Source organism: Triticum urartu, chromosome 6A (assembly GCF_056163025.1).
Source record: "Triticum urartu cultivar PI428250 chromosome 6A, HENAU_Tu73, whole genome shotgun sequence".
Classification (NCBI taxonomy): Eukaryota; Viridiplantae; Streptophyta; class Magnoliopsida; order Poales; family Poaceae; genus Triticum; species Triticum urartu.
This window is the reverse complement of record NC_141878.1, coordinates 34148494-34220582: the sequence shown is the minus strand read 5'-3', so window position 1 is coordinate 34220582 and position 72089 is coordinate 34148494. Positions and strand designations below refer to the sequence as shown.

General features: G+C 47.6%; 1 protein-coding gene and 2 pseudogenes across 1 annotated transcript; 1 reads left to right on the top strand and 2 right to left on the bottom strand.

Annotated features, from left to right (window-relative positions):
- Positions 1–44153: 44153 nt before the first annotated feature.
- On the bottom strand, positions 44154–46771 carry LOC147963576 (uncharacterized). Its single transcript, XM_087529622.1, has 3 exons — positions 46415–46771; positions 46047–46310; positions 44154–44264 (listed from the first exon to the last, which is right to left on the bottom strand). Exons 1-3 carry the CDS (start codon positions 46769–46771, stop codon positions 44154–44156), a joined length of 732 nt encoding a protein of 243 aa, XP_087385748.1.
- Positions 46772–50285: 3514 nt separating this feature from the next.
- Positions 50286–54741, bottom strand: LOC125517184 (BTB/POZ and MATH domain-containing protein 1-like; annotated as a pseudogene).
- LOC125517695 (U6 spliceosomal RNA) lies at positions 53844–53935 on the top strand (annotated as a pseudogene).
- Positions 54742–72089: the final 17348 nt, after the last annotated feature.

Below are 72089 nucleotides of genomic sequence, written 5' to 3'. Positions count from 1 at the left end.
CGCGCCCGCCCGTCCTCGCCTTGACGCCATGCGCCGCCCTTCCCGTCGCCGCCTTCAACCGCGGCCGCGCCCCGCCCGCGACCGGCCGCCTCGCCGGCGAGCTCCGGCGTGAGCTCCGGGCGGCGAGCCCTCTCCTCCGGCGACGCCCACGCCCGCTCTGCTGCGTCCCTCCTCGAATTCGGCGAGCTACAGAAACTCCGGCGTGAACAGTGCTCCTCCGGCGAACCTCGTAAGGCGTGTGGATCTGGATCTGAGAAATATCTCGGGTTGACTTTTCTCTCCGAACCCTAATTTTTATGCCTACTGTGACTGCTCATATCTCCGCATTCGTAGCTCCGTTTTGGACATATGATATATCAAAATCTTCGTCTTGACGAGTACATCATTTCATTCCATTGCATCATTTGCATTTGAGTTCATCTTGATGCCCTAAATGCTGGTAGAAGGAGGCATCGGGAGTTAAATTGCAGATCCGTTAGCTCATCATTGACTTTTGTCATTTTTGCCATGATTATTGTGTGCATGATATGCCTGTGCCCCTTTGGGATGAATTGTTAAGCATTTTGTCTTCTTTCCAGAGGTGCCACCCATGCATTTTTAGGATGTGTGTGTTGTTTTGTGCAAGCTTGCAAAGAGGGGTACCTGAGATTGCTGATTTCAGGGACTTGGTGAAAATCACTAAGTCTGGGATGTTTTAGTTCATGATGCTATATGTCCAGCTTGTTTCCTAGTGATTCGTGCCTCTTTTGAGGATGATCAGTAAGAGTGATTTGTTATGCTTGTTGTGCTTAATCCATCCATGTCTTTACTTGTTATGTTGGAGCACCCTAGGTTGACTCAATCGAGCTCAACCTTTGCATAGTTGTTAATTTGGGCAGATCATGAACTCTTTTGCGATTTTGCCGGAGCTATTGCTAGTGATCCATGCATGATATGCCATTGTTCTTGCCATGTCTAGCTAGCATTTGTGCCTTCTTTATGGATATATGCTTGCCTTGCCATGACTTGCACCGTAGTGAGAGCATCGAGCTCTTTTACATGCCTCCGTGAGTTATAGTTTCAGCATGTCTCAGTTTTCACTAAGTCTGAAAACTGATTGTGTTTCATCGATGTTCGTGTGCTTGTTAGAGTATTTTGTGAACCCTTTTGGCCCCAGGTCATTTTGGGTGTTTTGTTAAGCTTGTTGAGTAGCTCCATGCCATGCTCTTACTTGCCATGTTCAGGTTATGTTTCATGTTGTTTTGCTGCTCCGAAGAGGGCATCGTGGTCTGAAATTCCAGACTAGCGTTAATTTCGCTCAGTCTGATATCTGTTTTGCTTATTCAGTTTTGCCATGCTTGTCTCAGTCCTAGTGATTTGTTAAGCATCTTGTGTACATCCCTGCCATGTATTTTGTTTTCATGTTTGGTGGCTGTAGCATGTTCATTTCGTTGCATTTAGGAGCCTACTTGCTGTAAATCGCAGATCGGTTCGTTTCGTAAAACGCTTGCCATTTCCAAACCGTAGCTCCGATTCCTATGATCTTTATATTGTTTTCAGGTGATTTCATCCCCTCTATCCAGTGGCACACTTGGTTTTCCAAGTTGAGGCCCGGTTCATGCATTTCCTGTCATGTCTTGCATTTTGCATCCCGCATCGCATCCTGCATCTCGCATATCATACCATGTTCGTGTGTTGGTTGTTTACTATGTTGTGTGCTTCTTTTCCGGTGATTGCTTCTTCGGGTTGGATCCGGTAACATCGAGTTTGTGAGGATTCGTTCGACTATGTCCGTTTGTCTTCTTCATGGACTCGTTCTTCTTCCTTGCGAGATTTCAGGCAAGATGATCATACCCTCGAAATCACTACTATCTTTGCTATGCTAGTTTGCTCGCTCTTTTGCTATGCCAATGCTACGATACCTACCACTTGCTTGTCAGCCTCCCAAATTGCCATGTTCAGCCTCTAACCCACCAATGTCCTAGCAACCCGTTGATTGGCTATGTTACCGCTTTGCTCAGCCCCTCTTATAGCGTTGTTAGTTGCAGGTGAAGATTGAAGTTTGTTCCTTGTTGGAACATGGAGATGTTGTTCCTTGTTGGAAGAATTATTTACTTGTTGGGATATCACAATATATCTTATTAAATTCATGCATCTATATACTTGGTAAAGGGTGAAAGGCTCGGCCTTATGCCTGGTGTTTTGTTCCACTCTTGCCGCCGTAGTTTCCGTCATATCGGTGTTATGTTCCCGGATTTTGCGTCCCTTACGCGGTTGGGCTATAATGGGAACCCCTTGACAGTTCGCCCTAAGTAAAGCTTCTCCAGCAATGCCCAACATTGGTTTTACCATTCGCCACCTAGCCTTTTCTTTCCCTTGGGTTCTGCAGCCTTAAGGGTCATCATTATTTTAACCCCTCGGGCCAGTGCTCCTCTGAGTGTTGGTCCAGCCCAGAGCACCGTGCAGGGCCATCCCTTGGCAACTTGGGTTACGTCGGCTCCTGTACGCTTAGCTTATCCGGTGTGCCCTGAGAAAGAGATATGTGCAGCTCCTATCGGGATTTGTCGGCACATTCGGGCGGTGTTGCTGGTTTAGTTTTACCCTGTCGAAATGTCTTGTTGTACTGGGATACCGAGTCTGATCGGAATGTCTCGGGTGGAGGTCTATTCCTTCGTTGACCGTGAGAGCTTGTCATGGGCTAAGTTGGGACACCCCTGCAGGGATTTGAACTTTCGAAAGCCGTGCCCGCGGTTATGGGTAGATGGGAATTTGTTAACGTTCGGTTGTAGAAAACCTGAACTTGACCTTAATTAAAATGAATCAACTGCGTGTGTAACCGTGATGGTCTCTTTCCGGCGGAGTCCAGGAAGTGAACACGGTTGTTGGAGTTATGCTTGACGTAGGAAGTACCAGGATCACTTCTTGATCATACTTTTATCGGTCGTGCTTTGCCTTCTCTTCTCGCTCTCATTTGCGTATGTTAGCCACCATATATGCTAGTCGCTTACTGCAGCCCCACCTCATACCTTTACCTGACCCATAAGCTTAAATAGTCTTGATCGCGAGGGTGCGAGATTGCTGAGTCCCCGTGGCTCACAGATACTTTCAAAACCAGCTTGCAGGTGCCGTTGAGTCCGTGCAGATGACGCAACCAAGCTCAGGAGGAGCTCGATGAAGATCTTGTCCTTTGCGCTGTTTCTTTCTAGCTGATCAGTAGTGGAGCCCAGTTGGGGTCGATCGGGGACCTTTGTCGCATTTGGGGTTCTTCTTTTATTTTGGTTCCGTAGTCGGACCCTGAGTGTATTTGATTGATGTAATGTTTATTCATGTAATGGTGTGAAGTGGCGATTGTAAGCCAACTATGTATCTTTCCTTATTATATTACATGGGTTGTGTGAAGATTACCTCACTTGCGACATATGCCTTCAATGCGATTATGCCTCTAAGTCGTGCCTCGACACGTGGGAGATATAGTCGCATCGAGGGTGTTACAATGGGTTAGTCCCACAAGGAACAAACAAGGATATCCATAGACATAGAGTGATGCACACACAAGATGATGTCCATGAAAACTTTTAGGTTACCTTGTCCCTTGTCTTACCAACAAGAGGGTTTGTGACTCCTTGAACTAGTGCAATATGTGGAAGTTGATTGCACTTGTTCTTGCCAAAATGATAAGAGTGAAGTATGTTGGCGGAGTCACCCTCAAGAACTCTCTAGTTCTTCTTCTTTTGGATCCACACCATCTTGATGGGAATCCTTGGAGTTGTAGTCGTACTTGATGAAGTGGAACTTGAAGTGGTCTTGGGAATCCACTTGACTAAGGTCTTAGGAGCTTCTTCAAATGCATCAATTTCCTCTTGAAGCTTGTCCTTGCCTTTTTGCTTGTAGTCTTGTGGTGGAAGATCATCTTGAGCTTGTGTCCCCTTTAAGGAAGTATCATACTTCTCTTGTTGAGGAACAAACTTTGTCTTGGGGTATTGATCTTCTTCCCATTCAACTCCATTGGGATTGAACTTTCGTTCAAAACAAACACCTTGATTCTTCCGGTGCATTCCTTGCTTGCGCACAATTTCCTCGAATTGCTTACTCCCGGCAAGGCTTTTGTACACTCCTTTCTCTATAATTCCCTTCAATAAGCTATTTTCTTGCTCAAGTGTAACTTGGCTAAGAGAATCATTAGTGGAATCAAGAGAATTACAAGAAGCAACAATATTGGATTTAGCATGATCATTGTTACTACTAGAGGAAGAATCTTTCTTGTTCTTGTTACTAGACTTGACTTGAGGCATGTAAGTGGATAAGAGTAAACGCTTGGCAATGTAAGAAGAACTTTTCTTGCGGAGATCATCATTGATTGCTTTTAAAAACTCATGCTCTTGCTCAAGATTGAGCTTTTCAAAACGTAACTTCTCATGAGCTCTTAAAAGTTCTCGATGATCTTCGAAGATAGTTTCATGAGCTAACTTAAGAGTGTTTAGTTCTTTAGTTAGAGCCTCAATCTTCTCCTTATCATTGTCATTCGTTTTATCTTGATTAGCATGATTAATTGACGTTTCATCATAGTATTCATCACTAGAGTTGTCAACAAGCGAATCATCATCACCTAACAAGTCATCTTCATCACTATTAAAATCAACATACTCGGGGTGTGTTACCTTAGGACCTTTGGCCATGAAGCATCTTCCAATTCCTTCATTTGGTGAGTCAAATATGTCGTAGGAGTTGGTTGACACAAGTGCTAGACCGGCAACACCTTCATCTTGAGTATCTTCGGAGTCGGAGTGATAACTTCTCTCGGAGTGGCTGTCGGAGTCGGAGCCGGATACCCATTCACCAACATGAGCTTGATGTCTTCGTTTTGTGTAGCTCCTTGATGATTTTTCCTTCCTTTCCGAATCCTTGCTTCTCTGTGAGTATCTTCGTTCATAACGATCATCTCAACTCCTTCTCTCTCTTGGTGGTGATTCTTTGCTTCTTCTTTTTGGAGAATCTTCTCTTCTCTTGTAGGGAGCCGTACACTCATTGGAATAGTGTCCGGGTCTTCCACAATTGTAGCAGTTTCGCTCTCGACTAGAAGATCTTTTGTCATTGTAGGACCTTGACTTGAAGCTTCTATCTTTGCTTCTACTCTTGTAGAACTTGTTGAAGTTCTTCACCATTAAGCTCAATTCTTCATTGAAGTTTTGTTTCTCACTTGATGATGTCGGGGCTTCACATGAGGCTTTGTAGGCACCACTTGATTTGTTGTGAAGTTCCTCTTTATCCTTAAGTGACATCTCATGAGCAACAATTCTTCCAATCACTTCCGTTGGCTTGAGATCTTTGTAATTGGGCATCATTTGGATCAATGTGCACACGGTATCATATTTTCCATCCAAGGCTCTTAGAATCTTCTTGATGATGAATCTATCGGTCATCTCTTCACTTCCAAAGCCGGCAATCTCATTTATGATGAGAGCAAGCCTAGAGTACATTTCAGCGATACCTTCACCATCCTTCATTTTGAACTTGTCAAGTTGACTTTGAAGCACATCCAACTTGGATTCCTTGACGGAGTCGGTGCCTTCGTGCATACCAATCAAAGTGTCCCAAATTTCCTTTGCATTCTCAAGACGGCTGATTTTGTTGAATTCTTTGGGGCACAATCCGTTGAAGAGAATATCACAAGCTTGAGCATTGTATTGCAACATCTTCAACTCATCCGCGGTAGCTTCACGGTTTGGTTCTCTCCCATCAAAGAAGTCACCTTGCAAACCAACACACACAATAGCCCAAACGGCGAGGTTATGTCCAAGAATATGCATTTTCATTTTATGCTTCCAACTAGCAAAATTAGTACCATCAAAGTAAGGACCTCTACGGTGATAATTTCCCTCGCTAGACGCCATACTCTCCTAGGTTATGAAACCAAGGCTATGACCACCAAAAGCTATGAAGATCAAAGCAAATGGAGACCAAAGCTCTGATACCACTTGTAGGATCGAAAGTATGTCTAGAGGGGGGTGATTAGACTACTTGACCAAATAAAAACTTAACATTTTCCTAATTTTAGTTCTTGGCAGATTTTAGCTATTTTAGGACAAGTCAAGCAATCATCACACAATTCAAGCAAGCATGCAAAGAGTATATTGGCAGCAGAAAGTAAAGGATGCAACTTGCAAGAATGTAAAGGGAAGGGTTTGGAGAATTCAAACGCAATTGGAGACACGGATGTTTTCCCATGGTTCGGATAGGTGGTGCTATCCTACATCCACGTTCATGGAGACTTCAACCCACGAAGGGTAATGGTTGCGCGAGTCCACGGAGGGCTCCACCCACGAAGGGTAACGGTTGCGCGAGTCCACGGAGGGCTCCACCCACGAAGGGTCCACGAAGAAGCAACCACCCACGAAGGGTCCACGAAGAAGCAACCTTGTCTATCCCATCATGGCCATCGCCCACGAAGGACTTGCCTCACTAGCGGTAGATCTTCACGAAGTAGGCGATCTCCTTGCCCTTACAAACTCCTTGGTTCAACTCCACAATCTTGTCGGAGGCTCCCAAGTGACACCTAGCCAATCTAGGAGACACCACTCTCCAAGAAGTAACAAATGGTGTGTTGATGATGAACTCCTTGCTCTTGTGCTTCAAATGATAGTCTCCCCAACACTCAACTCTCTCTCATAGGATTTGGATCTAGTGGAAAGACGGTTTGAGTGGAAAGCAACTTGGGGAAGGCTAGAGATCAAGATTCATATGGTAGGAATGGAATATCTTGGTCTCAACACATGAGTAGGTGGTTCTCCCACAGAACATATGAGTTGGAATTGTGTATGTGTTCTGATGGCTCTCTCCATGAATGAAGAGGAGGTCGAGGGGTATATATAGCCTCCACACAAAATCCAACCGTTACACACAGTTTTCCAATCTCGGTGGGACCGAATCAACAAACTCGGTCGGACCGAAAAGGTAAACCTAGTGACCGTTAGAGATTTTCGGTGGGACTGACATGCAACTCGGTAGGACCGATTCTGTTAGGGTTTGGGCATAACATAATCTCGGTGAGACCGATTACACAAACTCGGTGAGACCGATTTTGGTAATTAGCTAACCAGAGAGTTGGTCAGGCAAACTCGGTGGGACTGATTTGCTCTTTCGGTGAGACCGAAAAGTTACAAAAAGGAAACACAGAGTTTACATTGCAATCTCGGTGGGACCGATTCGATCTTTCGGTGAGACCGAACAGTTACGAAAGGGAAACAGAGAGTTTGCAATCCCATCTCGGTGAGACCGAGATCCCTATCGGTAGGACCGAATTGCTAGGGTTTGGCAGTGGCTTATGACATATGAAACTCGGTGGCGCCGGATAGATAGAATCGGTATGACCGAGTTTGGCTTAGGGTTTAGGTCATTTGTGGATATGGGAAAGTAGTTGAGGATTTTGGAGCATATCACTAAGCACATGAAGCAAGAGGCTCATTAAGCAACACCTCATCCCTCCTTGATAGTATTGGCTTTTCCTGAAGACTCAATGTGATCTTGGATCACTAAAATATAAAATGAAGAGTCTTGAGCTTTTGAGCTTGAGCCAAACCTTTGTCCTTAGCATTTTGAGGGTTCCACTTTCACATCCATGCCATGCCAATCATTGAGCTTTTCTGAAATAATCATCTTGGAATAGTATTAACTCAATGAGCTATATGTTGTTATGAATTACCAAAACCACCTAGGGATAGTTGCACTTTCACCATCCAGTGATGTGTTGCCTCATGGACCTTATTTTAAAGTTTCATCAGTGAATAGGTGTACGGCCAACAGCAGACCTCTCCCAAACATTCTTGATTATGTCTACAAATCCTTCCCGGTGCATCCATCCCAATTCAAATTTGAAAGGACGATGTGCGGCTTGGTTCGTAGAGTTGGAATCTAGAATGATGGGTGCATGATCCGATAACGTCTCGATACGCTCTAGGGCTCGTATGGTGACATAGGAAATTTTAGTTCCCATTCGGTATCCATGAGTACCCTATCAAGCTTCTCATATGTCAGCACAGATCGTTTATTAGCCCATGTGAACTGATGCCCCGATATACTGATCCAAATTGTCTATCACATCGTTGAATAGGAAGGGCCAATGAGTGTCGAAACGGTCATTATTCTTCTCTTCCTGGTACCTAAGGATATTGAAGTCCCCTCCAATAAGCATTGGGTACGGGTTATCCTTAGCCAGGTTTACCAATTCCTGAAGGAAAGCCGGTTTATGCTCATCTTGGGCAGCCCCATAGACTGCGACTAGAGTCCATGTAAAATTGTCAGCTTTGTTTCTTAGGTGATATTTTATATGAAATTCACCGATCAAAAAGACCACCAAGTCCATGACTGTGGTCAGAATATCAAGAATAATTACTCGAGATCTTCCACGTGCTGGTAGACTATGCCATGCGTAGTCAAAACCACCTGATAGGTGATCGAGGACATGCGGGCGAAAATCACACTTATTAGCCTCGGAAAATTGCCACAAAATCCAATCCATGTTCTCGTACACAATCACCGACGTGTTTATGTTTAGCCAAGTCTGAGAGGCCTCTGCTATTCCATAACATGCCTTTCATGGGGAAACTTGGATTGGTGTGGAACTCTTTGCCTTCTTGGGTTGTTTTTGTTTCTATTCAGGGGAGTGTGATTTAGATTTCCGTGAGGACGCTGTGAAGTCACAAAACATGGATTCAGGTCTTGCGTCATCCAATACAACCTCGGTAACCTGACCAACCAAGTGGCATATAAGTGGACAATCATATTTCGCATCTGCTTCATCCTCCTCCTCGATTTCAAGGTTAGGTATGGAGGCATTACACTTCGGAGAAACCATTAATCTGTCAATATCCATATGTTTATGCACCCCAACCGATATATTAATTTCATTATCATTCTTTTCCATAGAGCATCCAACATACTTTAAGGCTGAATAAATACGTGAATCTGAAAAGGAAAGAAAAGATTTTACGGATAAGTTACCTGGAGCGGTGCCCAAATTATGAGCAGCCTGACGTTGCATTGCCTTGTCCATAGCATCTTCGTCGGTCTGAGAAAAACCGTCAACGGAGATGGGGTGACGGTTACTACGCCGAAGGGGGAGCTTCCATCAGACATAAGAGCCACCGGTGTCACCGGGCGATCCATCGACAATGATGAAGCAACATCGAACATGGTAGGTGTTGAAGACGAAGTCGGTGCAAAGAGATGAACACATGGTGCCATCGGTATAGCATCGTGAGATAGCTTCGAAGACTGTAGACCAACCTGTGTGGGTGGGTTGACCACAGCAACGGCCGGCTGCTGAACCGGCACGTCCATTCGCTGGCGGAGATCTTTAGCCTCATGCATATCAGCTGGACATGTAGCTGAGCCGATGGTCTGCGCTAGGCCAGCAGCTGGTTGGCCAAACTCCCCGTTAATCTGATGCATTAATTAAGAACAGTAAAACTGAGCCTAAACCGAGCTCTCTCAGCGATTAGCGCTTTGGGCCGTCTGTTTTCTCAATCAAACTGTTTTCGGTCGTCCGATCTGACCAGTGCACCTCGTTTCACGCACGTCTCAGCGCACTTGGGCTACTCGTGGGCCTACTGTTCTGTGGGCTGCTATTCCCGAAACTATTTTGGAGCCCGCTCGTTCGCCTACACAGCCTAGCGTATGATCCTGAGCGAACGGTTGTGATACGCACTGTGCATCTGCCTCGCCTCTAGACATGGGCCAACCTTACTCCACCCCTCCTAGCCTGCGTCTTCTTGCCCATCCGTTTCCCACGCAGATGACAATGGCGACGGCGGCGGCGGCGCCATCGGGGCGGTGAAGATGGCGGCGAGCTGAATAAGGGCGAGTCCGACTTCTTACTATCCGTCTGGCGCTGGCTGCGGCCTTGGCGACAATCCAGGGGCTTTTGTGCGTTGCGGATCCGGGAGACCGGAGGCCGTGGCGGTGGATCTCGCATTCGAAACCTTCGCCGGATGTGGTGATGGCGACCGGAGCGGAGTCGGAGTTGGGGCTACATGCCCTGTTTTCGGGTTATGGTTTGTGGTGGTTCATCTACCTTCGCGTCTTTGGTGTGCTGGAGCCATGATGAAGGTATGGAGCTGACTTTTCCGTGGGGATTGTCCCCGGCAGATATGCTGTCCGATGGGCGGGACCTATTATGCCGCCTCAAAAGCCATAGATGGCGATGCGGGAAAATGGCTTCTATCGGCTCGAGAGACGAGGAGCGGCCGGCCGGCAGGTCGTTAAAGCGAGCCTGGAGTTTAATGTCGTAAGGATCGCTGTGCTTAGGTTGCAGGGCTTGTGGTCTGTTTCCGTCTTTGTTTGTGTACCGAGTGCTTTTATGTGCTGTTGTCATGTACTGCGTATAAGAATATCATATGAATACAAGGATCATTTTATAAAATAAAAGACAATGGCGACCTGGGCGCATCAGCTTCCCAAAGCTTGTGGCAGACTCCCCGCGTGGGGACACAATTGGGCATGCTGCTGCCTTCCAGTGGAGTGCCAGATTCGCGTGTAGCCGCAGCGAGCAGCATGGTCCTCCCGGAGTTATCCGCAAGTGTGTGCAGCAGCAGCTGTGGCAAATCCAATCCATATGTGCTTGTTTCAGGAGTGAGCACTAAGTCGGTGGCAAATCAAACCGATCTGCTTATTCTACTTCGTGAAGACTGCAATGGTACTGCCTTCTATACAGTCTGTAGGAACAATGTTGATAAATTAATTTGAACTTTGGAAGGATTTTATGTGGTTTTGGTTCTAGCATGTTCCTGCAGGAGTTCTGAAACTGGAGACGTCTTGGCCGATGGACGCCATGCATACAGTGGCGCTTGAGATCAGGTTGTTTGCTGAGGAGGTGAACTGGATGGTTGGCATCGGTTCGTAGTATGATAATTAATTAATGCTAACTTTCTAACAAACAGCAGCAACATAGATTTAGTGATCTTCTTTAATCACAGAATATTGTATCACCTCTGTTTCAAAATATAAGATGTTTCAGTAAGCTAAACTAAGCATGCCAAAACTTCTTATATTTTGGAACGGAGGTAGTGTATTTATACGGGAGTATTTGATCACTCAACTATATATCTTGAATGCAGTTTACCAGACTGAAGCTAGCAAATTATGGGCATGTACATATTCGTTTTTTAAACCTTTCAATTATGCACAGACAACTAGCAAATTATGAGCAATCTATGTATTTATTTACCAAACCTTGCAACTATGAATGGACTAAACAATTGGAAGACAGTTTTGTTGGACCAACCATATTGATTGCTCACTAGCAGCATTTCAGCAAGTAGATAATAGTAATTCAGGTAAAGGTTCTTTTTGCTTTGCAAAATATAAAATGGACAAGTCACCTTCTCAAGTAGTTTGGGGATGTCCCTTGGGAAATAGTACTTGCTTACTCGATTTTGTTCGTAGTTCGAACATGGACCTTAGAAGGGTAATTTTGCTAGATTGGACGTTAAATATATTTCTGTTTTGCGAATAAGTTATATATTCCTTTATAAAAAATCTACCTAATTTTATGTTGGATACCTTCATATATTTGGGTAGATACAAATAACTATCATCATGAAAATTTAACTTCCTCAATTTTTTTTGCTAGATTGTTTTTTCATGCCAGATTCAGATTCAACCAAGTGAGGATTCTTCTCTCTAAAAAAAACAAGTGAGGATTCCAAATTGGTCACAGAATAAGAGAAAGCTTTGCAGTCCTCTTCGGCTCTTCGCTGCTTCCCCGGTATGACAACACTCTTCGAACCATTTCTTTGGAGACAATACATTTTAATTTGTCTTACAATACCTACAGTTTTCTTCATACAGCAATTCCTCCACCTGCCATTGAACTCCACCAATGATGGATCTACAATAAATAGACAAGGAACCCAGAGGTTGACTCCCAATGTCTCCTTTTATGGAATTATGCCACATACTATGTAGTTTGTATCATGATTGCAATATACAGGAATCAAGGTGATACCGAGGAGATTTTCACTTCATATGATGTTTTGGTGATGTAAACCAGCAAGAAGATTTTCTTACAGGTATATACAACTTTGTTTTCAGCTTCATTAAAGTCAGCTTTATTTAGACATCAAACACACTTGAAGGTAAACCTTTTCAAAATCCTCAATCGACCTGTTTTATATTGTACAGTTTGAAATCTCTTGCACATGAATGACTATTTATTGATAGTGCCACAAAGATGTGACTGAAGTTGCTTCTTTGTCTGCACTATAGATTGGCTCTCACGCATACCTTCATATATCTAAGGAAATAAATTCATATTACATTGAAGAAAGGGACGGGCGCGGCAACGCGCGCCATCAATGATCTAGTAAGGACAGTATAACCGCACCTAAACCGAGCTCTCACAGCGATTTGCGTTTTAAGCCGTCCGTTTTCACGATCTAAGCATTTTTGGCCGTTGGATCGACTTCTAATCGCGAACTGGGCCAGCTGTCCTAAGGCTGCTATTCTAGAAGCTCAAACCGTCGTTTGCGGTTAATTGGGCCCTCTACCTCCCAAAGCCCATTCTCTCAGCCTCGCTCAGCCCTCTCCTTGTTAGTTTTCCAGCCCATTCTCACCATGTCCCATTCCATTATCCCCTTGTCCAATCCAATCGACCTGGACGTAGGAGCATCTCCAGCCGTTGGCCCCCCAGCCGGCGATTTTACGCGCCCCCTGGGGGCGAGCCGGCGGTAAAATCGGCGCGGGGGCGAGCGGGTTCCCAGCCGCTCGCCCCAGGGTCGCCCCCAGACGCGTTTTTTTATTTAAAAAAATTGAATTCGGCAAAGTTCGGCTAAAATTCAGCAAACTTGATATTCATATTAAACATGTTCAATTATTTAAAAAAATAATCTAAGGGGCGAAGAAGCCGATCAGCGCGGCGAAGTCGCCGACGTCGCTGCCATCCTCGTCGTCGGCGGCGGCCTTCTCCTTCTTGATGGCGCGACCGCCCCTGCTGGATCCCTGCCCGGCGTCTCCATGGTGGACAGGCGGTGGCGGCGAGTCGTCGTCGTCGTCGCTGTCGTATGAACCTTTATTATGCAGTCTATCGCTTTTATTACTTTCACATCACAAGATCGTACAAAGCTTATTTCTACCACACTAATCAATCATAAATATTTAGAGCATTTTTTATTGTTTTGCACTGATGACAACATACTTGAAGGATCTTAATCAATCCATAGGTAGATATGATGGACTCTCATGGCAAAACTGGTTTAAGGATTTTGGAAGCACAAGTAGTATATCTACTTGGTGCTGAGAATTTTTGGCTAGCATGAGGGTGAAAGGCAAGCTCAACATGTTAGAGGATCCATGACAACATACTTTATCTCAGATATAAGAAAACATAACTCATTATGTTGTCTTCCTTGTCCAACATCAACTCTTTTAGTATGCCATATTTTAATGAGTGCTCCCAATCATAAAACATGTCCACGATAGTATATTTTTATGTGAAATCCCTCTCCCTTCAATATTCTTTCATTAATTGTTCAAGTGACTAATCCTACGTTTGCTAACTTTCAATAAGTTTACTACCTATACTTACTACGTGTGAAGCCATTACTCCATATGTTATAAGCATACGAAACATATATAAATTCAGATTTATGACATCCAATTTATGCAACCATTTACTCATAGGATATACATGAAGCACATGAGCGAATGACAAACTACTCCAAAAGATATAAGTGAAGAACACTGAGTAGTCAAATAATTAACTAGCCATGGGAGGATTATTTTTCATTTAGTATTTCAGATCCAATGATTTTATTCAAACAGCAAGTAAAATTGAAAACACGCTCCAAGCAAAACACGTAACATGTGATGAATAAAAATATAGCTCCGAGTAAAGAATATACCGATAGTTTTGAAGACGAAAGCAAAACACATAACATGTGATGATTCCTTGCACTTGGGGATTATCAAGCTCTTTTCCGGCGCCGTTGCCGGGGAGCAATAGCGTGGAAGTGATAAGTATGGAGTGTCGAACCCACAAGGAGCTGAAGGTAAGATCAATATTCTCTCAAGCCCTATCTGCCACTGATACGACTCTACGTGCACCGAACATTTTCTTCCAACTAGCAACGAGAAATAAAACTACGTTGTGGGTATGAAGAGGATAACTTTGCATGGTAACGGAGAGCTAAAACATAAAAGTAGGTGTTGTTAACATAAAGTTAGAATATATTACTTAGTATTATAAATAGCGAGTGTGGAATAATGGTGGTTCGGTGTGTGGAATTGTCCTAGGCAATTGTTAACAAGACCGGTAATCACTATTGCAGTTTCATATGAGGGAGAGGCATAAGCTAACATACTTTCTCTACTTGGATCATATGCACTTATGATTGGAACTCTAGCAAGCATCCGCAACTACTAAAGATCATTAAGGTAAAACCCAACCATAGCATTAAAGCATCAAGTCCTCTTTATTCCCATGCGCAACAATCCCTCTTACTCGGGTTTGTGTTTCAGTCACTCAGCAACCCACTATAAGCGAATCATGAACGTATTGCAACACCCTACAGCGGGAATCCCTCACGCTTGCGCGACACGGAGGGCACCATAGGACAACACCAAAGTAAAACATACGACTCATACCAATCTAGATCATCAATCAACCCAAAGACAAAAGATATCTACTCAAAACATGATAGGATGGCAACACATCATTGGATCATAATATGTGGCATAAAGCACCATGTTCAAGTAGGGGATTACAGCGGTGTGCGGGAGAGTGGACCGCGTAAAAGAGATGAGGATGGTGATGATGATGGTGATGTTGATGAAGACGATCACCACGGCGATGATTCCCCTCCCGATGGCACTCCAGCGCCACCGGAAGAGAGGAGGAGAGGTTCTCCCCCTTGTGCTTCCTCCTCCATGGCCTCCAACCTCTGGTCCTTGGCCTTCATGATGATGAAGGCCCCTCCGGGATACTCCTCCATGGCCACCGGTGATGATGGCCCCCTCCGGCAGGGTGCCGAAGAGGGCCTAGATTGATTTCTCGTGGCTACAGAGGCTTGCAGCGGCGGAACTTCTGATCCAATCTCCGTTCTGGAAGTTTTAGGGTACGAGAGTATATATGGGTGCAGGGGGTACGTCTGAGGAGCTACGGGGGCCCCACGAGGCAGGGGGGTGGCGCCCCCACCCTCGTGAGCACCTCCCGTATCCCCTGATGTAGAGTCCAAGTCTACCCGGTGGCTTTCCTTCCAAAAATAATTTTTCCAGTTGATTTCGTTCCGTTTTGACTCCGTTTGATATTCCTTTTCTTCGAAACACTGAAATAGGCAAAAAAAACAGCAAATCTCTAGGCTGGGCCACCGGTTAATAGGTTAGTCCCAAAAATAATATAAAAGTGGATAATAAAGCCCAATATTGCCCGAAACAGTAGATAATATAGCATGGAGCAATCAAAAATTATAGATACGTTGGAGACGTATCAGCAGTCCCCAGTCACATGCTGGGAGCGGAGGCAATAGTCACATAGCTCATTCGTACACTCTGCCACGAAATGTCCCGGTTCACCCTTTGTCAGACGTGCCCTCCCTAGATTTGGTCCCTCCAGAAGTCACCGGACAAGAGGGATGAACTAACCTTGGGTTTTGTAGATGATGACTTCATGTAGATGTTGAAGATGTGGATGCTCAATGTTGATGTAGATCACTTGAAGCTATCCATTTGAGTGAATTGCACTTTCAATACCTACATGGGTGTAACGCCCCGAGACCGATGTGCCAGGTGTCGTTCTGTTGTTCGCTGTTGTTGCCATGTCTTTTGCTTGCGTGTCATGCATCGCATATCATGTCATCATGTGCATTTCATTTGCATACGTGTTCGTCTCATGCATCCGAGCATTTTCCCCGTTGTCCGTTTTGCATTCCGGCGCTTCGTTCTCCTCCGGTGGTCATTTCTACCTTCCTCTTGTGTGTGGGGGTTAAACATTTCCGGATTGGACCGAGACTTGTCATGCGGCCTTGGTTTACTACCGGTAGACCGCCTGTCAAGTTTCGTACCATTTGGACTTCGTTTGATGCTCCAACGGTTAACCGAGGGACCGAGAAGGCCTCGTGTGTGTGTTGCAGCCCAACACCCCTTCAATTTGGCCCAAAACCCACCAAACTCTGCTCCATTGTCTCGGTCGTTCGATCACGATCGCGTGGCCGAAAACCGCACCTCATTTGGACTCTCCTAGCTCCCTCTATCTATAAATAGGTGCTCCCCTCCCGAAATTCGCGGTCCAACCCTAGCCATCTCCCTCCTCGCCTCGCCGGACAAAACTACCCACCGCGCTGGACATGTCCGCCGCCCCGCAGCCACCTCGCCCGGACCAATCCGGAGCTGCCACGTCGCCCCGCCGCCACTCCAGGCCAATCCGCCGCCGCCACATCAGCCGGGCGCCTCCCTCTCTCTCCACCGCGCCTGCCGCCGGCCCGCGGGGCCCGAGGCAGGCCCGCGCGGGCCCAGATCCCGCTGCCGCCCGGGGGTTAGCCTCCCTGCGCCTGGGCGCCTGCCGCGCCGCCCGTTTCCGCGCCCGCCGCTGCCGTTCTCCCGCGCGCCGCCGCCCGCGCCCGCCCGTCCTCGCCTTGACGCCATGCGCCGCCCTTCCCGTCGCCGCCTTCAACCGCGGCCGCGCCCCGCCCGCGACCGGCCGCCTCGCCGGCGAGCTCCGGCGTGAGCTCCGGGCGGCGAGCCCTCTCCTCCGGCGACGCCCACGCCCGCTCTGCTGCGTCCCTCCTCGAATCCGGCGAGCTACAGAAACTCCGGCGTGAACAGTGCTCCTCCGGCGAACCTCGTAAGGCGTGTGGATCTGGATCTGAGAAATATCTCGGGTTGACTTTTCTCTCCGAACCCTAATTTTTATGCCTACTGTGACTGCTCATATCTCCGCATTCGTAGCTCCGTTTTGGACATATGATATATCAAAATCTTCGTCTTGACGAGTACATCATTTCATTCCATTGCATCATTTGCATTTGAGTTCATCTTGATGCCCTAAATGCTGGTAGAAGGAGGCATCGGGAGTTAAATTGCAGATCCGTTAGCTCATCATTGACTTTTGTCATTTTTGCCATGATTATTGTGTGCATGATATGCCTGTGCCCCTTTGGGATGAATTGTTAAGCATTTTGTCTTCTTTCCAGAGGTGCCACCCATGCATTTTTAGGATGTGTGTGTTGTTTTGTGCAAGCTTGCAAAGAGGGGTACCTGAGATTGCTGATTTCAGGGACTTGGTGAAAATCACTAAGTCTGGGATGTTTTAGTTCATGATGCTATATGTCCAGCTTGTTTCCTAGTGATTCGTGCCTCTTTTGAGGATGATCAGTAAGAGTGATTTGTTATGCTTGTTGTGCTTAATCCATCCATGTCTTTACTTGTTATGTTGGAGCACCCTAGGTTGACTCAATCGAGCTCAACCTTTGCATAGTTGTTAATTTGGGCAGATCATGAACTCTTTTGCGATTTTGCCGGAGCTATTGCTAGTGATCCATGCATGATATGCCATTGTTCTTGCCATGTCTAGCTAGCATTTGTGCCTTCTTTATGGATATATGCTTGCCTTGCCATGACTTGCACCGTAGTGAGAGCATCGAGCTCTTTTACATGCCTCCGTGAGTTATAGTTTCAGCATGTCTCAGTTTTCACTAAGTCTGAAAACTGATTGTGTTTCATCGATGTTCGTGTGCTTGTTAGAGTATTTTGTGAACCCTTTTGGCCCCAGGTCATTTTGGGTGTTTTGTTAAGCTTGTTGAGTAGCTCCATGCCATGCTCTTACTTGCCATGTTCAGGTTATGTTTCATGTTGTTTTGCTGCTCCGAAGAGGGCATCGTGGTCTGAAATTCCAGACTAGCGTTAATTTCGCTCAGTCTGATATCTGTTTTGCTTATTCAGTTTTGCCATGCTTGTCTCAGTCCTAGTGATTTGTTAAGCATCTTGTGTACATCCCTGCCATGTATTTTGTTTTCATGTTTGGTGGCTGTAGCATGTTCATTTCGTTGCATTTAGGAGCCTACTTGCTGTAAATCGCAGATCGGTTCGTTTCGTAAAACGCTTGCCATTTCCAAACCGTAGCTCCGATTCCTATGATCTTTATATTGTTTTCAGGTGATTTCATCCCCTCTATCCAGTGGCACACTTGGTTTTCCAAGTTGAGGCCCGGTTCATGCATTTCCTGTCATGTCTTGCATTTTGCATCCCGCATCGCATCCTGCATCTCGCATATCATACCATGTTCGTGTGTTGGTTGTTTACTATGTTGTGTGCTTCTTTTCCGGTGATTGCTTCTTCGGGTTGGATCCGGTAACATCGAGTTTGTGAGGATTCGTTCGACTATGTCCGTTTGTCTTCTTCATGGACTCGTTCTTCTTCCTTGCGAGATTTCAGGCAAGATGATCATACCCTCGAAATCACTACTATCTTTGCTATGCTAGTTTGCTCGCTCTTTTGCTATGCCAATGCTACGATACCTACCACTTGCTTGTCAGCCTCCCAAATTGCCATGTTCAGCCTCTAACCCACCAATGTCCTAGCAACCCGTTGATTGGCTATGTTACCGCTTTGCTCAGCCCCTCTTATAGCGTTGTTAGTTGCAGGTGAAGATTGAAGTTTGTTCCTTGTTGGAACATGGAGATGTTGTTCCTTGTTGGAAGAATTATTTACTTGTTGGGATATCACAATATATCTTATTAAATTCATGCATCTATATACTTGGTAAAGGGTGAAAGGCTCGGCCTTATGCCTGGTGTTTTGTTCCACTCTTGCCGCCGTAGTTTCCGTCATATCGGTGTTATGTTCCCGGATTTTGCGTCCCTTACGCGGTTGGGCTATAATGGGAACCCCTTGACAGTTCGCCCTAAGTAAAGCTTCTCCAGCAATGCCCAACATTGGTTTTACCATTCGCCACCTAGCCTTTTCTTTCCCTTGGGTTCTGCAGCCTTAAGGGTCATCATTATTTTAACCCCTCGGGCCAGTGCTCCTCTGAGTGTTGGTCCAGCCCAGAGCACCGTGCAGGGCCATCCCTTGGCAACTTGGGTTACGTCGGCTCCTGTACGCTTAGCTTATCCGGTGTGCCCTGAGAAAGAGATATGTGCAGCTCCTATCGGGATTTGTCGGCACATTCGGGCGGTGTTGCTGGTTTAGTTTTACCCTGTCGAAATGTCTTGTTGTACTGGGATACCGAGTCTGATCGGAATGTCTCGGGTGGAGGTCTATTCCTTCGTTGACCGTGAGAGCTTGTCATGGGCTAAGTTGGGACACCCCTGCAGGGATTTGAACTTTCGAAAGCCGTGCCCGCGGTTATGGGTAGATGGGAATTTGTTAACGTTCGGTTGTAGAAAACCTGAACTTGACCTTAATTAAAATGAATCAACTGCGTGTGTAACCGTGATGGTCTCTTTCCGGCGGAGTCCGGGAAGTGAACACGGTTGTTGGAGTTATGCTTGACGTAGGAAGTACCAGGATCACTTCTTGATCATACTTTTATCGGTCGTGCTTTGCCTTCTCTTCTCGCTCTCATTTGCGTATGTTAGCCACCATATATGCTAGTCGCTTGCTGCAGCCCCACCTCATACCTTTACCTGACCCATAAGCTTAAATAGTCTTGATCGCGAGGGTGCGAGATTGCTGAGTCCCCGTGGCTCACAGATACTTTCAAAACCAGCTTGCAGGTGCCGTTGAGTCCGTGCAGATGACGCAACCAAGCTCAGGAGGAGCTCGATGAAGATCTTGTCCTTTGCGCTGTTTCTTTCTAGCTGATCAGTAGTGGAGCCCAGTTGGGGTCGATCGGGGACCTTTGTCGCATTTGGGGTTCTTCTTTTATTTTGGTTCCGTAGTCGGACCCTGAGTGTATTTGATTGATGTAATGTTTATTCATGTAATGGTGTGAAGTGGCGATTGTAAGCCAACTATGTATCTTTCCTTATTATATTACATGGGTTGTGTGAAGATTACCTCACTTGCGACATATGCCTTCAATGCGATTATGCCTCTAAGTCGTGCCTCGACACGTGGGAGATATAGTCGCATCGAGGGTGTTACAATGGGTTAGTCCCACAAGGAACAAACAAGGATATCCATAGACATAGAGTGATGCACACACAAGATGATGTCCATGAAAACTTTTAGGTTACCTTGTCCCTTGTCTTACCAACAAGAGGGTTTGTGACTCCTTGAACTAGTGCAATATGTGGAAGTTGATTGCACTTGTTCTTGCCAAAATGATAAGAGTGAAGTATGTTGGCGGAGTCACCCTCAAGAACTCTCTAGTTCTTCTTCTTTTGGATCCACACCATCTTGATGGGAATCCTTGGAGTTGTAGTCGTACTTGATGAAGTGGAACTTGAAGTGGTCTTGGGAATCCACTTGACTAAGGTCTTAGGAGCTTCTTCAAATGCATCAATTTCCTCTTGAAGCTTGTCCTTGCCTTTTTGCTTGTAGTCTTGTGGTGGAAGATCATCTTGAGCTTGTGTCCCCTTTAAGGAAGTATCATACTTCTCTTGTTGAGGAACAAACTTTGTCTTGGGGTATTGATCTTCTTCCCATTCAACTCCATTGGGATTGAACTTTCGTTCAAAACAAACACCTTGATTCTTCCGGTGCATTCCTTGCTTGCGCACAATTTCCTCGAATTGCTTACTCCCGGCAAGGCTTTTGTACACTCCTTTCTCTATAATTCCCTTCAATAAGCTATTTTCTTGCTCAAGTGTAACTTGGCTAAGAGAATCATTAGTGGAATCAAGAGAATTACAAGAAGCAACAATATTGGATTTAGCATGATCATTGTTACTACTAGAGGAAGAATCTTTCTTGTTCTTGTTACTAGACTTGACTTGAGGCATGTAAGTGGATAAGAGTAAACGCTTGGCAATGTAAGAAGAACTTTTCTTGCGGAGATCATCATTGATTGCTTTTAAAAACTCATGCTCTTGCTCAAGATTGAGCTTTTCAAAACGTAACTTCTCATGAGCTCTTAAAAGTTCTCGATGATCTTCGAAGATAGTTTCATGAGCTAACTTAAGAGTGTTTAGTTCTTTAGTTAGAGCCTCAATCTTCTCCTTATCATTGTCATTCGTTTTATCTTGATTAGCATGATTAATTGACGTTTCATCATAGTATTCATCACTAGAGTTGTCAACAAGCGAATCATCATCACCTAACAAGTCATCTTCATCACTATTAAACAACATACTCGGGGTGTGTTACCTTAGGACCTTTGGCCATGAAGCATCTTCCAATTCCTTCATTTGGTGAGTCAAATATGTCGTAGGAGTTGGTTGACACAAGTGCTAGACCGGCAACACCTTCATCTTGAGTATCTTCGGAGTCGGAGTGATAACTTCTCTCGGAGTGGCTGTCGGAGTCGGAGCCGGATACCCATTCACCAACATGAGCTTGATGTCTTCGTTTTGTGTAGCTCCTTGATGATTTTTCCTTCCTTTCCGAATCCTTGCTTCTCTGTGAGTATCTTCGTTCATAACGATCATCTCAACTCCTTCTCTCTCTTGGTGGTGATTCTTTGCTTCTTCTTTTTGGAGAATCTTCTCTTCTCTTGTAGGGAGCCGTACACTCATTGGAATAGTGTCCGGGTCTTCCACAATTGTAGCAGTTTCGCTCTCGACTAGAAGATCTTTTGTCATTGTAGGACCTTGACTTGAAGCTTCTATCTTTGCTTCTACTCTTGTAGAACTTGTTGAAGTTCTTCACCATTAAGCTCAATTCTTCATTGAAGTTTTGTTTCTCACTTGATGATGTCGGGGCTTCACATGAGGCTTTGTAGGCACCACTTGATTTGTTGTGAAGTTCCTCTTTATCCTTAAGTGACATCTCATGAGCAACAATTCTTCCAATCACTTCCGTTGGCTTGAGATCTTTGTAATTGGGCATCATTTGGATCAATGTGCACACGGTATCATATTTTCCATCCAAGGCTCTTAGAATCTTCTTGATGATGAATCTATCGGTCATCTCTTCACTTCCAAAGCCGGCAATCTCATTTATGATGAGAGCAAGCCTAGAGTACATTTCAGCGATACCTTCACCATCCTTCATTTTGAACTTGTCAAGTTGACTTTGAAGCACATCCAACTTGGATTCCTTGACGGAGTCGGTGCCTTCGTGCATACCAATCAAAGTGTCCCAAATTTCCTTTGCATTCTCAAGACGGCTGATTTTGTTGAATTCTTTGGGGCACAATCCGTTGAAGAGAATATCACAAGCTTGAGCATTGTATTGCAACATCTTCAACTCATCCGCGGTAGCTTCACGGTTTGGTTCTCTCCCATCAAAGAAGTCACCTTGCAAACCAACACACACAATAGCCCAAACGGCGGGGTTATGTCCAAGAATATGCATTTTCATTTTATGCTTCCAACTAGCAAAATTAGTACCATCAAAGTAAGGACCTCTACGGTGATAATTTCCCTCGCTAGACGCCATACTCTCCTAGGTTATGAAACCAAGGCTATGACCACCAAAAGCTATGAAGATCAAAGCAAATGGAGACCAAAGCTCTGATACCACTTGTAGGATCGAAAGTATGTCTAGAGGGGGGTGATTAGACTACTTGACCAAATAAAAACTTAACCTTTTCCTAATTTTAGTTCTTGGCAGATTTTAGCTATTTTAGGACAAGTCAAGCAATCATCACACAATTCAAGCAAGCATGCAAAGAGTATATTGGCAGCAGAAAGTAAAGGATGCAACTTGCAAGAATGTAAAGGGAAGGGTTTGGAGAATTCAAACGCAATTGGAGACACGGATGTTTTCCCATGGTTCGGATAGGTGGTGCTATCCTACATCCACGTTCATGGAGACTTCAACCCACGAAGGGTAATGGTTGCGCGAGTCCACGGAGGGCTCCACCCACGAAGGGTAACGGTTGCGCGAGTCCACGGAGGGCTCCACCCACGAAGGGTCCACGAAGAAGCAACCACCCACGAAGGGTCCACGAAGAAGCAACCTTGTCTATCCCATCATGGCCATCGCCCACGAAGGACTTGCCTCACTAGCGGTAGATCTTCACGAAGTAGGCGATCTCCTTGCCCTTACAAACTCCTTGGTTCAACTCCACAATCTTGTCGGAGGCTCCCAAGTGACACCTAGCCAATCTAGGAGACACCACTCTCCAAGAAGTAACAAATGGTGTGTTGATGATGAACTCCTTGCTCTTGTGCTTCAAATGATAGTCTCCCCAACACTCAACTCTCTCTCATAGGATTTGGATCTAGTGGAAAGACGGTTTGAGTGGAAAGCAACTTGGGGAAGGCTAGAGATCAAGATTCATATGGTAGGAATGGAATATCTTGGTCTCAACACATGAGTAGGTGGTTCTCCCACAGAACATATGAGTTGGAATTGTGTATGTGTTCTGATGGCTCTCTCCACGAATGAAGAGGAGGTCGAGGGGTATATATAGCCTCCACACAAAATCCAACCGTTACACACAGTTTTCCAATCTCGGTGGGACCGAATCAACAAACTCGGTCGGACCGAAAAGGTAAACCTAGTGACCGTTAGAGATTTTCGGTGGGACTGACATGCAACTCGGTAGGACCGATTCTGTTAGGGTTTGGGCATAACATAATCTCGGTGAGACCGATTACACAAACTCGGTGAGACCGATTTTGGTAATTAGCTAACCAGAGAGTTGGTCAGGCAAACTCGGTGGGACTGATTTGCTCTTTCGGTGAGACCGAAAAGTTACAAAAAGGAAACACAGAGTTTACATTGCAATCTCGGTGGGACCGATTCGCTCTTTCGGTGAGACCGAACAGTTACGAAAGGGAAACAGAGAGTTTGCAATCCCATCTCGGTGAGACCGAGATCCCTATCGGTAGGACCGAATTGCTAGGGTTTGGCAGTGGCTTATGACATATGAAACTCGGTGGCGCCGGATAGATAGAATCGGTATGACCGAGTTTGGCTTAGGGTTTAGGTCATTTGTGGATATGGGAAAGTAGTTGAGGATTTTGGAGCATATCACTAAGCACATGAAGCAAGAGGCTCATTAAGCAACACCTCATCCCTCCTTGATAGTATTGGCTTTTCCTGAAGACTCAATGTGATCTTGGATCACTAAAATATAAAATGAAGAGTCTTGAGCTTTTGAGCTTGAGCCAAACCTTTGTCCTTAGCATTTTGAGGGTTCCACTTTCACATCCATGCCATGCCAATCATTGAGCTTTTCTGAAATAATCATCTTGGAATAGTATTAACTCAATGAGCTATATGTTGTTATGAATTACCAAAACCACCTAGGGATAGTTGCACTTTCACCATCCAGTGATGTGTTGCCTCATGGACCTTATTTTAAAGTTTCATCAGTGAATAGGTGTACGGCCAACAGCAGACCTCTCCCAAACATTCTTGATTATGTCTACAAATCCTTCCCGGTGCATCCATCCCAATTCAAATTTGAAAGGACGATGTGCGGCTTGGTTCGTAGAGTTGGAATCTAGAATGATGGGTGCATGATCCGATAACGTCTCGATACGCTCTAGGGCTCGTATGGTGACATAGGAAATTTTAGTTCCCATTCGGTATCCATGAGTACCCTATCAAGCTTCTCATATGTCAGCACAGATCGTTTATTAGCCCATGTGAACTGATGCCCCGATATACTGATCCAAATTGTCTATCACATCGTTGAATAGGAAGGGCCAATGAGTGTCGAAACGGTCATTATTCTTCTCTTCCTGGTACCTAAGGATATTGAAGTCCCCTCCAATAAGCATTGGGTACGGGTTATCCTTAGCCAGGTTTACCAATTCCTGAAGGAAAGCCGGTTTATGCTCATCTTGGGCAGCCCCATAGACTGCGACTAGAGTCCATGTAAAATTGTCAGCTTTGTTTCTTAGGTGATATTTTATATGAAATTCACCGATCAAAAAGACCACCAAGTCCATGACTGTGGTCAGAATATCAAGAATAATTACTCGAGATCTTCCACGTGCTGGTAGACTATGCCATGCGTAGTCAAAATCACCTGATAGGTGATCGAGGACATGCGGGCGAAAATCACACTTATTAGCCTCGGAAAATTGCCACAAAATCCAATCCATGTTCTCGTACACAATTACCGACGTGTTTATGTTTAGCCAAGTCTGAGAGGCCTCTGCTATTCCATAACATGCCTTTCATGGGGAAACTTGGATTGGTGTGGAACTCTTTGCCTTCTTGGGTTGTTTTTGTTTCTATTCAGGGGAGTGTGATTTAGATTTCCGTGAGGACGCTGTGAAGTCACAAAACATGGATTCAGGTCTTGCGTCATCCAATACAACCTCGGTAACCTGACCAACCAAGTGGCATATAAGTGGACAATCATATTTCGCATCTGCTTCATCCTCCTCCTCGATTTCAAGGTTAGGTATGGAGGCATTACACTTCGGAGAAACCATTAATCTGTCAATATCCATATGTTTATGCACCCCAACCGATATATTAATTTCATTATCATTCTTTTCCATAGAGCATCCAACATACTTTAAGGCTGAATAAATACGTGAATCTGAAAAGGAAAGAAAAGATTTTACGGATAAGTTACCTGGAGCGGTGCCCAAATTATGAGCAGCCTGACATTGCATTGCCTTGTCCATAGCATCTTCGTCGGTCTGAGAAAAACCGTCAACGGAGATGGGGTGACGGTTACTACGCCGAAGGGGGAGCTTCCATCAGACATAAGAGCCACCGGTGTCACCGGGCGATCCATCGACAATGATGAAGCAACATCGAACATGGTAGGTGTTGAAGACGAAGTCGGTGCAAAGAGATGAACACATGGTGCCATCGGTATAGCATCGTGAGATAGCTTCGAAGACTGTAGACCAACCTGTGTGGGTGGGTTGACCACAGCAACGGCCGGCTGCTGAACCGGCACGTCCATTCGCTGGCGGAGATCTTTAGCCTCATGCATATCAGCTGGACATGTAGCTGAGCCGATGGTCTGCGCTAGGCCAGCAGCTGGTTGGCCAAACTCCCCGTTAATCTGATGCATTAATTAAGAACAGTAAAACTGAGCCTAAACCGAGCTCTCTCAGCGATTAGCGCTTTGGGCCGTCTGTTTTCTCAATCAAACTGTTTTCGGTCGTCCGATCTGACCAGTGCACCTCGTTTCACGCACGTCTCAGCGCACTTGGGCTACTCGTGGGCCTACTGTTCTGTGGGCTGCTATTCCCGAAACTATTTTGGAGCCCGCTCGTTCGCCTACACAGCCTAGCGTATGATCCTGAGCGAACGGTTGTGATACGCACTGTGCATCTGCCTCGCCTCTAGACATGGGCCAACCTTACTCCACCCCTCCTAGCCTGCGTCTTCTTGCCCATCCGTTTCCCACGCAGATGACAATGGCGACGGCGGCGGCGGCGCCATCGGGGCGGTGAAGATGGCGGCGAGCTGAATAAGGGCGAGTCCGACTTCTTACTATCCGTCTGGCGCTGGCTGCGGCCTTGGCGACAATCCAGGGGCTTTTGTGCGTTGCGGATCCGGGAGACCGGAGGCCGTGGCGGTGGATCTCGCATTCGAAACCTTCGCCGGATGTGGTGATGGCGACCGGAGCGGAGTCGGAGTTGGGGCTACATGCCCTGTTTTCGGGTTATGGTTTGTGGTGGTTCATCTACCTTCGCGTCTTTGGTGTGCTGGAGCCATGATGAAGGTATGGAGCTGACTTTTCCGTGGGGATTGTCCCCGGCAGATATGCTGTCCGATGGGCGGGACCTATTATGCCGCCTCAAAAGCCATAGATGGCGATGCGGGAAAATGGCTTCTATCGGCTCGAGAGACGAGGAGCGGCCGGCCGGCAGGTCGTTAAAGCGAGCCTGGAGTTTAATGTCGTAAGGATCGCTGTGCTTAGGTTGCAGGGCTTGTGGTCTGTTTCCGTCTTTGTTTGTGTACCGAGTGCTTTTATGTGCTGTTGTCATGTACTGCGTATAAGAATATCATATGAATACAAGGATCATTTTATAAAATAAAAGACAATGGCGACCTGGGCGCATCAGCTTCCCAAAGCTTGTGGCAGACTCCCCGCGTGGGGACACAATTGGGCATGCTGCTGCCTTCCAGTGGAGTGCCAGATTCGCGTGTAGCCGCAGCGAGCAGCATGGTCCTCCCGGAGTTATCCGCAAGTGTGTGCAGCAGCAGCTGTGGCAAATCCAATCCATATGTGCTTGTTTCAGGAGTGAGCACTAAGTCGGTGGCAAATCAAACCGATCTGCTTATTCTACTTCGTGAAGACTGCAATGGTACTGCCTTCTATACAGTCTGTAGGAACAATGTTGATAAATTAATTTGAACTTTGGAAGGATTTTATGTGGTTTTGGTTCTAGCATGTTCCTGCAGGAGTTCTGAAACTGGAGACGTCTTGGCCGATGGACGCCATGCATACAGTGGCGCTTGAGATCAGGTTGTTTGCTGAGGAGGTGAACTGGATGGTTGGCATCGGTTCGTAGTATGATAATTAATTAATGCTAACTTTCTAACAAACAGCAGCAACATAGATTTAGTGATCTTCTTTAATCACAGAATATTGTATCACCTCTGTTTCAAAATATAAGATGTTTCAGTAGGCTAAACTAAGCATGCCAAAACTTCTTATATTTTGGAACGGAGGTAGTGTATTTATACGGGAGTATTTGATCACTCAACTATATATCTTGAATGCAGTTTACCAGACTGAAGCTAGCAAATTATGGGCATGTACATATTCGTTTTTTAAACCTTTCAATTATGCACAGACAACTAGCAAATTATGAGCAATCTATGTATTTATTTACCAAACCTTGCAACTATGAATGGACTAAACAATTGGAAGACAGTTTTGTTGGACCAACCATATTGATTGCTCACTAGCAGCATTTCAGCAAGTAGATAATAGTAATTCAGGTAAAGGTTCTTTTTGCTTTGCAAAATATAAAATGGACAAGTCACCTTCTCAAGTAGTTTGGGGATGTCCCTTGGGAAATAGTACTTGCTTACTCGATTTTGTTCGTAGTTCGAACATGGACCTTAGAAGGGTAATTTTGCTAGATTGGACGTTAAATATATTTCTGTTTTGCGAATAAGTTATATATTCCTTTATAAAAAATCTACCTAATTTTATGTTGGATACCTTCATATATTTGGGTAGATACAAATAACTATCATCATGAAAATTTAACTTCCTCAATTTTTTTTGCTAGATTGTTTTTTCATGCCAGATTCAGATTCAACCAAGTGAGGATTCTTCTCTCTAAAAAAAACAAGTGAGGATTCCAAATTGGTCACAGAATAAGAGAAAGCTTTGCAGTCCTCTTCGGCTCTTCGCTGCTTCCCCGGTATGACAACACTCTTCGAACCATTTCTTTGGAGACAATACATTTTAATTTGTCTTACAATACCTACAGTTTTCTTCATACAGCAATTCCTCCACCTGCCATTGAACTCCACCAATGATGGATCTACAATAAATAGACAAGGAACCCAGAGGTTGACTCCCAATGTCTCCTTTTATGGAATTATGCCACATACTATGTAGTTTGTATCATGATTGCAATATACAGGAATCAAGGTGATACCGAGGAGATTTTCACTTCATATGATGTTTTGGTGATGTAAACCAGCAAGAAGATTTTCTTACAGGTATATACAACTTTGTTTTCAGCTTCATTAAAGTCAGCTTTATTTAGACATCAAACACACTTGAAGGTAAACCTTTTCAAAATCCTCAATCGACCTGTTTTATATTGTACAGTTTGAAATCTCTTGCACATGAATGACTATTTATTGATAGTGCCACAAAGATGTGACTGAAGTTGCTTCTTTGTCTGCACTATAGATTGGCTCTCACGCATACCTTCATATATCTAAGGAAATAAATTCATATTACATTGAAGAAAGGGACGGGCGCGGCAACGCGCGCCATCAATGATCTAGTAAGGACAGTATAACCGCACCTAAACCGAGCTCTCACAGCGATTTGCGTTTTAAGCCGTCCGTTTTCACGATCTAAGCATTTTTGGCCGTTGGATCGACTTCTAATCGCGAACTGGGCCAGCTGTCCTAAGGCTGCTATTCTAGAAGCTCAAACCGTCGTTTGCGGTTAATTGGGCCCTCTACCTCCCAAAGCCCATTCTCTCAGCCTCGCTCAGCCCTCTCCTTGTTAGTTTTCCAGCCCATTCTCACCATGTCCCATTCCATTATCCCCTTGTCCAATCCAATCGACCTGGACGTAGGAGCATCTCCAGCCGTTGGCCCCCCAGCCGGCGATTTTACGCGCCCCCTGGGGGCGAGCCGGCGGTAAAATCGGCGCGGGGGCGAGCGGGTTCCCAGCCGCTCGCCCCAGGGTCACCCCCAGACGCGTTTTTTTATTTAAAAAAATTGAATTCGGCAAAGTTCGGCTAAAATTCAGCAAACTTGATATTCATATTAAACATGTTCGGCGTTTTATATAAATTATTTAAAAAAAATAATCTAAGGGGCGAAGAAGCCGATCAGCGCGGCGAAGTCGCCGACGTCGCTGCCGTCCTCGTCGTCGGCGGCGGCCTTCTCCTTCTTGATGGCGCGACCGCCCCTGCTGGATCCCTGCCCGGCGTCTCCATGGTGGACAGGCGGTGGCGGCGAGTCGTCGTCGTCGTCGCTGTCGTATGAACCTTTATTATGCAGTCTATCGCTTTTATTACTTTCACATCACAAGATCGTACAAAGCTTATTTCTACCACACTAATCAATCATAAATATTTAGAGCAATTTTTATTGTTTTGCACTGATGACAACATACTTGAAGGATCTTAATCAATCCATAGGTAGATATGATGGACTCTCATGGCAAAACTGGTTTAAGGATTTTGGAAGCACAAGTAGTATATCTACTTGGTGCTGAGAATTTTTGGCTAGCATGAGGGTGAAAGGCAAGCTCAACATGTTAGAGGATCCATGACAACATACTTTATCTCAGATATAAGAAAACATAACTCATTATGTTGTCTTCCTTGTCCAACATCAACTCTTTTAGTATGCCATATTTTAATGAGTGCTCCCAATCATAAAACATGTCCACGATAGTATATTTTTATGTGAAATCCCTCTCCCTTCAATATTCTTTCATTAATTGTTCAAGTGACTAATCCTACGTTTGCTAACTTTCAATAAGTTTACTACCTATACTTACTACGTGTGAAGCCATTACTCCATATGTTATAAGCATACGAAACATATATAAATTCAGATTTATGACATCCAATTTATGCAACCATTTACTCATAGGATATACATGAAGCACATGAGCGAATGACAAACTACTCCAAAAGATATAAGTGAAGAACACTGAGTAGTCAAATAATTAACTAGCCATGGGAGGATTATTTTTCATTTAGTATTTCAGATCCAATGATTTTATTCAAACAGCAAGTAAAATTGAAAACACGCTCCAAGCAAAACACGTAACATGTGATGAATAAAAATATAGCTCCGAGTAAAGAATATACCGATAGTTTTGAAGACGAAAGCAAAACACATAACATGTGATGATTCCTTGCACTTGGGGATTATCAAGCTCTTTTCCGGCGCCGTTGCCGGGGAGCAATAGCGTGGAAGTGATAAGTATGGAGTGTCGAACCCACAAGGAGCTGAAGGTAAGATCAATATTCTCTCAAGCCCTATCTGCCACTGATACGACTCTACGTGCACCGAACATTTTCTTCCAACTAGCAACGAGAAATAAAACTACGTTGTGGGTATGAAGAGGATAACTTTGCATGGTAACGGAGAGCTAAAACATAAAAGTAGGTGTTGTTAACATAAAGTTAGAATATATTACTTAGTATTATAAATAGCGAGTGTGGAATAATGGTGGTTCGGTGTGTGGAATTGTCCTAGGCAATTGTTAACAAGACCGGTAATCACTATTGCAGTTTCATATGAGGGAGAGGCATAAGCTAACATACTTTCTCTACTTGGATCATATGCACTTATGATTGGAACTCTAGCAAGCATCCGCAACTACTAAAGATCATTAAGGTAAAACCCAACCATAGCATTAAAGCATCAAGTCCTCTTTATTCCCATGCGCAACAATCCCTCTTACTCGGGTTTGTGTTTCAGTCACTCACCAACCCACTATAAGCGAATCATGAACGTATTGCAACACCCTACAGCGGGAATCCCTCACGCTTGCGCGACACGGAGGGCACCATAGGACAACACCAAAGTAAAACATACGACTCATACCAATCTAGATCATCAATCAACCCAAAGACAAAAGATATCTACTCAAAACATGATAGGATGGCAACACATCATTGGATCATAATATGTGGCATAAAGCACCATGTTCAAGTAGGGGATTACAGCGGTGTGCGGGAGAGTGGACCGCGTAAAAGAGATGAGGATGGTGATGATGATGGTGATGTTGATGAAGACGATCACCACGGCGATGATTCCCCTCCCGATGGCACTCCAGCGCCACCGGAAGAGAGGAGGAGAGGTTCTCCCCCTTGTGCTTCCTCCTCCATGGCCTCCAACCTCTGGTCCTTGGCCTTCATGATGATGAAGGCCCCTCCGGGATACTCCTCCATGGCCACCGGTGATGATGGCCCCCTCCGGCAGGGTGCCGAAGAGGGCCTAGATTGATTTCTCGTGGCTACAGAGGCTTGCAGCGGCGGAACTTCTGATCCAATCTCCGTTCTGGAAGTTTTAGGGTACGAGAGTATATATGGGTGCAGGGGGTACGTCTGAGGAGCTACGGGGGCCCCACGAGGCAGGGGGGTGGCGCCCCCACCCTCGTGAGCACCTCCCGTATCCCCTGATGTAGAGTCCAAGTCTACCCGGTGGCTTTCCTTCCAAAAATAATTTTTCCAGTTGATTTCGTTCCGTTTTGACTCCGTTTGATATTCCTTTTCTTCGAAACACTGAAATAGGCAAAAAAAACAGCAAATCTCTAGGCTGGGCCACCGGTTAATAGGTTAGTCCCAAAAATAATATAAAAGTGGATAATAAAGCCCAATATTGCCCGAAACAGTAGATAATATAGCATGGAGCAATCAAAAATTATAGATACGTTGGAGACGTATCAGCAGTCCCCAGTCACATGCTGGGAGCGGAGGCAATAGTCACATAGCTCATTCGTACACTCTGCCACGAAATGTCCCGGTTCACCCTTTGTCAGACGTGCCCTCCCTAGATTTGGTCCCTCCAGAAGTCACCGGAACCTGCACTGCTTCCAAAGCCCTAACCGCGTCAACTGCCGCCGCGGGTAGCGTGGATGAATCTCCCACCTCAGCCGCTCCGTGCTCGAGATCCTCTCCCGAAGCCATATCCATAGCAGGCGGTGGTGGCGGTGGGTAGTGTCGGGGCGGTGGTGGGCGTCTCCCTCTCCCACCGCGACGATATCCACCTCGGAAGCGATCCCTTGGTCCGGCGACACCTTCAACAAAATTACCGGGCGGAGCATGAAAATGTCCGGTGTCCTCATCATTATATCGGTTATAGCCCCGACTGCCACCAGACGAAGATCCACGGTGCAGTCCCTCACCATATGCATTATAGCCATCATCTCCCCACTGGCCGTATCGGTTGAAGTTCTGTCCATCTTTGCTGTAACCGCTATATCCATCTCCACTGGTAGAAAAAGGGCCTACAGTCCCGGTTCGTAAGGGCCTTTAGTCCCGGTTCCTGAACCGGGACTAAAGTGTCGGTACTAATACCTCCCCCCTTTAGTCCCGGTTGGTAACACCAACCGGGACTAAAGGAAATTTTATGATTTTTTTTTTGAAATTTTTTTTTGAAATTTTTTTTTGGATTTTTTTTATTTTCAAATTTCTGAATTATTTTAACCTCTAGTCTGTAATCACCACCCCTCATCACTTCTCAATTTATCCTTTAATCACCCCTCATCATTCCAAATCATCTAACTTCCCGACCGGTCACCCATCCCTCTCACTACTCTAGCCCAAGCACGCTTAACTTCCGGGTTCTATTCTCCCTCGCTCCAAGTCTGCACTTGTTGTTTTCCTGACAATAGTAAGATGTCAATCCTATTAACCTTCAGGAATTTTGCTTGAGCATGAAGTGACACATTTCACTGTTTGAGTTTGAAACTATTGTTTTAAAAAACAATAATTATTTAGTAACACTAATATTTCTTGAATAATTAGTTTGACCATTGTTTGACCATAGTTTGACCACAGTTTGACCAGATTTGACCAAAATTGAAATAACTAAAATAATTATTTAGTAACACTAATATTCTAGAATAATTAGTTTGACCATTGTTTGACCACAGTTTGCCCACTGTTTAAATATTTTTCAGTTTTTTCCACTCTAGATCTTAAAAGCCCCGTAACTTTTTTTCTATTAGGTTTTTGAGGATTTTGAAAATGTTTAACAGGGTTCCCCCAGTTAAATTTGGATGTAACTTTTCGAGTAGATGATTTTTCATATAAAAAACTTTTTCATCCGAGTTAGTATGCAAAAGTTATGCCCATTTTTACAAATTTCACAGAGATTTTGCAAATAAAGTCAAAATTCACATTTGCAAATTTTCCCAACAACTAGACCACATATCACATGAGAAAATTATTTTCTTTTATTTTTTTGACATTTCCATTATTTTCTTTTATTTTTTTTAAAACTGAAAAGGCGATCCACGGGGGGGGGGGTAGAGTTTGAAAATGGGACCTTTAGTACCGGTTCGTGGCACGAACCGGGACTAAAGGTCTCAACCCCATTAGTTCCGGTTCGTGCCTCAAACCAGGACTAAAGGGCTAATCTTTAGTCCCGGTTTGAGGCACGAACCAGGACTAAAGGTCATCGCACCCTTTAGTCCCGGTTCGTGGCTTAAACCGGGACTAAAGGGCCCGAGTGAACTGGGACTAATGCCTTAGCCGCACGAACCGGGACCAATGCTCACATTAGTCCCGGTTCTAGACTGAACCGGGACTAATGGGCTGAGCCGGCCTGGACCATAGCCCTGTTTTCTACTAGTGCTCGCCCGTGCACGCCGCGTCCCCTTCCTAGGGCCGGCGCCTTAGCTGCTGGTAGCTGAGTTGCTGCATCCGGCTGTCACGTGTTTGGTCTGGGCACCTGCGTCGCGCCATAGAGCTCGATGCATCACCCCCTGCCTCGCAGATGACAGAGCGCCCCGGCCGGTCCCGACCCGGGGTTGTACTCCCGCCGCCGCCGGCCTTGGAGGGGGCAAGCCGCCCCGACCAGCACCGCCAGCCGCACCACCAGGCGGAGCACCACGGCCCACAGCAGCCATAGGCAGGGCACCGCGGCCAGCAGCACCCGCGCCCTCGATCGGCAGCGCATCACCACCTGCCGCGCCCGCGGCGGCTGCCCCGTTGGCCGGCAGAGATCCCCGACCAGCCCCGCCAGAATTGCCAGCGGCGGGAGTTGGCCCTCGCTTGACAGGCGGCAGCCCTCGTCCTGCCATGCCGCCGGCGCTCGCGACCCTCCGTGCCCGTCCTGAGCCGAGCGAAGGAAAACCTGGGTCTGGAATCCTAGACGCGCACGTAGAGGCAATAGGCAACGACGATACATGCACGCACGTCCGATCGGGATGGCACGAGGCTTGGACCTCTAGCTGGGCCTCGCCCGCGCTTGGAGGGACCACGACCATCGTACCATCCGATGTTGCAACCAACTCCGGCCCACGGCCCAATAACTCATTCAAACGAGCCTGTCAGGCCGCTCGAATAGCGTTCGCCGATCTCGCCACCGGCGATCTAGGCGGCGGCGGTGGCCGGCCAATCTTGCCTTTCTTCTTCTTCCGCGTGACAAGAGTCCAGTTTTCCGGCAAGAAACCTGACAACGTTACCGGTTCTCTCGTTACCTTAGGGATCGGTCCACTCCACGGCTTCATGGCCGGTTTGGAAGTTTGGATTGTTGAGCGACGCCGAACGGTCGTGATCTTGGGCTCCGGCAACGAAACGACACTCTGCGAGGCCAGGGGCATTCCGGCATTCCTCATGGGGACATGACACTCCTCCTGCTCATCGTCGCCGCTCTCCAGAAGCGCCCAAAACCTTCCTCCCGGTCGTGCATGAACCATCGGCTCCGTCAGATCGATCATCTCCGGTGTCTTCGGTTGTACATCTACCTGCACACATTCGCCAACAACCACATCATAGAAATCAAGTTTGAATTTAAAACCTACCTCAATCATGTCGCCGTCCGGGAGAAAATCGCCAGCAAGGACGTCATTCTCCAGATCGAGAAGAACCATCCATCGCCAACGCGGAGTAAATCGAAGACGTCCTTCGATCCAAATGGCTAGATCCGTCTCGTCGGAGTAGATCGTCCGCCATTGTACCCAGCGTGCCTCCTCCCGTCCGATATCTCCGTCCGGCAAGTCGCCGCGGTCGCCATCCGATCTCGTCGGCCCCTCCTTTTCCCCGGACGCCGCCACCGCTAGGGTTATAGGAGAACACGGGTCGATCTGATGTGCCCCTGCTCCTCCGTCCGGCGAGGATCGAGGGAGCGGCAGCGGTGGTCCGGCCGCCTCAGGTGGCCTCGTTTCCGCCTCGCCCTCCCACATTTTTGGGGTTGGCTCGTACAAATAGATGAAGGGAGTATGAGTTGTGGTCCTCATTGTGTGTACAATGCAATTATGTACACACAATTTACGGTTGCTGGAACTATTATTACAGACTTATTTCACATGCAGCACGAAGCTTTTCTAGTTTCAATACTTTTTACATCTCTATATAGCATCATATCTCCGCCTGGATAGCTAACAAGCAACGTTGTGTCTGTTCACTTCAACCTATTGCCATCACTAGCTTGGCACGTGAAATAGGTGAAGATCATGTGCAAAGATGAGGAGATGATGATAGAGAATCAAAAGATGCATGAAACTGTGGGGATAGGAGGCATTGGGAACAGTGGGAGAACTGACGATTATAGAGAGCTAAGGACCAAATACAATAATTGATGTTTACAGTAGCACTAACCCGCTTTTATCTAATGACAACCAGACATACGGTGGAATTAATTAAGTCACGCCGACGGCAAAGAGCACGTTTTGCCTAGTGACTCAAGATCCCATCCGTGGTTGATCTGTAGGTTTCTCTTTTCTTGAACCTTGTAGTTTGGTGCAACAAAGGAATCGTGTATCCACTGTCTATGATATATATGTTGAATGCCGATTTTTTAGTGGTGAATGTTAATTACCAACACACAAGCACAACTGGTGGACGTTCATCTCATGATTGTGGGGTGGGTGGGGAGTTGGCTACGAACCTGCCATTATTGTGTAGACGAGGCGTGACACTGCAGATTGTAGCAATGGACAGGTGTTTAGCTCAGCTATAGCACATGGCCACAGCGTATAGGTACACTCGTGGTACAATTCATTGGGTCGTAACTTCATGCATGCTCCTAGTGTGTACTAGTATTTAATTATCCGTCTTTCTTTCCTTGATAATACTGTACTAGCCGGGTAACCTAGTTCTTGAGGAATACATCCAGAAAGTTGGTTACCCCATAGTTTCGCAGTTGCTTGCATGGACCAGTTGGACTCGATGGAGGGCGATGGGGCGGAGATCTCGCCGCCGCTGCCGGAACCACCACCGCGTGAGGGCGACGGGGCGGAAATCTTGCCGCCCCTGCCGGAACTACCGCCTGGGGTGAGTCGCTGCCCGCCTCATCGCGGTCAGGCGGGACTTTCTCCGGGGGAAGCGACGCGGATCTGGGCCGAAATCGATGGGGAGGCGGATCGGAATCACCATTTTCTCCATCCGGCGAAGTGGGTGGTCACAGTTGAGGACACCAGGAACCCCGGCCACCGGCGCGAGGGCAGGATGTACACATACTCGCCAGATCGATGGATAGTCGTGACGGATGCTGATGCAGGACGTAGAGAGTGCAGAGGATGCTTGTGAATTTGTTGATCTTACATCCGAGCCTTCACCTGAGAGTCCGATTGGTGGATCGTGTTTAGGCCGCTTGAGGGCGACTAGGATAACTAGGGCAATGCCGCCGACGACCATCTCCGGCGTGGGGCACGTCGGTGGGAGGTTCTGGGCCCTCGCGGATTTTGAGGCGGAGGACGAAGAAGACGGGGTCTGCGCCGGAAGCTCGCCGGAAGGGTACTCGCCGACGCCGTCGTCGGTTATCTGCGAGGCGTTCGGTCCCGGGTATTCGGAAGAGGAAGTGGCCACGCTTGTTGATGACGTTGTGCCGATTGATGATCCGGCGCGGCAAGGATTGGGGCCAGAGGACAAGATCGAGATCGTTCGTCGCATGGTTCATCGACGGACGGCGGCAGCTGCGATTCGGCCGTGGAAGGGGCCTATTCCTAAGGTAATGCTTCCAAAACCTATCTTGTCCGATTTCATTACAGAGGGTGCGTGGAAAGTAGTGAAGAGGAAGAAGAATCGGCGAACGTCGGCGGCGCAGGCGCCGGCGCAGGCGCCGGCGCCGGCGATCGCCCGAGCGAGCGTGATCCGAGCGGAGCGGAGCTCTCGTTTGAAATTTTTGCTGCGTGCTGATGGGCCGGATCCGGTGGGCTGCTGTGAGGGCCTGTCCACATTTAGGCCGTTGGGCCAGGGAAATTTGCCTGAGGTTGGGCCGGGATTAGCAGGGTTTCAGACCCAGGCAAAACTGTCCGCCGACAAAGGGGCTGCGAAGGCTCAAGTGCATGTGATCGCACCGGATCGTGGGTTATCTCATGCATGCTCGGCCTCTCTCGGCCGATACGTAGTTTCTTCTAGGGTTCGCCGCCGCGGTCAGGTTGGTTTCCCCTCTGCTGCGATCCGACGTGTGAGGCGGGGGCTCCAAGATTGCCGCGGCGTTCCAACGGTACCTGCAGTGGACGTCATGCCGCCCAAGGCTGCGCCGCAGGCTAAGGGTCCGCCGCCGGCGAAGCCGCCTGCGAGGGCTGCGCCAGGTGGTCTGACTTCGACTGTGCCGGCGTCGGCTACGACTGGGGCGCCTGCGCAGGCTGCGAATCCTACCGCCAGGGCTGCGGCGCCGCCACCGCCTGGGGCCGCACCACCTCAGACGCAGCGCCCATGGCCTAGACAAATGGCTGCCGGGCGGGGAGGAGCTGCTAATGGTGCTGCGGGCCGTGGGTCGGGTGCGTTCGCGGGTGACAGCCGCAACCCTCCCCGTGGTCAGTGGGGTGACGATGGTTCCGACGCTTACGGTCATGGTCTTCATCGAGGTTCGTCGTCCAACGGCGGTGGGCGAGGATATGGTTGGACGGATCACGGGGCTGCCGGTCGAGGATTTCAAGGACCTTCGGGAAACTTTGTTGAGGGAGCGGTTCGTCCGAGTCGTTTCCGGGGCCGCTACCGCGGTGGTCGTGGCGTTCACCACTGCTTTCCTTCCCGCAACTTGCCCGGTGCCACGGGTTCGGACACCGCAGAGATGTCCACTGATGACTCTGGTCTCACTCAGCCGGTGGTGGAGACGGTTCGGGCACTCGCCGAGGTGACAGTCCCGGCGACCACGCAGCCTGATGATGCTGATTCTGACAAGGGTTCGGAAAAGGCTGTGGGTGACAAGCGGTCCAAGTGGGCGGCTAAGAAGAAAAAATTGATCTGTTTCCGGTGCGGTGAGACGGGTCACTTTATGGTTGATTGCTCTGCTGAGTTATGTGATATTTGTCGAACACCTAAGCATGTAGCGGCTGAGTGTCCGCTTCTTCTGGGTCCCAAGCCGACTCTTAATATCTATGGGCTCTGTTGCTCTAAGTTGATGTTCTTTGAGTCACCTAGCATGGCTCCGGTGGCTCCTGTCATTGAGACTTCCTTCCCAGGGGTGGTTAAGGTGGTCACCGGACCTCTCACTGAAGCCCATATTATTCAGCAGTTGCGGGAGTTGGCTCCGGGAATTTTAACTTGTCCATGTTGAAACTATCAGACAAGTCTTACAAAGTGGAATTTCCATCTAAGGAGGATCAGAAGAGAATTCTCAAGTTTGGTATGTGCAGAGTTACAGGCACTAGCTTTGTGTTGGAGTTTGATGAGTGGAAAAAGGCGGAGCCGCAGGGCACACCACTGACTCATATCTGGGTTCGTTTTCTGGGGGCACCATCTGAGCCCTTGGATGATTTCTTTGTCACATGGAGCCTTGGATCCTTGCTCGGTCGGACGGAGCAGGTAGATATGCCCTTCACCCGTGCTCCTGGTGTGGCGCGCTTGCTGGTTAGCGTGGCTAACATCGAGTTCTTGCCGGAAGTGGTCAGATGGTGTCACAAGGGTATTGCTTACATGTTGAATGTCGAGTATGAGGACCCTAACCTGTTTCAGGATTATGAGGAGCTGCATCATATGGATACTTCTGAGGGGGGAGGCCCTTCTGGGAAACATTGTGATGATGCACATAATGATGGGGACAGGGATTCCAGGCCTGTGGATTCGTCTAAAGCAGGAGAGGCTGCTCAGGGGAAATCGCCGGTTTCGATCCCGTCCAACATGTTGCAACTTGGGTCCGTAGGAGCTTTCTCGGCGCCTCCTCGTCTCTGGAGTGATCGGGTGGACATGGATGACCCGTCTGAGCATCTGCGGCGGAGATTACGGGGGTTGATCGTGTCTTGTTTAACGATGGACTGGGAGGAACCACTGGACAGGAGGTCCAAGTTACTCCTCCTTCATCGCCGTTGCCTAGGCCGGAGGTGACGACTTCGCTGGACGGCTCGGCGGACTTGGGCGGGAGTGAGGTTCGGCCATCCCGCGCTATTGCGGCGCCTGCCTCGATGGCGCCCAAGGCCTGTGCGGAAGTTTTGGACCCTCCGGAGGCTCGGGCGACCTCGGGTGGGACACCCAGGCAGGAGGCCTACGCACCACTCGCCCCCTCCATGGCATCTTCAGAGGCGGGGGGAGTTTCCTTCGGAGGGCCGGCCGCTGGGGGCGGCCACGGGCTGGCTGCCGCTTCCCCGGCCAGACCTGCCCCTTTGGCTGGGGCGGCGTCCTTCTCTTCGTCACCACGCGCGGGCATGGGGGTGGCGGGGCAGGAGGTTGCTGGCTCGCCGGTCACCGTTGTGGATGGACTGGGCGACACGACCAGTGTTCCAGCTTCCTCCCCAGTGAGCTGCGCGTGGGCTGCCCCGGGCTCTGCTACTGGTGGGTCGCCCGTGCTCAGGTTGCCGGAGACACCGCCACGTTGTTCTCCTGCTCCGGTGACTGAGACCCGGAGCGCTGCTGTTGGGGGACGGGCAGGAGGCCTTTCCCCTAGCAGAGCTTCTCGAGAGGAGGACATCGCCTTTGGTGGTATCCCGGATCCTGTCTCCCAGGGGAGGCAGATCAACGGGAGGCTGCAGGAGCAGCCGGACGTGGACGACAAACAACTGAGGTGTGCGTTGAGGGCTGCCAAGTTGCATGACGTCGAGACCTCCACTGGTATGTCTGTTATTAAGTCGAATTCCATTTTGCATTTTACTAATGATGAAATCATTCATAATGCAAATCAATTAGGAATTTCACTGGGTAATAATGGTACTGAAATTACCAAGTCGGTTAACGACATTCTTGATTTGGAAGCTGATCGTGCGGCAGATATGATTCGTCACATAGCTGCCGTTAAACCAATGAATGACTCGGAGATAGATGCGCTTGGGGTTAGGGTTCTTGATGGTATGTGTGCCGATCTTGACCCTGCATTTCTAGAGACAGAGGAAGACACCAATCCTGAGATGTCACTTCTTGTAGATGAGCCTTTGGTGCTAGAAGCTGTGAATGAGTGCGGTGATCCGACTGATGGACACCTAAAGCCTAAGAGGGCATGGAGACGAAAGGTTTATCCAGTCTCCGCAGCGCGTAGGAGTGCTAGGATCCGTGCTGCCAAAAAATTTCATGATGAGCTATGAGAGGCATTTTTTGGAACAGCAGAGGTCTTAGAGACTTGGCTAAAAGGACGTTTCTTGCGGATGCTTCTCTTGAACATCATTTAGATTTTATTGCTTTGTCCGAGACTGGAAGAAGCAATTTCACTTCTCAGTTTCTTGCCACTTTGTCCGGGGGGGGGGGGGGGGGTAGAGTTTGATTGGCATTGCCTCCCCCCTCGAGGAAGATCCGGTGGGGTTTTACTTGGGGTTAAGTGCGAAACGTTGGAAGTCCGGAGTGTAGTTTTGGGGGATTTTGCCGTCAAGTTCCGTGTTTGAACTAAGGCAGATGGGTTTGATTGGGCTTTGGTGGCGGTGTACGGAGCTGCGCAACCAGAGCTCAAGCCTGACTTTTTGGCGGATCTGGTTCGTATTTGTCGTAAAGAACAGCTACCCCTCTTAGTGGGGGGGGGGATTTCAACATTATTCGTAGGAGAGAGGAGAAGAATAATGACAATTTTGACGGCCGATGGTCGTTTATGTTCAACACTATTATTGAAAGTTTGGATCTCAGAGAGATAGAGCTTTCGGGTAGGAAATTTACTTGGGCTAATTCGTTACCGGTCCCGACATTTGAGAAACTTGACCGTGTCTTAGCAAGTGTCGAGTGGGAACAGAAGTTTCCTCTGGTAACCGTGCAGGCTTTGACCAAGGGTGTCTCTGACCATACTCCGTTACTAGTCGATTCAGGGGTTCAAACGTTTGTGGGAAACAAAAACATTTTCTCGTTTGAACTTGCCTGGTTTGAAAGAGAAGGTTTCATTGAGTTGTTAGCCCGGGAGTGGGCTATGGACTTAGGAGGAAAGACGCCTACCGAGCGATGGCAATGTAAGATTCGTCATCTCCGAAGGTTCCTTCGAGGATGGGCTAAGCATATGCATGGTATTTATAAGGCGGAGAAGGAGAGACTTCTTCTACTTATTCAAAACCTTGAAGTTAAAGCTGAAACTTCTATCTTAGATTCCAGTGAGTTGGAAACAAAGATAGAGGCAGAGATGCGTCTTAAATAGCTTCTTCGCGAGGAGGAATTGAAATGGGCATTGCGAGCTAAGGTTCGCAAGATAGTACAAGGAGAGGACAATACTCAATTCTTTCATATGATTGCTAATGGGAAGCATCGTAAAAAGAGAATTTTCCAGTTAGAACAAGATGAAGGGACGATAGTTGGTCAAGACAATCTGAAAGTCTATACTACCAATTATTATAAGCAGTTGTTTGGTCCCCCGGAAGAGAATTTTGTATCCTTAGATGAGTCTAGGGTTCAGGATGTTCCTCAACTTGAGACTGCCGAGAATGAGCTCCTAACTGCTCCTTTCTCTGAGAAAGAGGTGTTTGAAGCCATTGCACAGATGGAGAATAATAAGGCTCCAGGACCGGACGGGTTTCCGACGGAGTTCTATAAAAAGTGCTGGCACTTTATTAAGGGTGATTTGTTGCCCATGTTCCACGAGTTTTTTGAGGGGCGGCTTCAGCTGTTTAAGCTAAATTTTGGAACGATAACTCTTCTTCCTAAGAAGACAGGCGCAGTTCGCATTGAGCAGTTCAGACCCATATGTCTGCTTAATGTGAGTTTCAAAATCTTCACCAAGGTCGGGACGAACATACTTACGCAGATTGCGCACTCTGTTGTTCATCCATCCCAGACTGCTTTCATGCCTGATCGAAACATCCTTGAAGGGGTTGTTGTCTTGCATGAAACACTCCATGAACTCCACTCAAAAAAACATGATGGCGTAGTTTTTAAAGTGGACTTTGAAAAAGCATATGATAAAGTTAAATGGCCTTTCCTTCAACAAGCTTTGCGTATGAAAGGTTTTGATCCGGCCTGGAGAAACCAGATTGATTCCTTTACGCAAAAAGGAAGTGTCGGGATTAAAGTGAATGATGACATAGGTCACTATTTCCAGACACACAAGGGGCTTAGGCAAGGAGACCCGATGTCGCCGATCTTGTTTAATATAGTGGCTGATATGCTCACTATCTTAATAGGTAGGGCCAAGGATGCAGGGCAGGTAGGTGGCCTGGTCCCACATCTAGTTGACGGAGGGATTTCCATTCTTCAGTGTGCTGATGATACAATCATCTTTATGGAGCACGACTTGGCGAAAGCAAGAAACATGAAGCTGCTATTATGCATATTTGAACAACTATCTGGCCTCAAAATTAACTTTCACAAGAGTGAATTGTTTTGCTTTGGAAGAGCAAAGGAGGACCAGGATACGTATAAACAATTTTTCGGATGTGAATTGGGTTCCTTACCGTTTACGTACTTAGGTATACCCATTCATCATCGTAAGCTGTCTAACAGTGAGTGGAAATGCATCGAGGATCGCTTTGAAAAGAAACTGAGATGTTGGAAAGGAAAGCTCATGTCATTCGGAGGATGATTGATTCTGATTAATTCGGTCCTTACCAGTATGCCTATGTTTCTCTTATCCTTTTCCCAGGTTCCGGTGGGAGTCAGGAAAATGTTAGATTTCTACCGATCTAGGTTCTTTTGGCAGAATGACGACCTCAAACGAAAGTATAGGCTTGCTAAATGGGATATAATATGTAGGCCGAAGGACCAAGGGGGTCTAGGCATTGAAAATTTGGAAGTTAAAAACATATGCCTCCTTAGCAAATGGCTTTTTAAACTTTCGTCCGACACGGAAGCTACTTGGGCTCAGATTTTGCGTAATAAGTATCTTTATGCTAAAACCCTGGCCCAAGTAAATGTGAGGCCTTCCGACTCACCCTTTTGGAAGGGTTTGATGAGAGTCAAACAGCTCTTTTTCAACAAGTCAAAATTTATTGTCGGGAATGGAGCCACTACGAGATTTTGGGAGGATATGTGGCTTGGGGAGACTCCCCTTGCAATTCAATATCCTACTTTGTACAACATTGTGCGACGTAGAGAAGCCTACGTTGCATCTGTTCTACAATCCACTCCCCTCAATATTAGTTTTCGGAGGACGCTAGTCGGTAATCGTTGGGAGGCTTGGCTCCACCTTGTTAGACGTTTAATGGAGGTTCGGCTGAACCAGCAACCAGATCAATTGCGTTGGAAACTTACTAAGAACGGTGCGTTCTCGGTTAAGTCTATGTATCTGGATGTCATTAACTCTATCATTGTCCCTTCCTCGATTCACGTTTGGAACGTAAAGGTTCCCTTACGCATCAAAGTGTTTATGTGGTTTGTGCATAAACAGGTCATTTTGACTAAGGATAACCTGGCAAAACGCAACTGGATGGGCTCATCTAGGTGTAGCTTTTGCGATAATAATGAAAACATCAAACACCTCTTTCTTGATTGTGCGTTAGCTAAGATTCTGTGGCGGTCAATTCATATTGCGTTTAATATTAATCAGCCCACCTCTATCAACATGTTATTTGGACCATGGCTTGATAGGGTTGATTCCGATACTGCAAGGCACATTCGTGTTGGCGTTTGTGCTTTACTGTGGGCAGTATGGAACTGCAGAAATGATTTAGTTTTTAACAGGGCAACAAACATTCACTTTTTGCAGGTTATCTTCAGGGCCACGGCATCCATCCGTATGTGGTCGCTACTCACTCCGACGGGAGCCAGGGAGCGTTTGGTTACTGCGTCTACCCGATGGGAGATGGTAGCGCGGGATATTTTCAACCGATTTGGATGGCGGCCATGTAATAGGATAGGCATGTAGTGCTCCTATTGTGTTTGCCAGCCGGTTGTGGCTTAGGATTTCAGCTCTCTTGAGCTTTGTTTTTTTATCGCACTTCGATACTTGAAGACCTTGTTACTGGATTCTTTTTTAATAATATGAGCTGTATGCATCTTTCCGATGCAGAGGCTGGGGTAAACCCCCTTTTCGAAAAAAAAAATTTACTGTACTATTTTCTTGACGTGTTCCATTGATAATGCAACTACTCCAGAGGTGGGTCTGAGTGCTAAAAGAGTGTTTAATGCATGCATGATGGTACTTCGGTGAAACTATTTTTCGCTTGATCATGTGCCTTCCTGATTCAAGGCCCATGCTTATGACGTGGATCGAATTTCTGGTGAGAAATTACATGCCAAAGAAAGTGCCACAAAGCTTGAGAACTGAGATGGAGACTGCACGTCGTACACGTCAAAAACAGACCACTTGTGTTGTCACGTCTCCTTTCCAAGTTCTGGAATATAGCAACAGCACAGGTTTGTTCCGCTCTATGTGTGGAGAAGCAGCCTAAACCACTATGAAGGGCATGCCGGACGGTCGATATCGAAACATCAAAATATCAGCTGATGCGCTCATAGTTTGTTTATCCAGTGACGAGTTTACGACTGTTGGATATCTTTCTTTTCCGTTTTCATTTCCGAGTCGAATTTTCTATGCCGATCTTGTCCTCTTCCAGTGTGAGCTGGTTGATAAATATTAAGAAGTCTTATTCTATCCCTCGATTTTGGTTCAACCCAATATCATGGCCTTAATTAAAACAATTTAAAAACAAGAATATATATATGGTGGATTAGATAAGTAGAATTTTTTTTATTTCCTTCATGCAGAATGGGATGCCATGTGCCTGAAGCCACCACCAAGTCAACGGAAATCTTCTTGCAATGGTTCAAGGGGAGTGACAACTTAATATGTAGGGTTTGGAGAGTTAAAAATCAAACTAATCTGATTATGGAATTGATGAATCAAATCAATACTCGAGAAATAATTGAATAGTAACTAGAAGTACTGCATTATCTAATACTCCATCTGTTCCAACTTATAATGCACATACATTTTTTTAAAGTCAAACTTCATAGACTTTGACCAAGTTTGTGAAGAAATTATCTATATAGCTATTAGCTACAGTATCAAATAAAATACAATATAAAAAATATATCTCATGATGTATCTAATGGTATGTATTTTATATTGTAGATGCAAGTATTTTCTCAATAAAATTGGTCAAAGTTTAAAAAGTTTGACTATAAAAAAGTATGCATGCACTATACTGTATTAGGAACTGAGGGAATATTTGATAACACAACTCTTGATGTTTTTTCTTTTTTAGAAAAGAAGGATGACCCCCGGCCTCTGCATCTAGGAGATGCATATAGCCATTTTATTGATTATTCTTGAGGACCTTACAAAGTAGTGCAACAATATGCCTGAATTCGCCATCTTGGCAACATCTGCCGCTACTCCAATCCATATGATGAAGGGGTGCAAGCTGGGCCAAATACCTAGACCTCTCACCTAAGCCTAACATCTAAAGCCGGAGGCCCGACCGAGCCACATACCGGGTCCGGGGCACAAACCGGTCTGACGCACTCACATGTGTCGTCGCCGCCATCTTCCTCTAGTCCATCTTCAGAGCAGATTGAGGTGCCAACCTTGGTATGTGCCTCCGCCATTGACGCCACCTTGACGCCAAACGACGACCTCCACCTACGTGAGTCCATCTCCAAGCAACGGACGCAGATACATGCTAGGATAGGTCCACACCACCGCCGTCGCCCACCACCCACAAGCGCCACCCAGCCCCAAGGTTCCCAAAGCGTCGCCTTCAAGAAGGGAACGGTGCCGTGAGCGCCGTCGCCGCCCAACAAAGTTAGGGCTTTCCCCCGGGAGACCTAGGGGAAGGGAAAGTGAGGGGATCAGTCCATACCGACGCCTCCAAGGAGGGGAACGACGCCCTCAGGCCTCGCCGTTGGCGCGGCCGGCGATGGCCGACCAGAGATTTCTCCCGAACTAGATCCCCGCCACCAGCAGCGCCTCCTGTACAGAACCGACGACCCAAGGAAACGCGGCCCGACGAGGTTGGCCCGCACGCCAAACAGAGGAGGTGGGGAGGCGCCAGATCGCGCGCACCGGCCACCGCAGAAACCGCCGCCTGCCGCCAACGACCACCGGATCCCGCCGCCCGCACGGCTGCTAGCCGGCCGTGCCTTGCCAATGAAGCCGCTGCTCCAGATCCGGGGTTCCCCATGCAGAAGCAGGACAACCGAGACCCCGCCGCCACCATCCTTGGCGAGCTCGGCGGCTGCCTCAGGCGGCGGCGAGGAAGGGAAGAGGAGGAGGGGTGGCTAGGTAGGAGGAGGGAGGAGGAGGGGCTGCTAGGGACGAGGAGGGGCAGCTAGGGTTACTTACTACTGATAGGAGCACGAGTGATTATATTGTCTTATCATTTATGGCATGACCTTTTATTTTCTCTTATTAGGCTTCTCATTTCTTCTAGAGTTGAACCAATTTTCATTTGTTTCATTCAAAAGCAAATGCTTATGATCCAGAATTTCTTCTAGGAATTCACTCTCGCGGAGATGAGGAATTAGGGCATCTCCAGCCGCGCCCCCAGCAGGCCCTCCCCAGGCGATTTTGCCGCGCCGGCGCCGAAAAAAGGCCCCAGTCGCGCCCCCAGAAGCCCGTTTTTCGCCGGCTCAGGCTAAAACTGGTGCCGGCGGACCCAGGCCGAACCCGGCGCCTTGGGGGCGCTTGGGGAGCCGGCACAAGCGAAAAAGGCACGTGGGCCCGCCCTGGAGGCGACCCGAGGGCCTTTTCCCGCCGTTTCTTGACGCTTTTCCCTCGCATCTCTCCCGCTCGCTCGCCTTCGTCCCGCCATTCTCTCCCTTTCTCCCGCCAAACCCCCTCCCGCTCGCCTTCCAGTCGCCGCCATGCCGCCGAAGATGTACGCCATGCCGCGCGCGGCGGCAACCGCGATTGGCGCCGTGGTCCAGCCAAAGAAGAGGAAGCCGAGGGCGCCGCCATCGAAGCCACCGGGCCTGTCGAACGCCGAGTGGAGGGTGGAAGTTCAGCGGCGCGAAGCAGTCACCGCCGATAGGCGGAACAGGGCCATATCCAAGAAGGCCCGCGACAACGCGGCGCGCGCGGCGGCGTCTTCCTCATCGGTCGACCAGGCGGGGATGAATCCACCCGTCGTCAGCCACGCCCAGTACGCGCCCTGGGGACAGCAAGGCGCCGGATCTCCATGGGGTTCATTGTCGCCCGGCTACGCCGACGGCGACGCGCACGGTGGGTTCAACCCAAACGTGACCTTCCCTCATGGTCACCCCGCTACGCGCACGCCCTCGCCCGCCTTCGTCGGCGTGCAGTATCCTCCATACAACTACTCACCGCCGGCCGCCTACGCGTCCACACCGACGCCCCATCTCTACCGCGGACCGCTGCCCGTCTCGCACCTCGGCGACGCCGACGACACAGGAGCCGACATGGACGACATCATCGCGACAGGAACGACCGCGGCCGCCGCATCTCCCGGGTTCGCCATCCAGGACGAGGTAGTGGATCTCAGCGGCGACATGGAGGCCGAGCTCGGCTACGTCTACAACGAGGACGCGCAGGAACCCGAAGAGGAGGAGGACGACGAGGAGGAGGAGCCGGCTCCTGTTCCGACGAAGGGACGCCAGAAGAAAAAGAAGCGGGCGGCTAGGCCAGGCGAGCCGCGCATCAAGTGGACGTCCAAGGAGGAGGAATGCCTCGCCGAAGCATGGAAAGTCGTCTTCCTCCACCCGACCACCGGCGCGAACCAGAGCTTGGAGACGTACTGGGACCGCATCAAGGCCGAGTTCGACGAGCGGAAGCTCGTCGACCCCTACTTCAAAGGCGTCTACATGTAGCGCGGCTCCAAGGCGATGGCGAACCATTGGGGGCGTATCCAGTTGGCGTGCAACAAATGGCATGGAATCGTCGAGGAGGTCACGGCTCGCCCGGAGAGCGGCGCCAGCGTTGAGGATCAGGTACGCACGCCGTTCGGCCGCATATCTTCGTCGACTACGCCCGTCGCCCGCCAACTGTTCTCCCTCCGCGCAGCTGCTGCGTATGTTCGCCATGTATCGGGGCGACAACCAAGACACCGACTTCAAGCACCTCCACATCTACAAGCGCATTGACAAGTGCGAGAAGTGGGCGGAAGTCCGACGTGCCCTCGACAAGGCCAAGGAGACATACAAGCCGGACGCGATGACTCCGGGCGCGTCAGAGGGGCAGCCGGATGGCCACAAATTGGCAAAGAAGGGGAAAAACGCCGACGCGGCAACCGCGCGAGTGCAGGAGTCCATCGAGCATTGCCTCGCCGACGCCCAGGCCCGGGCCGTCCTACGCGAAGAGAAGGCCGAGGCGCGGTGGTCGTCGCTGATGAAGAACAACGCCATCAAGCTCGACCTGCTCCGGACGAATGTCGCCGCGAAGAAGAGGAACACCGACATGGCTTTTCTGATGGGCGGGGCGGACATGCTCCAGAGCAACGACGAGGAGCTCAAGGCGTGGTACCTGGTGCAGCGCGGCCTCATACTACGAGCTGCCGACGGCAATGCCGATGACGCCGACGACGCCCACGACCGCAAGGATTCGAGATGTGTGACGGCAAGGATTCGAGATGTGTTGTATTCCAAGAAAATGCAACTTGAGAAGGTTCACACCGATGACAATGTGGCTGATATGTTGACTAAAGTGGTGACAAGGAAGAAGTTCGAAGTATGCCGCCGGCTCGCTGGCATGGCTGCCGGAAGGCAGTGAGACCCTCCATGATGTCGGGAGGGGGAGTTTGTTGGGCTAAGTCCCTCCACATGGAGGTGTGTTGGCAGCCCAACATCAGCCCATAAGTTCAACACATGTCAGCCGTTGATCTTCGCTGCATCCAACGGTTGAGAGCGCTTCCAAGGGAAGTGAAGCAAGGAGAAAACCCTAGCCACTCCACCCCTTGCTGGTGGTGGCTGCCATTCGTGAGAGTGAGAGAGAGAGCACACAAGAGAAAACACAACCTGAGAGAGGAAGAAGAAGAAGCAGAGGTTCTGTCTAGATTTGTTGCATCTGACTAGACAGTGTTCAAGCTGGTGGTTGGAGGCTCAAACGTGCTTCGATCGACCCCAAACTTGGTGAGCTCGTTCCTTACTTTGAGTACTTCGATCTGGTTAGCTGGTTTGAGGATTGGGTCAGTGGAGCATCAGATTTGAGAGTGATTTTGTCTGCTCTGACTGCTGCAGTTTCAGAACAGAGTAGTTTTGGGAGACGAACAGTTTGGGTAGGCAAACGATGTCCGATTGAGCTGAAATTTGGAGGGGATCTCAAGAACTCGTGTGTCTACTTGTCTGCCAAATTTGGTGCTGTTTGGTTCAGCGGTTTAAGAGCAGTTTGCAAAACACTGGAGGGTACAGAAGCTGTGTAAACTGCTTTGCTGAAATCGTGTCTCTTGTGGCTGTTGTTGCTGTTGCCGGTTGGCAATGTGGAAAGTGTGTTGTAAATCTCTCTAGAGGTTCTAGAGAAGACTTTGTACTCATCATTCTCATAGTGAAGTTGTGTGGACCGGTCGGTCCACAGCCGTGGTTTTTTACTCCTCAAGTTGAGGAGGTTTTTCCACGTTAAATCATGTGTCACATGTGTATGTTGTTTGTGTTATTCCGCTGCTTACCTGTTGATTGAAACTGTCCTCAAAGTGCATCACAAGTGTAGGGGGCTGTGTAGTGTGCATATTTGCCGTATCGGTGAATTTGTGCGGCGCATTGTTGCTGTCCAGCCCCAACACTCTATTCCTCTAAGAGGTGGCCATGACCACCCTCAGTTTCCTGAGCAGCGAGAAAATCGAAGCATGCCTTTTTGAGCCCCTTGCAGTGATTTTGCTCGGCTAGCGCGTCGCGGCAGTGCCCACATGTACGTACTTGCACATCCACTCCTCGCACAATAGCTTCAGCTGCACGGTGACATACCTGTCTGCCGTGACTAGAAGACGCTGACACGTGACCCCGTTGTCTTCCTTGGACGTTTGCGGCAGACGGCCCGTGTACGCGAAGTCGAGCAGCGCCTTGAACACCTCCACCTCCATGCCTTCCATGCGCACCAGGCCGGCGGCGGCAGCGTTGCCCTCCCTCATGGGTCCATAGAGCTCAGCTTCGAACACCGGCGAGCGGGCCCAGCATGCCGCGAGCATGCAGTAGTGCACGGCAATGATCTCAGTGCCGACCTCAAACACCTCGTGGGTGCCCTTGTTGGTCTCGATGAACTTTCCAAGGTTCTGGCGCACGTCGTATGGGAGCACGGAGATAAAGGCGGTCGTGCCGTCCACTGCAAGGTAACCGTGTATGACAGCAATGTCGCACCGGATGCTGAAAGAGTCATTCTTTAGATGCCTCGACTTCTCCAGGACCTCCCTTTTGATGAACTAGCAAAGTGGCCCGCTCGATGTGCGGGCTAGAACTTCAGAAAGTTTATAATAAGCATATTATTTGATTTCTGAAAAAAAAGCAGACCGAAATGTGAATATAAAATATCATTGCTGTAGTTACAAAAACAATACCCAATGAATAGTTGATTTACATTTATGAAGCGCATTTGTACTTTGGGCTAAATGCAACTACATTGAATGTTAAAACTGTTATACAACATCATACGCTGGCACATTTCATTAAACAATATCAAGATACATAGGAGAACATATAGAAGATACATGTCTCCATGAATAGAGCTTCCGAATTAACTTACATAGAACATATCACGTGTGAATAGTGTGTCATGTATATATCCTTACATGAAAACATTGAAAGTTTAGTAGCAAAATATATCATCTATCAAGAAAAATTGCTACTTCTTGTGAGATCGTATTGCCATGCAATTTTCCTCTTCCAGCTGATGTATAAGAAGCTCTAAAAGACTTACTGTTTCTCTATCACCACTACTTTCAATTCTACATCCCTATTGGAACGAGCACCACTTCGATCCATGTCTTGCTGAAACACTTATATTGTCAAACCAAACTTGTTCTCATGTCACTATTCAGTTCATAATGTATTCCTATATTATAAGGTATTTAGAAAAATCTTTTGATGTAAATACATCCAAGATGGTGTGTATTCATTAAGGCTGAAGTCAATACAAATGGGAGGGATCATATTACATTCCAAGACGACACGCTCGTCTCGTAGACTGCATAGTTAAAACAAATGACACCAAAATTTACAAATAAATAATGCACTCAGTAAGGGAGAAAAGTGCTTTTCCACATACAAAATAATTTTCTGAAAGCTACAGTAGTAAAATTTTCTATATAGGTTGCAGTGGGAAAGGTGAAGCGAAGCAAATATTAGAATATAATCTTTGATGGTTGACGCCCATTTATCTCATGTCCCTGTGCTGCCATGCAACTGAGAGCTGAAATCTTTCAAGTGCGACACCAAGATAAATTACCAACGCCAGGCATATTAAAAGTATATCCCGCAAAATTTTAGACAAAAATTTTGATAATGGCAATGTAAACAACTGTGCAGTTTATTCTATTTGAAGGAATGGATGAAGCCTATAATATCTCACGTATCAGCATGAAAAGTCGGATAGAATTGTGACATGAACTCCACACACTTGTGTAGGTTTATTTAAAGCTTCCAATGCAGATCATGCAAATGAAATTATCATGTCCATCCGTTGAAAAGTAGGGAAATAGAAATGAAATTAGTAATGTTACAAGGATAAAATTGATCATAAAATATATTCCTGAAAAAAAGGTACCTAGCTACCGTGCAATTATATCAGCACTTTCCTTCCTTCTCATAAACAGAAGAGAGAGAGATATAGCATTCATATGTATATATACTGACTGCTTGCTTGAAAATTTATATCAGAGATGCTCCCTTTCTTCCATGTGAACTAATAATGTACACCGTCAACATGAATATCAAGGTCTCTAGTTCAGTATTCAACTTAAGCACCATAAATTTATTTATTATTTGCATGGCGACACAGTAGGTAGGTCAGTATGTTTTGAAGTGTTGGGTGGAATGTATGGCCAGGAGCGTTTTTATCCTCGGTGTGGCTGGTTGGGTCGTGTGCAACATACGACCTGAGAGTATGACACAAACTATCAAGCAGTATGTACAGCGTTCAGGTGCTTGTGTCCTCACGTCACTAAAATTCCCTTACATACACGTGCATGTACACTACACATCTCATGTTGGCCTGTTTTTCAAAAAAAAAATCTGAATCCATGAAATCATTAATTGACCGGTAAAAAGAGAGAGAAAACATGTGTATCCAAGCCACTGGAGCGTCTACACATGCAGCCATACTGGATCGGTGTCCACGTACTCCAGCCATGCGGGGTGCATGCTGCAATTGTCCTCCTCAACCTCTACGGCTGCATATGTTTCCAAATATTTTAGGCGGCGGTCTGCCCTTTTTTTTTGCAGGCGGCAGTCTGCATCTTTGATAACTTCACACTAAAATAAACTAAGTAGAGGTGGGTTTATACCTGATTTTGCATCCAGTGAACTGTCAACACAGTCGACTCACGCTGGTTTGATAGATACATGAGAAAGGAAGCAAGATTGTTACCCGCCTTGGAGAGTGCTCTACTTGCTTAAAACCCGAGCTTTCTGCAAGGACAATTGTAGCCTTAGCCAAATGACATGATCGTTCCCTGTGCTAGCTAATAGAAATTGGATAATGATTGAGAAGTTTTTACTACATACAATGATTGAAAGACTGAGAATAACCAATCCATGTATTCTTGCTGAGACAAAATAATGTGAACAATTACCTCATGGAACACTTGCAACTTTATCTTGATGAGACTGCACGTACACGGATAGGCAGTCCTTAGGCAATTGAGGAAAAACTAAACATGAATGTATCCAATAAGCAATTACCTTGGGAACAGGGAGGCTGCAAGGTCATAGTGGATCCTATTCACTACCCGTGATCAATCATGAGCCATACCTGTAACTTAGGCAATGAAGGAAGAACTATTCCCAAATCTCTTTGTCAGATCATCTGCAAAGTTCCAGCCTGCCATGGATCCTGCAGCCCATCGCATGATGTTGCTCTTCCCCCCTTCCTCTGCATCATGCTTTCTTCCTTCTATAGTCCCTGCTACCTTGCCAGACTGCCAGGCGACCTTCTGTAGTCTATGGATAGTCTATGGAGCGGGAGCTACGTGACATCTTCACATCACAACAGCGGCAGCGGCGGCGGCAGTAGAAGGTCGCAGGGCAACCTCCACGTTTATGTTTTCCAAGCCCATGAAACAATTTTTTTTACCTATACAGGATAATTCAAGGATATATATTTTTGTAATGCAATGAAAAGAGGATGGCAGTGTCCCTTCGGGGACATCCGATAAAATTGTAACGATACAGAGAAGATTAGCATGGCCATGACATGCATAAATCGAGAAAAGAGGATGGCAGTGGTGGGTAATTTCTTCCGCTTTGATGTGGATCTGACGGTTATGGTTATCTTTTTTACCTAATTCCTTGTATGCGGGGCAAGAGGGAAGGACAGCAATAGAGATTGAGATATTAGACGGGAATAGGTGCAGTGTTTTTTTTGTTAAACCAAGGCCCATTTCCATGTAAGTAATGGCAATGGTGGGTAATTTTAATCACTTAAATCGAATGGCTATTAATCGTTAATCCACTAAATAGATGGTTAGATTTTTCTAATTATTGTGGGAATTTTAATCTAATTCTCTTTTTTGTGGTTAACCCGTCAATTACTTTTAATCACTTAAATCGAATGGCTATTAATCATTAATCCACCAAATAGATGGTTAGATTTTTCTCATTATTGTGGGAATTTTAATCTAATTCTCTTTTTTGTGGTTAACCCGTCAATTACTTTTTATATATAAATAGATTTCTCATACTGCCTGCACTTCTGGGAGGTGAATTCGTCCACCGATGCCAGCACCAGTGACGCCGCCTGCTCAGCCTCCTCCTCCTCGCCGGCGAAACAAATTTCAACTTGGGCCTTCACCGCAGCAGGGACATCTTCGTCTAGCTCGAGGGAGAAGGACACGTAATCCGCGACCTCCGAGCGTACACCGTTGGGGAAGTAGTAGATGCGCCAGCGGTGGCTACCAACTGTGAAGGGAAGAGAACCTATCCGCTCTCCGGTAGGGACGCCCTTGGTACGGGAGTAGTCGCGGATCGTGAGAAAGTGGTACCCTTCCGTTGTGTCCGCGGCGATGGAGGATGCAGACCCCGACAGCGACATTTTCGGCCTACTCCTCGGGATCGGGTGCTCGCAACTCGATCTCGCTGATGAGACGGGGCGTCGTTTGCTGCTGCTGGTCCTGCTTTGGGCGAGGGTTTTTGCGCAGGGCGGCGGTGAACGAAACAACTATGACGTAATCTTTGTGACTAGGTTTGTTCTTCCTATATCTTTGAATTGATTGAGATGGAACCTGCGTTGGGCTAGAGGTAGTACCGCCGTACGTGTCCTATTATATATGAGAGTCCGGTTATGTCGGTGTCTAAGTCGGTTTAGGTTAGCTAGCTTATATAGGAATTTGTATCCGAGAAGGATAGCTACCGTAGTTTTTCTTGTTATTTTTGGGGTCGCGCTAACTGCCACACGTGTGGTGCGAAGGGAGACGCACCACACATCTCTAATGTAAATAGATTGTCATCTCATCGCATGCATGTAGGAATATTTTTGGATTTTCAATTTTTAAAATGTTTTATCTCTTAAACGAAAAATCCGATTGAAAATCCGTTTTCACCATTAAATCCCTCGCGATGAGATCTTCGAAACTAGATCCCATGTTGATATGTTTTGATGAAATTTTTTTGGATTAAAAGTTGCCATGTCCATTACATAAGAATTGCCATGATGTTTATACTGAAGTTGCCATAATATATTTCGGCTATTTTCTTCTACATTTAAAAGTAAGTTTTGAAATTTATAAAACGGGGAATTAAGAAACTAGACTTGCCATGAACCATAAACTAAAATTGCCATGATACATGCACGTAAAATTGCTATGGTTCATACAAAAAATAATTTTCATGGTCAAAGTACTGGAGTTGCCATCATCAAAATACTAAAATTGCCATGATCTACAAACTAAAATTGCCACATGGCAACTTTAGTTTAAGCCATATGGCAACTGCAGTGAAAACATCGTGGCAACTTCTGGCAAAAAAAAATTCGTCGAAACATATCAACATGGGGTCTAGTTTTGAAGATCTCGTCGAGACGGATTTAATGGTGAAAACGGATTTTTAGTTCGTTTTTTATTTAGGAGATATAACATTTTTAAGCCGAAAACCAAAAAAAATTCTGCTGATGTCATCTATTCATACGTGGCAAAATGAGTGGTGATGGAGGCGTGTGGGCGATATGCAAACGCCCACACGTGTGGGCGTTAACATTTCCGTATTTTTGTGGGTAAAGTGTTAGCCTAGATAATCTCATTGCATGCAACGTATTTAGTTCTTTTCTGTTTTGTAATAAACGCATGCATGGGCATGCAGGTAGTGGAGAGCTGCGCCTCTCCATAGTTTGTTATCCTCCTGATCGTGGCCTTTAACTGATCCCGTCGCTGGATGGAGCGACAGAAGCGGATCACAGCAGCCAGGCCAGGAGGTAGTTAGACCAGTCTTTGTAATTTGCTTAAGACGTGAAATACAGAACAGAAAAGCTGCGCAAGTTTGGCAGTGAAAAACCTCGAGTGGTCTTCCTCTCCAGCGACCTCTTTCTCTCTCTGATCCGTTCGGTCGGCAACAACAATTGGCATCAAAGCTGTGGTGTTCGATCCCTGCTCCGGTGGTCGGCGGTGTCTGATCCGCGGCGGCCATGTCCGACACCGACCCAGAGAAGAACAGTAAGGGCGGGACGAAATCGCCGCCGAAGACGCCACTGCCCACGGCGCCATTGGCGCGACGAGCTGCGCGTCATCGAGCGAGTCGTGCGGGAGAGCGAGACCTCTACATCATCAATGGTCCTCACCCGCACCAACTACATGGAGTAGTCCCTCATCATGCAAGTCAAGCTGTAGGTTGCCCGCGCCTGGTCCGTGGTGATCGACGACGCCGCCGACGAGCACGACGACCGACGCGCGCTGCAGATCATACTCATCGGCGTGCCGCCGGAGATGATCCGGGTCCTGGCCGCAAAGACTCGGCCAAGAAAACCTGGGAGACGATCAAGACTCTCCGCATGGGCAGCGAGCGCGCGCGCGAGGCCAAGGCACAAGTGCGTCGCCGGGAATTCGAGGATCTCCGCTTCAAGGAAGGCGAGTCCGTCGAAGACTTCGCGCTGCGGCTCTCCGGCCTCGTCGCCGATCTCGAGTTGTACGGCGACCCAGTGACGGAGCACAAGGCCGTCCAGAAGTTCCTCCGCGTCGTGCCACGGAAGTATCGCAGATGGCGATGGCGATCGAGTCCCTCATCGATCTCAAAACTATGACTATCGAGGAGCTCACCAAGCGCCTGTCAGCGTGCGAAGATCACTACGATCTGGATGACACGACACAGTCCAGCGCGCGCCTCATGTACACCTCTGCAGAGTGGGACGCGCGCGAGCGACAGCTCAGGTCCGGCGGATTGTCATCAGGCGGAAACAACAAGAGCAAGTCGCCCGGGAAGAACAAATTCTAGGGCGGGGCAAGGCCGCGCCGTCGAGCGCGGGCGCGAACGGATCCGGCGGCTCCGCCGGAAATAAGAAGGGCAAGTGACACTATTGCAACAAACCAGGCCACTGGAAGAAGGAGTGCCGCGCCAGGCTCAGGGATGAGGAGCAGAAGGGCAAGCAGGAGGCACATCTTGCCCAAGCTGGCGCCGAGCATGATCAGGGCCTATACATGGCCGTGGTCACCACTGTGGACACCTCCCAACTTGTGGCGCCCCAACATGTGTACCTCAACGAGGAGAAGGTCATGCCCGTCCCGTCGCCGGACGGGGTGTGGTTCTTCGACACAGGGGCGAGCAGCCATATGACAGGTGATCGACACGTTTTTTCATCGTTCGACGAAACGGTGCACGGGTCGGTGAAATTCGGCGACGGCTCGGTCGTGGCCATCCGTGGGCGAGGCAGCATTGTGTTCCGCTGCCAGGGCGGCGATCAGCGCGCTCTTACCGGTGTCTTCTACATCCCTAGCCTGCGGACAAACATCGTCTCTCTGGGGCAGTTGGATGAGGCAGGCTGCATCGTCAACATAGCGAGCGGCATTATGGCCGTCCTGGATCCGGCGCGGCACGTCCTGGCGCGCATCAAGCGCTCCGACAACCGCCTGTACACCGGTGTGCTCACCATCGACTCACCGGCGTGTCTGATGGCGCAAGGCGACGACGCTACCCGGAGATGGCACGCCCGCATGGGGCATCTCCACTTCCGCGCGCTCCGGGCCATGACCACGAAGCAACTCATGCGCGGCATGCCGGAGATTGATTGGGTAGCCATACTATGACGGCTGCGCTCTGGGAAAGCAACACCGAGCACCCTTCCCGCGGGCCATAGTGTACCGAGCCGAGCGCGGTCTAGAGCTCATGCACACGGACTTGTGCGGGCCGATCACTCCAACAACACTGGGAGGTAACAAGTATTTTCTGCTTGTGGTAGATGATTACAGCCGCTACATGTGGTTAGAACTTCTAGGATCCAAGGATGAGGCATACTCCCGCTTCAAGAAAATCAGAGTGATGGCCGAGGATGAAGGCCACTGCAGGTTGCGCGCGTTCAGGTCAGATCGCGGCGGCGAGTTCAACTCAATAGAGTTCAAGGAGTACTGCGAGCAGAGCGGCATCAAGCACTTCACCACCGTGCCGTACACGCTGCAACAGGACGGCGTTGTTGAACGCCGCAATCAGACGGTGGCGGAGATGGCCCGGTGCATGATGAAAAGCATGGACATGTCGGCGTTCTTCTGGGCAGAGGCGGTGAGAATGGCAGTGTATCTGCTAAACCGCGCGCCAACTCAGAGCTTGGAGGGTGTCACGCCCTATGAGGCATGGCACGGCCGTAAACCCAATATGCAGCACCTGCGCATGTTTGGGTGCACGGTTCACGTGAAACGCGTCGGCACCGGCATCACCAAGCTCAGCGATCGATCGACACCAATGGTGTTTGTCGGTTATGAGGAAGGCTCCAAGGCGTATCGTGCATATGATCCAGCCACCAAGAAGGTCCAGGTAACGCGCAACATCATTTTTGAGGAGAACTAGCCATGGGCATGGAACACTCAGAGCACGAGCGCGGTCACCACCACGCCGACGACTTTCACTGTGGTCTACACCATGGAGAACCGAGTCCAGGAGGTCGATAGCGGGTCGTCAACCCGGCCGGTCACTCCTCGGGGAGCGGCGACACCCTCTACACCAACCTTGGGGATGCTGCGATCCACTACAGCCGCCACGCCGGTGGTGAGCACGCCTGACCCGTTGCAGTCTGGGCCGACGACGCCCACGGACTCGTCAGGCGGCGAGAGCACGCCTCCGTCACACAACTCGTGCCACGATGTACCTACAGGGCAACCAGTTCGTTATCGGAGTTTCACGAGCGTACTGGAGGAAACTGAAGATGAGGCAGTGCGCTAGCAGTTCGAGCGTTGTTTGCTCGTGCGCTGTCTGTTCAGCGCCAAGGAGCCGCACGACGTGGACGAGGCGCTTGCTAGTAAACCATGGAAGAGCGCCATGGATGTTGAGATGGAATCCATCGTCGACAACGGGACATGGGAACTTGCTCAGCTCCCGGATGGGCACAAAGCGATTGGGCTGAAGTGGGTGTATCGCGTCAAACGCAATCCGGCGGCAACGTGGTTAAGCACAAGGCTCGTCTCGTCGCTAAGGGGTATGTTCAGCATCAGGGGGTGGATTTTGAGGAAGTGTTCGCTCCCGTAGCCCGCATGGAGACGATGCGACTGCTGCTAGCTCTTGCTGCACAATCAGGATGGGAAGTCCATCACATGGACGTAAAATCAGCTTTTCTGAACGGAGATCTCACGGAGGAGGTATATGTTGCTCAGCCGCCGGGGTACAAGGTCGCCGGCATGGAGGGAAATGTGCTGCGCCTCCGCAAAGCTTTGTATGGGCTGCATCAGGCGCCACGAGCATGGTATGCAAAACTGGATGAGACCCTCTCCACTCTTGGCTTCACAAGGAGTGGTCTCGAACATGCAGTGTACAAACGAGGCAACACAAAATCGTTTCTGCTGGTGGGAGTCCATGTGGATGACTTGATCATCACAGGAACAAATGCAGCAGATATAATCTCCTTCAAAGACCAGATGAAGCATCTCTTTAAAATGAGTGATCTTGGGCAGCTGAGTTACTATCTGGGCATAGAAGTTAAGCAAAGCAGCAACGGAATCATCCTGAGTAAGAGGAGTTATGCAAGCAAGATCCTGGAAATTGCAGACATGAGTAACTGCAACAGTTGTCACACGCCAATGGAGTGTCGCCTCAAGCTGAAGAAAGAAGACGAAGGCGATCTGTTTGACGCCACACTGTATCGCAGAGTAATTGGGAGCCTGCGCTACCTGGTAAACACGAGGCCAGATATAGCACACTCAGTGGGGATTGTGAGCAGATTTATGGAAAAGCCAAGCATACACCACTGGGCAGCAGTCAAGCAGATTCTACGGTACATTAAGGGTACAATGCACTATGGGTGCAGCTACAAGAGAGGCCATGGAACTGCTGAACTACTGGGATTCAGCGACAGCGACCATGCTGGAAACGCTGGCGATCGGAAAAGCACTTCTGGGCACGTCTTCTTCCTCGGAAAGAATCTGGTGACTTGAAGCTCTCAGAAGCAAAGGATCGTTGCCCTCTCCTCCTGTGAAGCAGAATATGTTGCGATCGCAGCTGCTACCTACCAGGGACTATGGCTGAGCCGGCTGCTAGAGGATATCACAGGAATCTCGCCAGCACACTTCAAGCTCTTGGTCGATAACAAGTCAGCCATAGCCCTTAGCAAGAACCTAGTTCACCATGATCGAAGCAAGCACATAGACGTCAAGTTTCACTTCGTGCGAGATTGCATGGAGAAGAAGCAGATGGAGATAGCTCATGTGGGAACTCAAGATCAGCTCGCCGATGCACTGACCAAGGCGCTCGGGCGTGTTCGCTTCATCGAGATGAGGCAGAGGTTACGGGTGATCGGCGTGGAGCAATGAGATTAAGGGGGTGAAATGTTAGCCTAGATAATCTCATTGCATGCAGCGTATTTAGTTCTTTTCTGTTTTGTAATTAACGCATGCATGGGCATGCAGGTAGTGGAGAGCTGCGCCTCTCCGTAGTTTGTTATCCTCCTGGTCGTGGCCTCTGACTAATCCCGTCGCTGGATGGAGCGACAGAAGCGGATCACAGTAGCCAGGCCAGGAGGTAGTTAGACCAGTCTTTGTAATTTGCTTCAGACGTGGAATACAGAACAGAAAAGCTGCGCAAGTTTGGCAGCGAAAAACCTCAAGTGTTCTACCTCTCCAGCGACCTCTCTCTCTCTAATCCGTTCAGTCGGCAACAACATAAAGGGAGTCTTATTCTAGGGAAAATAGTTACAGTTGCTAATCTCGATCGAAGCCCTGGGAGAGCTGGACTGTTTTTTCCCGAGTGAATCACGTTTGTGAGGGAAAAAATCAATCGCAACCGACGCAGCTATTTGCCAGTGGAAGTTCTGGGATTGTGAACAGTAGTACTATTGAGCGCCTCAAAACACTAAGGCCTCGTTTGGTGGAAGAAGTTTGGAGAGGTTTAGAGGGGATTATCCACGCAGGGCCCAGAATCCTCCGAAAAACCGGTCAGCCCATTTGGTAGGCAGGGATTTAACGGGCAAACCTCTCTAATCCTCGCCAACCCCTCCCGATCCACGCGGTTCAACAGCCTCGCGGAGGGATTCGTCTTGCTTGCTCCCTCTCATGTTCCCATCCGTCCTCCCACTTCATCCTATGATTGTCTTTTTTCCTTTTTCTGTTCTAATTTAATCATCTCCTCTCTGATTTTAAGGGGGTAGGGCCAGGCCTTATTTTGTTTTAACTAAATCAAGCCACGTACGCGGAGCACAGATTGGAGCAAGGGGAGGGAACAGGAAAGTCTCGTCCCTCGCGGAGCCCCTCGAGGAACGAACGACACGCCGCTGCCTCGCAGCTCCTCCAACGCCGCCCTCCTCACCTCGCAGCTCGTACGCCGCCCCCCTCGCCTCGCAGCAGCTCCTCCAACGAGAGACGGGAGTATGCCACCGCCGCCCTCCAACGCGCTGCCGCCCGCATCCTTCGAGAAATTGGCCAGATGAATCCAATCCAGGTCTGAGCTCTATGTTTTCCGCGGATGAATCTTGACGCCTCTGCATATCATGGCCCTTGCTCCCCCAGCTCTGTCCATTAGTATTCATCTTCTCCTCGCGAGCTAGCTGATGGATGAATACATTAGTCGTACTATTCGCTCAGTAGTTTCTTTAAGTATGCCTGCATCGGAGATCTTTGTAGCTGCTGCATGCTTGTCCGATGCCTACAAACAACATGATCTGTAGCAAGTTTTTGTTACTATGGTGTTTTTTAACTTGTAAAGATTGAATTTTTAACTGATTTCATCATGTCATCTCTATATCGCAAACCTTATCAACCAAATGAGTTTTTTTATACAAAGGGGATTGGGGCTGGAGAGGAATTAGGGAATTAAGGGGATTGGGTAGAAGGGAGGGATTCACCAACTCCCCGCCTCCCAAATCCTCCCAAATCCCTTTGTACCAAACGAAAGCCTAATGGCCCGTCACTGGCTTGCTAATCGGGTGAGGGACATCAAGAAACTTGTGCTTGAGACAAGTAAACGACACAAAAGATATGATTATCATGTACCCCCATCAAGTGATGTGGCCATTGATCAACGAGTTGTTGCACTCTATGCAAATGCTGCTGACCTTGTTGGTATTGAGAGGGCATGAAATGAACTTATCAATCTGCTAAGAGATGAGGAGAATCAGTTCAAGATTGTACCAATTGTGGGATTTCGAGGTTTGGCAAAACAACACTTGCCAATGAGGTATACAGCAGGCTGAAGAGCGATTTTGACTGTAGCGCATTTGTGCCAGTGTCTCGAAAGCCTGGCATACGAAGACTTCTCCGTAGTTTACTATCCCAACTTGCGAGTCACATCTTGTCGACAAACTCAAAGAACATTTCCAAGCTAAGAGGTACTTTATGCCTGCCCTTTGTATTCTACTTTATCCATTTCCTTGGTAATAAATATTTTTTTGAAGTGTGTTTGCCCCCACTCCACTTGAAAAGAAACTGAAACATGATGTATGGGTAAAACCTCTAGAATTAAATCCTCAAATATTCCTAAAGATATGTAAATAAGGGATAAGGTGCAAGGAATAGTATGCCCATTTAAAAGAAAAACCCCGAAACTTTGCCATCTCGACGCACCCATGAAAGGGGCACATCCAAGGTGCATTCATTGGTTGCCGATTAAATATGCTCAACTTTTATCATTTGCTACGTTCTCTTGTGTCTAGACAAGGATTGTATACTCATTTCATCAATCTCATTAACTGGTTAGTACCAGCTAACCAATGTGCCTATTTTGTTCCTCAACCACTACTGATATATGAATGAATGAATTACTTTTCTCCATAGTTCCATCTTTTAACACGACTTGATAAGTTAAACATATTTGACTTAACACTATAATGAATTGCTTGGCAGGTACTTGATTATAATAGATGATATATGGGATGTACATGCATGGCGTGTTATTAAATGTGCTTTCCCAGAAAATGATCTTGGCACTAGAATAATAGCAACTACAAGAATTAAGGATGTGGCTAGGGCATGCTGCTCAAATCCACATGATCATATTTTAGAAATGCAGCCCCTTAGCGATATGTAGACTCAAGAAGACTGTTTTTTCATAGAATCTTTGGCTCACAGGAAGCTTGCCCTAAGCATTTTGGAGATGTTTCAGTTTAAATTCTGAAAAAAATGTGGTGGATTGCCACTTGCAATAGTTAGTTTTTTTTAATAAAGGGCACTTTTATTATCTCAAAATGTAGCATCAAAGGGATACAATGCATTAAGAGTATGATCCGGCCTCTGGATAACTAGGATGCACACAGCCAAACACCAGTAGTCTAACAAATAGAAAGATAAAAGACCGACAATTTGGCAACAGTAGAGTCCATAGACCGACACGCCCATGTCGAAAGAGATGGTGGACCAATCCGGAGATTATGCTGCCACCCATGTTGCGAAAAAACCTCCGTAGCCACCTGCTCCATCAGCATATACACCGCCTTGAACAGCGGTTGGACTCCGCTCGTTGTAGCGTACACCACGTACGAAGCAAGTGCGTACAACGGAAAATAACATGCAAAGGAGAAGCATTTTTGTCACTAAAACAACATCATTTCTACATAGCCAAAGCGACCATAGTAAGGCATACGCTCCCACCCTTATTAGCGTTTTGTAGGGGAACGTTGCAGAAAACAAAAATTTTCCTACTCGTTTCACCAAGATCCATCTAGGAGTTCATCTAGCAACGAGTCATCAGATGCATCTACATACCTTTGTAGATCGCGTGCGGAAGCGTTCAAAGAACGGGGATGATGTAGTCGAACACGACGTGATCCAAATCACCGATGACCAAGTGCCGAACAGACGGCACCTCCGCGTTTAACACACGTACGGGACGGGAGACGTCTCCTCCTTCTTGATCCAGCAAGGGGGGAGGAGAGGTTGGTGATGATCCAGCAGCACGACGGCGTGGTGGTGGATGCAGGGCGTCACAGTAGCAGGGCTTCGCCTATACTACAAGAGGGAGAGACATAACAGGGAGAGAGGGATGCACCAAAAGCCGTGTCCTCAAGTCCCTCCTCTCCCCACTATATATAGGGGTGCCTAGGGGGGGGCGCCGGCCCTAGGAGATCGATCTCCTAGGGGGGGGGCGGCCAAGGGGTGGGGGGCTTGCCCCCCAAGCAAGGGGGCGCCCCCCTTTAGGGTTTCCCCTAAACCCTAGGCGCATGGGCCCTTAGGCGTGGCGCCCCAGCCCACTATGGGTTGGGTCCCTTCCCACTTCAGCCCATGGGGCCCTCCGGGATAGGTGGCCCCACCTGGTGGACCCCCGGGACCCTTCCGGTGGTCCCGGTACAATACCGGTAACCCCGAAACTTGTCCCGATGGCCGAAACAGCACTTCCTATATATAATTCTTTACCTCCGGACCATTCCGGAACTCCTCGTGACGTCCGGGATCTCATCCGGGACTCCGAACAACATTCGGGTTACTGCATATACATATCTTCACAACCCTAGCGTCACCGAACCTTAAGTGTGTAGACCCTACGGGTTCGGGAGACATGTAGACATGACCGAGACGACTCTCCGGTCAATAACCAATAGCGGGATCTGGATACCCATGTTGGCTCCCACATGCTCCACGATGATCTCATCGGATGAACCACGATGTCGAGGATTCAATCAACCCCGTATGCAATTCACTTTGTCAATCGATATATTACTTGCCCGAGATTCGATCGTCGGTATCCCAATACCTCGTTCAATCTCGTTACCGGCAAGTCACTTTACTCGTACCGTAATGCATGATCCCGTGACCAGACACTTGGTCAGTTTGAGCTCATTATGATGATGCATTACCGAGTGGGCCCAGTGATACCTCTCCGTCATACGGAGTGACAAATCCCAGTCTTGATCCGTGTCAACCCAACAGACACTTTCGGAGATACCCGTAGTATACCTTTATAGTCACCCAGTTACGTTGTGACGTTTGGTATACCCAAAGCACTCCTACGGTATCCGGGAGTTACACGATCTCATGGTCTAAGGAAAAGATACTTGACATTGCAAAACTCTAGCAAACGAACTATACGATCTTTATGCTATGTTTAGGATTGGGTCTTGTCCATCACATCATTCTCCTAATGATGTGATCTCGTTATCAATGACATCCTATGTCCATAGCCAGGAAACCATGACTATCTGTTGATTAACGAGCTAGTCAACTAGAGGCTTACTAGGGACATGTTGGTGTCTCTTATTCACACATGTATTACGATTTCCGGATAACACAATTATAGCATGAATAAAGACAATTATCATGAACAAGGAAATATAATAATAATGCTTTTATTATTGCCTCTAGGGCATATTTCCAACAGTCTCCCACTTGCACTAGAGTCAATAATCTAGTTACATTGTGATGAATCGAACATCCATGGAATTCTGGTGTTGATCATGTTTTGCCCTAGGGAGAGGTTTAGTCAACGGATCTGCTACATTCAGATCCGTATGTACTTTACAAATATCTATGTCTCCATCTTGAACATTTTCACGAATGGAGTTGAAGCGACGCTTGATGTGCCTTGTCTTCTTGTGAAACCTGTGCTCCTTGGCAAGTGCAATAGCTCCAGTGTTGTCACAAAAGAGCTTGATCGGCCCCGACGCATTGGGTATGACTCCGAGGTCGGTGATGAACTCCTTCACCCAAATTGCTTCATGCGCTGCCTCCGAGGCTGCCATGTACTCCGCTTCACATGTAGATCCCGCCACGACGCTCTGCTTGCAACTGCACCAGCTTACTGACCCACCATTCAAAATATACACGTATCCGGTTTGTGACTTTGAGTCATCCAGATCTGTGTCGAAGCTAGCGTCGACGTAACCCTTTACGACGAGCTCTTCGTCACCTCCATAAACGAGAAACATTTCCTTAGTCCTTTTCAGGTACTTCAAGATATTCTTGACCGCTATCCAGTGTTCCTTGCCGGGATTACTTTGGTACCTTCCTACCAAACTTACGGCAAGGTTTGCATCAGGTCTGGTACACAGCATGGCATACATAATAGAACCTATGGCTGAGGCATAGGGGATGACACTCATCTCTTCTATTTCTTCTGCCGTGGTCGGACTTTGAGCCGAGCTCAATTTCATACCTTGTAACACAGGCAAGAACCCCTTCTTAGATTGATCCATATTGAACTTCTTCAATATCATATCAAGGTATGTGCTTTGTGAAAGACCTATGAGGCGTCTTGATCTATCTCTATAGATTTTGATGCCTAATATATAAGCAGCTTCTCCAAGGTCCTTCATTGAAAAACTCTTATTCAAGTAGGCATTGATGTTGTCCAAGAGTTCTATATCATTTCCCATCAAAAGTATGTCATCTACATATAATATGAGAAATGCTACAGAGCTCCCACTCACTTTCTTGTAAACGCAGGCTTCTCCATAAGTCTGCGTAAACCCAAACGCTTTGATCATCTCATCAAAGCGAATGTTCCAACTCCGAGATGCTTGCACCAGCCCATAAATCGAGCGTTGGAGCTTGCACACCTTGTCAGCATTCTTAGGATCGACAAAACCTTCCGGCTGCATCATATACAATTCTTCCTTAAGGAAACCATTAAGGAATGCCATTTTGACGTCCATTTGCCATATTTCATAATCGTAAAACGCGGCAATTGCTAACATGATTCGGACGGACTTCAGCTTCGCTACCGGTGAGAAAGTCTCATCGTAGTCAACCCCTTGAACTTGTCGATAACCCTTAGCGACAAGCCGAGCTTTATAGATGGTCACATTACCATCCGCGTCTGTCTTCTTCTTAAAGATCCATTTATTTTCTATGGCTCGCTGTTCAACGGGCAAGTCAGTCAAAGTCCATACTTCGTTTTCATACATGGATCCTATCTCGGATTTCATGGCTTCTAGCCATTTGTCGGAATCCGGGCCCGCCATCGCTTCTTCATAGTTCGAAGGTTCACAGTTGTCTAACAACATGATTTCCAAGACAGGGTTGCCGTACCATTCTGGTGCGGAACGTGTCCTTCTGGACCTTCGAATTTCAGTAGGAGCTTGATCAGAAGTATCTTGATCATTATCATTAACTTCCTCTCTAGTCGGTGCTGGTACCTCAGGAACATTTTCTTGAGTTGTGCCATTTTCCGGTTCAAGAGGTAATACTTCATCAAGTTCTACTTTCCTCCCACTTACTTATTTCGAGAGAAACTCCTTCTCTAGAAAGGACCCATTCTTGGCAACAAAGATCTTGCCTTCGGATCTGAGGTAGAAGGTATACCCAATAGTTTCTTTTGGGTATCCTATGAAGACGCATTTTTCTGACTTGGGTTCGAGCTTTTCAGGTTGAAGTTTCTTGACATAAGCATCGCATCCCCAAACTTTTAGAAACGACAGCTTAGGTTTCTTTCCAAACCATAATTCATACGGTGTCGTCTCAACGGATTTCGACGGAGCCCTATTTAAAGTGAATGCGGCAGTCTCTAAAGCATAGCCCCAAAAAGATAGTGGTAAATCGGTAAGAGACATCATAGATCGCACCATATCTAATAGAGTGCGATTACGATGTTCGGATACATCGTTACGCTGAGGTGTTCCAGGCGGCGTGAGTTGTGAAACTATTCCACTTTTTCTTAAGTGTGTGCCAAATTCGTGACTCAAGTATTCTCCTCCACGATCTGATCGTAGAAAATTGATTTTCCTGTCACGTTGATTCTCAACCTCACTCTGAAATTCCTTGAACTTTTCAAAGGTTTCAGACTTCTGTTTCATTAAGTAAATATATCCATATCTACTCAAATCATCAGTGAGGGTGAGAACATAACGATAGCCACCGCGAGCCTCAACACTCATTGGACCGCACACATCAGTATGTATGATTTCCAATAAGTTGGTTGCTCGCTCCATTGTTCCTGAGAACGGAGTCTTGGTCATTTTACCCATAAGGCATGGTTCGCACGTGTCAAATGATTCATAATCAAGAGACTCTAAAAGTCCATCTGCATGGAGCTTCTTCATGCGTTTGACACCTATGTGACCAAGGCGGCAGTGCCACAAGTATGTGGGACTATCATTATCAACCTTTCATCTTTTGGTACTCACATTATGAACATGTGTAGTATTACGTTCGAGATTCATAAAGAATAAACAATTCACCATAGGAGCATGGCCATAAAACATATCTCTCATATAAATAGAACAACCATTATTCTCGGATTTAAATGAGTAGCCATCTCAAATTAAACGAGATCCCGATACAATGCTCATGCTCAAAGCTGGTACCAAATAACAATTATTAAGGTTTAAAACTAATCCCGAAGGTAAATGTAGAGGCAGCGTGCCGACGGCGATCACATTGACCTTGGAACCATTCCCGACGTGCATCGTCACCTCGTCCTTTGCCAGTTTCCGCTTATTCCGCAGCCCCTGCTTTGAGTTACAAATGTGAGCAACTGCACCGGTATCAAATACCCAGGAGCTACTACGGACACTAGTAAGGTACACATCAATTACATGTATATCACATATACCTTTTGTTTTGTCGGCCTTCTTGTCTGCTAAGTATTTGGGGCAGTTCCGCTTCCAGTGACCGCTTCCCTTGCAATAAAAGCACTCAGTCTCGGGCTTGGGTCCATTCTTTGGCTTCTTCCCGGCAGCTTGCTTGCCGGGCACGGCAACTTCCTTGCCGTCCTTCTTGAAGTTCTTTTTACCCTTGCCTTTCTTGAACTTAGTGGTTTTATTGACCATCAACACTTGATGTTCCTTCTTGACTTCTACCTCTGTTGATTTCAGCATTGCAAACTACTCGGGAATGGTCTTTTGCATCCCCTGCATGTTAAAGTTCATCACAAAGCTCTTGTAGCTTGGTGGAAGCGACTGGAGGATTCTGTCAATGACCGCATCGTCCGGGAGATTAACTCCCAGCTGAGACAAGCGGTTATGTAACCCAGACATAGTGAGTATGTGCTCACTGACAGAACTATTTTCCTCCATCTTACAGCTGAAGAACTTATCGGAGACTTCATATCTCTCGATCCGGGCATGAGCTTGGAAAACCATTTTCAGCTCTTCGAACATCTCATATGCTCCATGTCTCTCAAAACGCTTTTGGAGCCCCGGCTCTAAACTGTAAAGCATGCCGCACTGAACGAGGGAGTAGTCGTCAACACGTGTCTGCCAGGCGTTCATAACGTCTTGGTTCTGTGGGACGGGAGCTTCACCTAGCGGTGCTTGTAGGACGTAATCTTTCTTGGCAGCTATGAGGATGATCCTCAGGTTCCGGACCCAGTCCGTATAGTTGCTGCCATCGTCTTTCAGCTTGGTTTTCTCTAGGAACGCGTTGAAGTTGAGGACTACGTGGGCCATTTGATCTACAAGACATATTGTAAAATATTTTAGACTAAGTTCATCTAATCAAATTATATAATGAACTCCCACTTAGATAGACATCCCTCTTCTAGTCATCTAAGTATAACATGATCCGAGTCAACTAGGCCGTGTCGGATCATCACGTGAGACGGACCAGTCAACATCAGCGAACATCTTCATGTTGATCGTATCTTCTATACGACTCATGCTCGACCTTTCGGTCTTCTGTGTTCCGAGGCCATGTCTGTACATGCTAGGCTCGTCAAGTCAACCTAAGTGTTTGCATGTGTAAATCTGTCTTACACCCGTTGTATGTGAACGTCTGAATAAAACACCCGATCATCATGTGGTGTTTTGAAACAGCGAACTGTCGCAACGGTGCACAGTTCGGGGGAACACTTCTTGAAATTAATATGAGGGATCATCTTATTTACTACCGTCGTTCTAAGTAAACAAGATGCAAAACATGATAAACATCACATGCAATCAAATAATAAACGTGACATGATATGGCCAATATCACATAGCTCCTTTGATCTCCATCTTGGGGCTCCATGATCATCTTGTCACCGGCTTGACACCATGATCTCCATCATCATGATCTCCATCATCGTGTCTCCATGAAGTTGCTCGCAAACTATTACTTCTACTACTATGGCTAACGCGTTTAGCAATAAAGTAAAGTAATTTACATGGCGTTTCTCAATGACACGCAGGTCATACAAAAATAAAGACAACTCCTATGGCTCCTGCCGGTTGTCATACCCATCGACATGCAAGTCGTGATTCCTATTACAATAGCATGAACATCTCATACATCACATATAGAACATTCATCATTCATCACAACTTTGGCCATATCATATCACAAACCACTTGCTGCAAAAACAAGTTAGACGTCCTCTAATTGTTGTTGCAAGTTTTACGTGGCTGAATTAGGGTTCTAGCAAGAACGTTTTCTTACCTACGTGAAAGCCACAATGTGATTTGTCAACTTCTATTTACCCTTCATAAGGACCCTGTTCATCGAATCCGCTCCAACTAAAGTAGGAGAGACAGACACCCGCCAGCCACCTTATGCAACTAGTGCATGTCAGTCGGTGGAACCGGTCTCACGTAAGCGTACGTGTAAGGTTGGTCCGGGCCGCTTCATCCCACAATACCGCTGAAGCAAGAAAAGACTAGTAGCGGCAAGAAAGTTGACAAATCTACGCCCACAACAAATTGTGTTCTACTCGCACAAGAAGAACTACGCATAGACCTAGCTCATGATGCCACTGTAGGGGAACATTGCAGAAAACAAAAAAATTTCCTACTCGTTTCACCAAGATCCATCTAGGAGTTCATCTAGCAACGAGTCATCAGATGCATCTACATACCTTTGTAGATCGCGTGCGGAAGCGTTCAAAGAACGGGGATGATGTAGTCGAACACGACGTGATCCGAATCACCGATGACCAAGTGCCGAACGGACGGCACCTCCGCGTTCAACACACGTACGGGACGGGAGACGTCTCCTCCTTCTTGATCCAGCAAGGGGGGAGGAGAGGTTGGTGATGATCCAGCAGCACGACGGCGTGGTGGTGGATGCAGGGCGTCACAGTAGCAGGGCTTCGCCTATACTACAAGAGGGAGAGACGTAACAGGGAGAGAGGGATGCACCAAAAGCCGTGTCCTCAAGTCCCTCCTCTCCCCACTATATATAGGGGTGCCTAGGGGGGCGCCGGCCCTAGGAGATCGATCTCCTAGGGGGGGGGGCGGCCAAGGGGTGGGGGGCTTGCCCCCCAAGCAAGGGGGCGCCCCCCTTTAGGGTTTCCCCTAAACCCTAGGCGCATGGGCCCTTAGGGGTGGCGCCCCAGCCCACTATGGGCTGGGTCCCTTCCCACTTCAGCCCATGGGGCCCTCCTGGATAGGTGGCCCCACCCGGTGGACCCCCGGGACCCTTCCGGTGGTCCCGGTACAATACCGGTAACCCCGAAACTTGTCCCGATGGCCGAAACAGCACTTCCTATATATAATTCTTTACCTCCGGACCATTCCGGAACTCCTCGTGACGTCTGGGATCTCATCCGGGACTCCGAACAACATTCGGGTTACTGCATATACATATCTTCACAACCCTAGCGTCACCGAACCTTAAGTGTGTAGACCCTACGGGTTCGGGAGACATGTAAACATGACCGAGACGACTCTCCGGTCAATAACCAACAGCGGGATTTGGATACCCATGTTGGCTCCCACATGCTCCATGATGATCTCATCGGATGAACCACGATGTCGAGGATTCAATCAACCCTGTATGCAATTCCCTTTGTCAATCGATATATTACTTGCCCGAGATTCGATCGTCAGTATCCCAATACCTCGTTCAATCTCGTTACCGGCAAGTCACTTTACTCGTACCGTAATGCATGATCCTGTGACCAGACACTTGGTCACTTTGAGCT

Excerpts from the sequence above, each read along its gene's own strand:
- LOC147963576 (XM_087529622.1), bottom strand. The coding sequence starts at position 46,771 with ATGGTGGCGGCGGGGTCTCGGTTGTCCTGCTTCTGCATGGGGAACCCC. Across the intron at positions 46,311-46,414 it reads TCCCCTCCTTGGAGGCGTCG|GCGACGCTTTGGGAACCTTG; the intron begins GTATGGACTGAT and ends CCCTTCTTGAAG. Across the intron at positions 44,265-46,046 it reads CGGTTTGTGCCCCGGACCCG|TTCCATACTGCCCACAGTAA; the intron begins GTATGTGGCTCG and ends TCATTTCTGCAG.